Source organism: Bactrocera neohumeralis, unplaced genomic scaffold (genome assembly GCF_024586455.1).
Source record: "Bactrocera neohumeralis isolate Rockhampton unplaced genomic scaffold, APGP_CSIRO_Bneo_wtdbg2-racon-allhic-juicebox.fasta_v2 cluster09, whole genome shotgun sequence".
Classification (NCBI taxonomy): Eukaryota; Metazoa; Arthropoda; class Insecta; order Diptera; family Tephritidae; genus Bactrocera; species Bactrocera neohumeralis.
The window spans coordinates 6,227,408-6,299,496 of NW_026089622.1; the positions used below are offsets into that span (position 1 = coordinate 6,227,408).

The 72,089-nt window shown below is 35.7% G+C and overlaps 1 protein-coding gene across 5 annotated transcripts; it reads right to left on the reverse strand.

Moving 5' to 3' along the window:
- Positions 1-8,223: 8,223 nt before the first annotated feature.
- On the reverse strand, positions 8,224-58,541 carry LOC126763911 (protein anoxia up-regulated-like). 5 transcript variants are annotated; one of them, XM_050481676.1, is made up of 7 exons: positions 58,274-58,539; positions 34,595-34,621; positions 19,407-19,868; positions 19,045-19,157; positions 18,857-18,987; positions 12,716-12,889; positions 8,224-8,669 (listed from the first exon to the last, which is right to left on the reverse strand). In XM_050481676.1, the coding sequence occupies exons 1-7, from the start codon at positions 58,346-58,348 to the stop codon at positions 8,644-8,646; spliced, it is 1,008 nt and encodes a 335-aa protein (XP_050337633.1). In that variant the 5' UTR covers positions 58,349-58,539; the 3' UTR covers positions 8,224-8,643. The 5 variants fall into 5 exon arrangements, with proteins under 5 accessions (XP_050337633.1, XP_050337634.1, XP_050337635.1 ...); XM_050481677.1 differs by lacking the exon at positions 34,595-34,621 and having other exon boundaries at positions 58,274-58,540; XM_050481678.1 differs by lacking the exon at positions 12,716-12,889.
- Positions 58,542-72,089: the final 13,548 nt, after the last annotated feature.

Consider the following 72,089-nt stretch of genomic DNA (forward strand, 5'->3'; position numbering starts at 1 on the left):
CATTCCACGATACAACCATCATCAGAATCATAATTTCAGCAATCATCATCAGAATAATTATTCTTATCAACAACAACCCCCAGTTGAACCAATGGATATCGATTCATCTACCATATTCCGTAGACCAACGAGACAAGGTTACAACAAGAATCAGCAACAACCACCACGAAATCCGCAGCCTCGACAGAAGTATCAAAATCCATTTAAGAAGGTAGCAGGTGCATTGGGATACAAACGAGTACGAGATAATACAAGTCATGCTAATATACAACCGAAGAATCAACGGATCAACCAAATTACACACGATCAACAATCAAATACAGAATACGAACAGGAAAAATATTTTTTATTCTAAGGCATGGGTTACCAACGCTTGTAAGGACCACAGAAGAAGGTAACTCAGTGTATATTTTAATTGATAGTGGTGCAGAAGAAAATTATGTTAATCCAAAATTCCCTCACGCAAAAAGGATAGAAGTAGAAGGTAAAAAACAAGCCGCTACTTTACACGGTAAATCATTAATTAAATATAAAAAGAAAGTGAATATAATAGGATTCAGTATGGAATTTTTAGAACTCGATACCATACAAGATTTCGATTTCTTGATAGGAATTAAAGGTTTAAAGCAAATGAAAGCAATGATAGATACCGAAAGAAATGTATTAATTGTGAAAAAGAATAAATTAACAAGAATAAATTATATGATAGGAGAAGAAATGTATAAAAAAGAAATAACTGAATTAATGAAAGGGAATGACCAGAGTAAAACATTACCCTACGTAACTACAGTAGAGGCAGAAATCAGAACAGAAACCAATAATCCTATTTGGGTCAGACAGTATCCATACCCCCAAGCGGATAGAGCATTTGTAGAAACTGAAATAAAAAAATTATTAGATAATGAAATAATACAGCCAAGCAAAAGCCCGTACATTTCACCCAGATGGACAGTTTCTAAAAAAGGGAATGACGAGCAAGGCAGCCCAAAAAGACGCATGGTTATTGACTTCCAGAAGTTAAATGCGCAAACAATCGCTGATAGATATCCCATTCCGGACATCACCATGATGCTCCAAAACCGAGGAGAAGCACAATACTTCACGACGCTAGATTTAGAATCAGGATTTCATCAAATTAAAATAAAAAAAAAGACAGGGAGAAAACAGCATTTTCAATAAATAATGCCAAATATGAATTTCTACGACTACCATTTGGACTGAAAAACGCACCGTCGATCTTTCAAAGATGCGTTGACGACATCCTCAGACCATTCATAGGAGTATGCGCATACGTGTATATAGATGATGTCCTAATATATTCAGCTAACCCTGAACAACATATGAAAGATATCACCAATATAATACACACTTTACACGCAGCCAATATGAAAATCAAAATTTTTTCAAAAACAGACAGAATTTTTAGGACATATAATTAAAAACGGTAGAATTACAGTAGATCCAGGAAAAATAGAAGCTATAGATAGGTACAAAACCCCTACAAATTTGAAAGACTTAAGATCTTTCTTGGGAATGACCTCATATTATAGAAAATTTATAAAAGGATTTGCATCCATAACGAAACCATTAACACTCTACCTACGAGGAGAGAATGGTAATATTTCAAAGAATAAAAGTAGCTCAGTACATGTAAAATTAGATGACGAAGCACTTAAAGCAGTTGAAACACTAAAAAATAAACTAAAAGAACAAATAGAATTATTCCAACCAGAATTAAAGATGTCAGCGCTCCACTGAACCAATTTAAAACACAAATTGTGAAAAAAAAAATTTGAACAAAATGCATTAGAAAGAGCAACAATTTTTGCAAACCACGAGAGATTTTATGTTAATTACATCACATCACAAGACTAGATAGATACACTAACGAAAATTATCAAACCCAATATCACGACCGCATTTCACACTACACTAGAAACCTGGTATGAAATTCATGATATTATAAGCTCTTCATTTAATATAGAGAAAAAGGTTTTTTGTCAAAATCTATTAAAGGACATTACGAGTGAAGAGGATAGAGAAAATATAATTAAACATACGCATGAAAGAGCACATAGAAACGCAAAAAATAATACATTAGAGATACTAGAAACTTGCTATTGGCCAAATATAAAAAATGATGTAATCCTACTAACTAGAAATTGTAGCATTTGTAAAGAGAACAAATACGAACGCCACCCGACAAAACAAGTTTATGCAAAAACACCCATACCTGAAGGTATAGGCACACAAATACAAATGGACATATTTGAAATCGATAAAACAATGTATCTTCATGTACAGATAGATTCTCAAAATACGCATATATGAGAAAATTAAACGACAAAAGAGAATTCTACAAAATATTAGAGGAAGTACTCATACAAATATTCCCATTTTGTAATAAACTAATGACTGATAACGAGACTATATTTAATAGCATAGCAGCAAAAGCTCTATTCCAACGGCTATATATTGAACATTCAATGACCGCAGCAAACCATTCAACATCGAACGCTCAAGTTGAACGGCTGCATTCAAACATTCTGGAAATTACTAGAATGCGCATTAAACAAAATAAATCAACTGCGACTGAAGAACTATTCAACGCAATCAAGGAATACAATAGGACAATACATTCCGTCACAAAAAGGAAACCTATCGAATTATTTTTTGAAATGAGCAAGACTGAAGGAATAAAAGAACTGATCGAAAATAAGCAGGAGTATATGCTATCATACCACAATAAAAAACGTACACAAAAGGAATATAAAACAGGACAAACAGTTTATGTGAAACAAAACCGACGAAATAAAACAAATCCACGCTATTTGAAGAAAACCGTACAAGAGAATCGTGAGGACACAATTTTAACAACGGAGGGGAAGATCGTACACAAGGACAACCTCAGAAACAATGATGATGATAACGCTAACATTAATTGTTTAGGCCAACGCCTAATTTCTTTTTACCACCCCTAGTGAGTATATAACAAACCATTGCCAGTTAGCCGTTAAGAGTTTTCACTCAACGGTTAATAACTTTCACTCAACTGGCAATGGTTTCGTTGAAAACTCCCGCGTAGCAAGCGAGCCTGCGAGTCGCGCACTTTCACTTTCTTTAGCGATCGAAGCAATCAAGACGTCGTCCACCGGCCATCACAACCAGCATCACCAAAAGCACAAACCAAAAGTAAGTAATTTTTGGTAATCAAGATTCAATAAAGAACTAACACTTTAATTTACTATATTAAACACAAACTTTGTGGTTTTATTTGCTAATACAATCCCATTTTTCCTGTTTCATATTCTCAACGATCGATGCATCGTCCGCGAGTGACTCGTCGAACGTTCGAGATATATTCATGGTCCTTCGAGCCGGATAAGGAGCGCAGTTGATTCCGAACGTTACCGTCTTCAATTCAAAAAGATTTGTTTGTTCGGTCGGATGGTTGCGGAAAACGATTCGCTGGTACTTCGTTTGATCAGCTTTCAATAGGATTTGGCGATACATTTTCTCAATATCGCTATTGAAAACATATTTAAATAAACGCCATCGCAGAATTAATATGGTCAAATCTGCCTGAAGAACTGGACCGGGGAGAAGGATGTCATTCAGCGAAGTGCCGTTTGAAGAGGCTTGCGATGCATTGAACACCACACGCACCTTTGTCGATGTACTCACTTACCTTTTTCTGCTGCCGGGGTTAATCTGCGCACGTGTGCGCACTTAACCAATAATTTAAAATGTCATTCATGACATAAGATGATGCCATGCCGTCAGTTTTTAATTCGCCTTAAAAATTTCATTCATGACATAAGGTGATGCCATGCCGTTAGTTTTTTAATTCGCCTTAAAAATTTTACAAGAATGAATCTAAAACTTCTTTTCCAAACCATGAGGCATAAATCATGCTTATGAATTTTAGATTCAATTTTTTATTGCAAATACCATATTTGAAAAATATGTTTTGCTAGCAAATAACGCAATTGCAAACCGAAAGTCTCCTTCTACAGCAGTACATGTATGCATTGCCCTTGAACGTACTGAGCAAGAGGTACTTTATTGACATGAAAGAATTGAAAATAATTATTAAGCCAAATTGTATTTAACATTTTCTTTGGTGGCAGGCCACTTTGTCGAAAACATACGACAAATAAAACAATAACGTTAACATAAATTTGATGCTAAAAGCAAAAATGTTTTTTATTTAATTATTATTTGCAACACTATGGTAAGGTAAGGCAGTTAACACCACATAAGGCCGCCTACACACTATGGTAATGTAAGGCAGTTCACACCACATAAGGCCGCCTCCACACTATCAATATATATATAATATAACTTATGCACTTTTTCTCGCCACCCAATCAGTTTTAGATGATATTCAAAAACAAACAACAAAATCTTCAACAAAGTAATTTTAGGAAGATGACGCGCTACAGTGCCTTAAAGAAGACGGCAGACCTACACCCAAACCGGTATCCGCTTTCTTGCACGCTGTGCAAGGGAAAACATCCATTGCGGCTCTGCTCGTCCTTCCGGGCCAAGACACCGGAGGAGCGCCTACGGGAAGCACTCATAGGCAAATATTGTATAAATTGCCTTGCGGTCAACCACAAGTCAGCGAATTGCCCCAGCGACGCACGGTGCCGGCGCTGCAACGAAAAGCACCACACCATGCTCCACATCGGGGAAAATACCCGTCGCCGCCCCGCAGTGCCTCAAAATCAATCATGGAGCGAACAAATAAGTTCCGATGATGCTCTCTCCATCGAAGCATCAGACCCTGGAACGGAGACTAGGCCTCTCCAACCAGAACCGGAGGAGGGAGAACTAATTGAAACCGGAGCGGAAACACGGCCTTTCCGCCCATCACAGCGAGGGGAAACGGAAACCCGGACTTTCCGCCCCTTGCTGCAACATGAACGTCGCGCGCACAAACGCCGTCTGCGCCGTCGCCAAGAGCACAACTCGGCCAGACTGGAGACCAGGTCTCTCCAGATTCACCGGGCTAGCTCCTTTAGAGCCGGGCTAGCGGATCGAGCCAGCATAGCGACTCCTTCCTTGCTGCCAACGACAGCCATTTTACCAACGGCGGTGGTAAAGATTGAGGCAAGGGGACGTCTACATCTGGTCAGGGCTCTGATAGACGCATGCGCCCCTACGTCGCTAATTTCACACGACCTTTTAAGGGAACTGCAACTTGTGCAGACCCATATCGGTGGTCAACGCGGCTGCCTCGTAGTACTGCGAGGCAGACATGGGACGAATACCCGAATGTCGACGCATGTAAGGGTAATTCATGGTTATATGCGCATCAGCCCGACCACTACATTAGACGCGGCCATAGCAGCCCCATACACTCACATCAAACTGGCGGACCCAAACTTCCACAAGTCGTCGCCGATACGCTTGGTGCTCGGCGCGGATGTTTACTCCCGCATTATGACCCAACAGGTCATGTCTCAAACATTTGGGCAGCTCCTCGCACAGGGCTCCATATTCGGCTGGGTGCTTTCGGGTACGGCCCGGTACTAAATTAAGTCATTTTAGTATTTTCTTTTTTAACTTATTCTATTGTTTTCTTTTGCATTCCTATTTAAAATAAGTATTGTTTTTTGGATTGTTATTTAAAGAAAAAAAATATAATTATAATAACAAATGAACTTAAACTATTTTCTATTTAGCTGTACTCATATTGTGCCATAAATTTGTACCTCGTTGTGGTGGTCGATGGACACGTAATTTTTTTTTTTTTTTTTTTTTTTTTTTTTTTTTTTTTGTTGCTCACCGCAAGGGGGCCGGTATGTTTAGGCCAGCGCCTAATTTCTTTTTACCACCCCTAGTGAGTATATAACAAACCATTGCCAGTTAGCCGTTAAGAGTTTTCACTCAACGGTTAATAACTTTCACTCAACTGGCAATGGTTTCGTTGAAAACTCCCGCGTAGCAAGCGAGCCTGCGAGTCGCGCACTTTCACTTTCTTTAGCGATCGAAGCAATCAAGACGTCGTCCACCGGCCATCACAACCAGCATCACCAAAAGCACAAACCAAAAGTAAGTAATTTTTGGTAATCAAGATTCAATAAAGAACTAACACTTTAATTTACTATATTAAACACAAACTTTGTGGTTTTATTTGCTAATACAATCCCATTTTTCCTGTTTCATATTCTCAACGATCGACGCATCGTCCGCTAGTGACTCGTCGAACGTTCGAGATATATTCATTAATCCTAGCAACATCCTTAGCTCAGGAAATAACCGACTTACAAGATCGCACGATTTTGAAATTTATCACAGGAGTCCCAGACCACGTCAACCTGATTGAAATTAAAACAATACTCAACGACATAATTGAAAATAATAACAAACAAAGACAAATTAATTCCAACTTTGAAATAATGATGAAAACATTTAATTTAAGACAATTAAACAAAATGTTGTATTGCAGGAATTATACAAGGAGTTATTTGACTTAACTATGACAATTAATTTCGCGAACAACGGAAATTTTTATTCAGCAGCAATAAATACGGACGAGATTGAAAGGATATTAGGAAAGGGACAAACTAGTATACCGGTTATTGACATACTCGAATATGCAGACACGCATGTAGGTAGATTAGACGACACTTTCATTGTAATTTATAAATATCCAGTCATTGAAAAGAAATGCACAACATACAAAGTTACTCCATTATCCTATCGTCAAGGCATTTTGGATATGAATAAAATCGTAAGTAAATGTGGAGATAAAATAATATTAGCATCTAAATGTAAAAGTAATTTAAGTAAATATATTTGTAAACAAGAACCTAATGACAATTGTACAATACCAATGATCAAAGGTTACGAAGCCCATTGTAATGTTATCCAAGAAAATAACGCACCTATTATAGATTTAGGACATGGTAATATCGTATTACAAGGAAAACATATTTTAAACGGAAAATCAATTGAAGGATCGAATTTAATACAATTTAATGAAACAATTATTATTGACTCAGAAGTATTCCACAACCAGGAACAAGAAATTAAAAATTATATTATAGCTAATGGAAACGAAAGAATTCACATTCTTGAAATATTGAAATCAGAAAACGAATATCAATTTGACAACATTAAAAAAATTAACAAATTTTAATACCATTTGAAGAACACCCAATCAAGAATATGTTCATAACTATAGGAGTACTTGTAGTCCTAGGATTAAGTATATTTGTAATATTCAAACTATATATAATTTATCAAACAACTGTGTATCTAAGACAACAACTAGCATCTCAATAGTATGAGCAGCGATAAGCATAGCCTATATAAGCAACTGGAACAATAGCCTCGAAGTCACTTTATCATTATCGACTGCCGAGTAACAAGTTCTGTATACCACTTGTAAAGGTACAGTTTAAGTTTAATATATTCAATACTTAAGTACATGTGTATACTGTGAATTATTAAACGAATAAAGGATCAGTCAGTACCAATCTCATTGGCTGACTTAAAATTATATTTATTTTATTCATAACGAGTAAATAAATTAACTCGCGCGAGTCGTGTCCAGCGTGAGACCCAGCATTCGACTGAATAGACTACGACCAGGATGCAGTGAAAAAAATATAGCAGCCAAAGCTGAGAGTACACACGAAGACAGTGGAGAGTCGTTTCGGCGGCGATTCGGCGACCGTTATCGCGTCATGATAACCGAATATTTGATGCTTGAAATTAAAGCTTGTTATCCCGGCGACATTTGGTTTCAACAAAACGACCATTCGAAATGCTCGAACGAGTCATCAAAAATTGGACTCAACGGATAGACCATCTGAGATGTAGCCGCGGCCAACATTTGAAAGAGATGATATTCAATATATGAATGACAAAGAATGTTCTTTTGAATGATAATAAACATTCATCAATAAATTTGAAATTTCTGTGTTTTTTTGGAAACCTCGAAAAGAAACATCCAAAAACGACCGATTCGGATAAATAATTAATAGAAATTCGAAATGCATCCATGTAAAAATTAAACTTCAGTTAAAAAATTCCTGGTTCGAAAGCGGTTTTAGGATCTATATTATCTAATGCAAAAATGTTCACAATAACCCGTGGAATATTTACCACATACATACATCATTTTACCGTTTTTTGCCTCCCCATAAATAACTAGTTTAACGTATATATAAAAAAAATTTAGTTGAATATATAAAATTCATATAAATATACATGTATAAATACTTTTATTTATGTATCCATATAAAAACAATCACCATATTTTAGTTATTGTAATTTTTTAATGTCAAACAAAATATTCTACGAATAATACAAAATAAATCTTTTTTATATTCACATCAATAAATTAACCTGTTAAAAAATATTCGAAAATCCTTTACTATAGTAGTGAAGTTTGGATATGTAAATGATATCATTACTTTTACAAGATGCGTAAATTTTATTAAAACGTATATATGTGACTTTTATTTTTTCTAGTCATAAATGGCAAGTTATTGGCCGGTTAAAATTTTTGTTAGCACCGATATTGGTTACGAGTAGTTTGAGAAACAAGCTTTTATAAAGAATATACGAATCAGATATACATTGTACTTAAATTACAAATCCATATCAAAAGCAGGCATAAATCATTTAGGCATCAACTTCAACAGCATCAACTGTAAAGAATCAATCAATCATAAAAAACAAAATAACGTTAGTAAACTCCCCTAAAATATAATAGTAGTATGTATGTATTTAGTTAGTCACAGATGTAGCATCATTTAGTCAATGATACGATTTTTGAAAACTAAAAAAGGTTGAATAAAATCAAATAATACCCTTAAAACTATCATTGTAAGGAAAAATTACAAAAATAATGAGGTTTCAAAATATGAAATATATTAAAATTTGTTAAAAGTGAGCATAGTTTTGTGTATTTTTTTCAATAAATAGAACTTGCACATAGTACTGGTAAGACGCATAGAAAATATAACATAAGGTACTTCCTTACCTATACACTATTTCAGCTCATAAAGCTTAATTAAGGGAATCATTTTTTAATATTTAAAAGGGAAAGCTATGTCAATGTCTGGCACTGAAATTAAAATATATCAGCATCTCAGTAATTTGCAAATAACATTTAATAAACAGCAAAATTATTGGCAAAAATATTACAACTCAAATTTCTGGAAGAGCACTACAAAAGCACTAAATTATTATTAACAGCAAATGCAAATTTAAATACTTGTAGACACTTGTATGGTTGAGTAGCTTAAAATATCAATTTCAAATATAACAGGTTGCAAGCTGCGGGCGATGTGGATAATATATAATGTATGTACAAGGTGCGTTCCAAAGTAAACTTTTTAAATCAAGCGCTATCAATATATCGACTTGTGCGTTACAATCTGTTATTTTATCGATTGTCCAGTAAGAATTTCATGTTATTTCATTGATTGGAAGTGATGTTATTGCGTTTTAGGTGTCAGTATGTTGATGTTATCGGTGCGAAAATGAGCTTCAAACAAAGAGCCAACATTAAATTTTGTTTTTAAATTGGTTAAACTTTTACCGAAACGTTTCAATTGATAAACCAAGTTAATGACGATGATTGCCTATCCCGTAGCGGAGTGCACGAGTGGTTTCAACGTTTTCAAAGTGGTCGTGAGGACATAAATGACGATCTACATCTAGCCAATCAAAATCCGTGATCACCGGAAATTCCATCGGAACTGTGCGTGAATTCATCAAAAATCAGCCGAAATCATCATTGAAATTCAAAGAAATGGAATTGAACATTTCCAAAACATCGATTTATCGCATTTTGACCGAACACTTGGGCTTACGAAAGGTGTGTACACGATTTGCTCCGCACATATTGACTGACGACCAAAAACTGCTCAGAATCCAAGAATCGAAGGACATCATTAAAGAGGTCAAAAAAGAAAAAAACTTCCTTTAGAATATTGTGACTGTTGACGAAACGTAGTGTTTCCAATATGATCACGAAACAAAATGTCAGAGTGCTGAATGGAAATCACCGGACGAGCCAAAACCCAAAAAATCGCACTTGGAGAAGTTTAAAAGTGAAGACATGAAGTCAACAACGAATCTGTTCCACCTCGCCAAAACGTTAATGCGGTATTCTACCTAAGAATTTTGAAGCGTTTGGTGCGCCGTATTCGTCGTGTTCGGCCCGAATATCGCGAAGACGAAAATTTCATCGATCGACGCTTGTGACCGATTATTTGACCAAAAATCACAGTCTAAGCATTCACCACTCTCCGTATTCACCTGATATGGCACCGTGCGACTGCTTCCCTTTCGGAAAAATGCATTTGCCAATAAACGGAAAGCGTTATGCAGACGTAGAGGCCATTCAGAAGCCGGCTATATCGGCCAACGGCAAAAAGCTGTATTGAAGCAGAAGGAGACTATTTTGAATAAAATAAATTGATTTTGCCGAAAAAACCATTTGTTCAGTTTTTTTTTTGAAGTCCTGTTTACTTTGGAACGCACCTTGTAACATAATGGGTTGTCAAAAAAGTCTTGCGGTATTTTTATTGATTTTTTTGTTTTTATTGAAATTGAAATGAATTTTTGATGACTCATGCCCAGCTCTTGACCGATACTACGGCTGCTACTATGCCGGTCTCTTTCGACCAGTTCAGCAATTTTCGACGACAGGCCTTCCGGAGCGTGGCGCATCTTCGACCACCTCTACACCAGAACGAAAACGTTGAAACCATCGTTGTGCGGTGGAAATGGAAACGGTATCGGGTCCATAAACTGCACAAATTTTATTTGCGGCTTGAGATGCATTTTTGCCTTTTATCCTTTTCCTGTAAAATATGCCGTATTTTCTCTTTACATTGTGTTTCATGTTTGCGACGCTATAACTCACGAACGACTTAAAAGAAACGACAATCAATCAAACACGTGTTAGCGCGTGAAATGAGCTTTCCAAAAAGGTATAGCATGGCCCGATGCGCACAGAATAAAAAGAATGAACTAGAACTACGCGCTTTCAGCGCCAACTAGCGAAAATACCGCAAGACTTTTTGACAAGAAGAAGTATGGATGAAGAAGCCAAACCCGTAACTTCTCTTAATAGAAGTCGTAGATAATTTCGTCTATCTTGGAACCAGTATAAACACCACCAGCAATGACAGTCTGGAAGTTCAACGCAGAATAACTCTTGCCACTCTTACTTCGGACTGAGTAGGCAATTGAGAAGTAAAGTCCTCTTGACGAACAAAAACCAAACTCTATAAGTCACTCATTTTTCTCGTCCTGCTATATGGTGCAGATTCATGGACGATGACAACAACTGATGAGTCGACGTTGCGAGAAGAGGAAGACCTCCACTCCATTGGAAAGACCAGTGGAGAAGGACCTGGCTTCGCTTGGAATCTCCAATTGGCGCCACATTGCGAAAAGAAGAAATGACTGGCGCGCTGTTGTTAACTCGGCTATAACCGCGTAATCGGTTTGTACGCCAGTAAAGAAGAAGAAATGCAGTTTTGCCCCTTAGCTTGACAACTTAGAAAACTGGTATAATTTGAAATTACTTAAGTCCTTGTGTCAGGGTGTTAACTCTCACTCAAGCACATTTTATATTGTTGGTCGCCTCTCAGTACATCTATCGTTTAGATAATTTTCTAATTTTTATTTAATGTTTTTAGTACAAATAAGTAATGATAAACAACGAATTTTAAACTCAGATGATGAATTTAATTCTGTACGAATGTACTCTACTGTTAATAATGAAATATTATAAGATACAACAATTAAGGAGGAGCTAAGTTCGTGTATGACCGAACATTTCATACCTTTGGAACTTGCAAGGATTAAACTCAGGGAAGTACCTTCAGTTACGTAAGACTTGTTAGTTATACATTATATTTAAGCACAAAGATTCGCCGTTTTAAGAAAAACACGCTCTCTCAATTTTATTAAGATAACTCACATATTGGCAGGAAGTTCGAAAACCTTTGTAATACAGATATATAGGGACTAAGGAAATTATTGACCCGGTTCACCCCTTTTGTAACACACAGGCATACTGCTATCAGGAAAGGATACACATACAGATATATTTCGGATATTTTGGTTGATGTAGCTTCAGCAGTTTAAAAGATATGGACATTAAACTAATTAGAAGGCGGAGCCACACCCACTTATTCAGTTTTGTAATATTGCAGTATGCCGATTACGCCCATCTATGTCCGTGTTTCTTTTTGCCAAGGAACGAGCATACCAAGTTTCATTAAGATATCTCAATTTTTACTCACGTTGCAGCTTGCACGACGGACGGATGGACATACAGTCACCCAGGTTTCAACTCGCTTCATGATCCTGATCATTTATATATATATAACCCTATATACATATATCTCCATTGCTTTTAGATGATACATACAACCGTTAGGTGAATGACACTCTGTTGCGACATGTAGCAAGAGTATAAAGGAGAAAATTCAATACGAAATTGCAATACCAGCAAATCACGATGTTGCAAGGAAAATGTTTGCACTAACTTTATTTATACATGGTAAAGTAAATTAATATAATGAAACTCACAATGTCTTTTGTGAGAAGAAATAGCAATTGTGACCATGACTAATTTTCGTAGAACTTCCAAACCAATAGTGTAGTGTTATATTAGTAGAGGGTGGGCACATCGATGATGCCTAAATTATATTTCTGCTGGCGTACTTACCTGCTTTCTCGGAATAATTCTCCTTATGTTTTTTGTCACCTTTTCCATGAGGATTTCTTAAATACCATGATAGAAGATTTATATCAGTGCGGACCTTGTCTGAATCGTACATTGGCCTTCTAATATTATATGCTTTATCACCGCAAATCCTCACTGAAGCGAGATGACTTTTGCCTTTATATTTAAATATGAGTAGAGTATCTTAGTGATAATATTGGGTAAATTTTGAAGATATTTTTAGCGATTATAGAGTATCAAATGTGCGAATATGTTTTTCAAAATAATTATGTCAGCTGGTAAATTAGAAAGTTCTATCCCAATATACTGTTAGCTCTATCCTATCATTCAATGACGATATGCCCAACGTCAACTTTACCATTTTGCGAATGTGTTGGGCATGCTCTGTCGATATCTCGGTTTGTTTTATAATTTTTATGAGGTAACATTTATTTCATTTGCATGTGTAAGTATACACAAGAATTGCAGAAAAATGCAATTGAAAATTGTTTGTAAATGATAAGTTTCGGTGTAACCGAACATTTTATCCTCTCACAATTTGCAAAATTCTGAGGCAGAGAAATAATTTCAGGTGTTGAAAAACGAAGCATCTTCTAAATTTTGAGACTACTACTATTGGGTAGTCAAAAAAGTCTTTTCGTATTTTGTCAATAGATGTCGTTGCAGTCGCATATCTCCAGTTTAAAGGAAGGAATGTCATGCATGCCACCATTGAAATTTGTGAAGTTTCCGGAGACAATGCTGTTTCAGTTCGTGTAGCACAACAATGATTTTCTTGTTGGAAATTTCTATGTGAAAGATGCACCTTGCTCTGGTCGACCTATAGTTGAAAAAATCGATGAAATTATGGAAAAGATTGACCAGGAGCGTCATATAAAAAGCCATGACATCGCTAAGGAGCTCAACATTCACCATTAAATAATTCTGAACCATTTAAAAAAGGCTGGCTACAAACAGAAGCTCGATGTTTGGGTACCACATGTATTGTCTGTGAAAATTTTAATGAACCGAATTAACATCTGCGATTCTTTGTTAAAAAGAAATTACTAAATTAAACCGTTTCTAAAGCGAATGGATTCACGAAAAGTGAATCCAATATACAATAATGTGCGAAAAAGATCATGGTCAAAGCGTGGTGAAGCTCAACAAATGGTCGCAAAGCCAGGATTGACGCCTCGAAAGGTTATGCTGAGTGTTTGGTGGGATTGGTAAAGAATAATTCACTATGAGCTGCTCCAGCTTGATCGAACGATTGATTCTACATTTTACTGTCAACAACTGATGAGATTGAAGTAAGCAATCGAAAAAAAAACGGCCAGAACTGATAAAAAAAAGGCTTCGTTGTTCCATCAGAGCAACGCTAGACCACACACATCTTTGATGACTCGGCAAAAGCTGGGAGTTCAATGCAGTTTTTCGCTGAGAAACCTTGGAAGTTTTACACTGGTGGAATAATGTCTTTAGCGAAAAAATGGCAAAAGCTAGTCGAACAAAATGGTATATATTTGGTTCATTAGAGTTCATTATAAACATAAAAAAAAATAAGTTGAAATTTGATCAGAAATACGAAAAGATAATATTTCCCGTATTGACCAATATATCCATTGTTAACACAAGGCCACATTATTATCAGACAAAAGTTCTCTCTGAATTTTAACAACATAGTTCCTAGATTGATCGAAATTTCTGGGCAGAGTCACGTAGTGGGGTCCACATATTTGGTATATGGGAGCTCGAAAATATATGATCTCATTTTGATAATTTTTAGACCAGGAATGGCACTTACATAATTTAAATTTTAATTTTTTTTTTTCATTGGTGCTTGATTTGTGTATTGCAAAATGAAAAAGGCAGTGGTCTGATCTCACATCTGGACTGTAGGGCAGCTGCGGAAGCGTTGGGATGCCGACCTTTGTTAGGTAGCTGTTCACAAGAAAGTCGGTGTGAGCCGTGGCGTTGTCGTGGTGCAAATTCTAATCGGCTGCGATGTCTTGGCGGACCAGGTGACCAGATTGAGCCTTCATTTGAGTATCTTAAGGACTTCCACGCAAAATTAGGCGTTGACGGTTTGTCCAGGAGAAACAAATTAAAAAAGACAAAGAGTTTCGTTTTCATTTTGGATTTTCTCACTCTTCCAATATTCATCAGCGACTTCTTCCAAGTCTTCCAAAAAGGCCTGGTGCCACCGAAATATACCACTTCTTGCTAAAGTAATATCTGGGTAAGCCTGCTTGATTTTATCAAATGTCTCAGTCACAGATTTATCGCGTTTCACACATAATTTAATCGCGTACCCCCGTTCTAACGAACGTTGCATTTTCGGCTTGCACCACTCACAGAAACACGTCGCGCGACAATGTTTGTCCTGACTCTCTCTTCCTCTACCGAATCCAGTCAATGCGCGAGTTAAGGAACGTATTCCTCATGGAATAAACAGACTGTATCAAAATAACATTAAAGAAGATGCATCAAAACAAATTTGAATTGGAATAATAGAAATGCACTATCCCTGCAACAAACAATCCTAAACAAACAAATATCAAAACAACCTTGAATTTGAATACCACAACAACCTTATCTTAGGACAAAGGAAATGCATCCAGGCAAACAATATATACATATGTAAACCAACTTAAACAAATAATATAATACACATCTGTATCTAAACAAAATAGTAATAAGTAAACATACTAGTTAATATAAATAGAAGTAAGAACATATAATAAGTTAGTCTTAAGAGTATTAATAAAGAGTACACAATTCGGTACAGCTCAAAAATATATTTTTTTGACTCCTTTTTACTTCATGTAAAAATTAACTCGCACACGCTCCGAAGTACAGTCGTGGCGGAAAAAAATCAGTACTATTACTATACGGACAAACCCTGTATACCTTAATTAGTAATGTCAACAACCGCTAGGTGAACAAAAATCGATTTGTTCTATTGTTACGCGTACTATAGTAGTATAATGCTATAATGAAACTGAAAACTGAAGTCAAAGGTTGGGTTTAGACTACACGAGTCTACAGTACTTTTGTGGCCCTAAATAAATTATTTTATATATTATATTATATTTAAAGATTATTTAAGATTTATTATGTTTTAAATCTTTGTTTCCACTTTGCATTACAAAAATCAGAAATATGAGACAATAAATATTTATAATACCAGTTTTGTTTTAAAAATTTGGGACACATATAAATAAACATAATGTCGAAAACGTATGTTACATATCGTCACCTGAAATGCAAAATAACGTAACAACATTTTCGGAAATTTACAGTGGCATGAATGAAACACGAAATAAAATGGAACATGAGTGAAATAAATAATAAAGAGTACACAATTCGGTACAGCTCAAAAATATATTTTTTTGACTCCTTTTTACTTCATGTAAAAATTAACTCGCACACGCTCCGAAGTACAGTCGTGGCGGAAAAAAATCAGTACTATTACTATACGGACAAACCCTGTATACCTTAATTAGTAATGTCAACAACCGCTAGGTGAACAAAAATCGATTTGTTCTATTGTTACGCGTACTATAGTAGTATAATGCTATAATGAAACTGAAAACTGAAGTCGAAGGGTGGGTTTAGACTACACGAGTCTACAGTACTTTTGTGGCCCTAAATAAATTATTTTATATATTATATTATATTTAAAGATTATTTAAGATTTATTATGTTTTAAATCTTTGTTTCCACTTTGCATTACAAAAATCAGAAATATGAGACAATAAATATTTATAATGCCAGTTTTGTTTTAAAAATTTGGGACACATATAAATAAACATAATGTCGAAAACGTATGTAATATATATTTCAATAAAATTACTTTTATAAGCATAGTTTGCCTGTTATCAATCTCTTTTTAAAGAGCAGCAGTTATCTGACGTCATATGGCGATGCAATCAGTTCTGTTCTGAGTTCTGTTTGAGAAAATCACTTTGGCGTATATGTACGTTTCACTCTATCATTTACTTCCACTGGTGGCCTCTACCGATTTCTGAGAATTTGCCGACATCGTAATTTCTGGGAGTATGTGATACCACAGTTCAAAAAAAAATTCATTGAGGGGTTCTTTCACCAAACGTGATTTATTATATATTTTTGGGGTAAGCTGGAATCCGAAGTCCGTTTTGTCCCATAATTCATATTTATTGCTTTATATTCTTATTGACAATGTTTTTAATTGTTTTAATTGAATTTTAACCCTTATGTATGGTAACAGTTTGTTGCACTGAATATACAAAAACCGGTTTTTCACAATGAGTTTCCAATCTATGTTCATATGTATATGAAACAAATAAATTACTCCACGTAAAAACTCATTATATCTTGTTCGACATTCTTCTAAAGTTATGGCACTGTGCACCGTCCACGATTTCTATGTATCTTAGTGCACGTCGTCATTTCCTATGCTGCTTAAACATTTCTTTTACTGTAACTTTCTAACAGATCTTATGTATGTCTTTTATTAAGCTAGACATCAAGTACTTTGTTATACTCTCGCAACAATGTTGCTAAGGAGAGTATTATAGTTTTGTTCACATAACGGTTTTTGTAAGTCCTAAAACTAAAAGAGTCAGATATAGGGTTATATATACCAAAGTGATCAGGGTGACGAGTATAGTCGAAATCCGGATGTCTGTCTGTCCGTCCGTCCGTCTGTCCGTCCGTCCGTCCGTGCAAGCTGTAACTTGAGTAAAAATTGAGATATCATGATGAAACTTCGTACACGTATTCCTTGGCTCCATAAGAAGGTTAAGTTCGAAGATGGGCAAAATCGGCCCACTGCCACGCCCACAAAATGGCGGAAACCGAAAACCTATAAAGTGTCATAACTAAGCCATAAATAAAGATATTAAAGTGAAATTTGGCACAAAGGATCGCATTAGGGAGGGGCATATTTGGACGAAATTTTTTTGGAAAAGTCGGCGTGGCCCCGCCCCCTACAAAGTTTTTTGTACATATCTCGGAAACTACTATAGCTATGTCAACCAAACTCTACAGAGTCGTTTCCTTCAGGCATTTCCATATACAGTTCAAAAATGGAAGAAATCGGATAATAACCACGCCCACCTCCCATACAAAGGTTATGTTGAAAATCACTAAAAGTGCGTTAACCGACTAACAAACAACGTCAGAAACACTAAATTTTACGGAAGAAATTGCAGAAAGAAGCTGCACTCAGGCTTTTTTTAAAAATTGAAAATGGGCGTGGCCTCGCCCACTTATGGACCAAAAACCATATCTCAGGAACTACTATACCGATTTCAATGAAATTCGGTATATAATATTTTCTTAACACCCTGATGACATGTACGAAATTTGGGTGAAATCGGTTCACAACCACGCCTTCTTCCAATATAACGCTATTTTGAATTCCATTTGATGCCTTTTCTGTATAATATATATGTATGTACATTAGGAACCAATGATGTTAGCGGAATAAAACTTTACACAAATACGGTATATGAAAAATATCTAAATGACGTATAATGAAATCTCGATTATCACTTTATCATGCGAGAGTATAAAATGTTCGGTGACACCCGAACTTAGCCCTTCCTTACTTGTTTTTTGATTACAAATATAGCTGTATTCTCAAAAAGGTATCAAGATAAATTCGTATACGATACCTTCAATGCTACCAAGTTTTAGTTTTCATATTTAGACGAATTTTACCATTGTAAATGGTTCAAATGACAAAGATTTGTCAAAAATTTAAATACAAACTTTTTTATTTTTAAAACTTAAGATTTATAATCAATTATAATTGTTTATAGAAAGCAAAACTAAGAGGTTCCTAACACGTATTTTGACATGACAATAAACATTTTTCGTAAAAAGAATGAATTACAACTCAAATGGGCATTCGTCAGAAGACATGTTCGCGAATGTTTGCTATACAAGTATTGCCCGTTTGCTTTGTTCGATTCACTGCTCTCCAATACTTGGCGCAGGCAGCTAATATGAAAATTACTCGATAATTTTAACAAAAGTACCTTAAACAAATACACAGAAAGCACTGGTCTCGAGATTAAGCCCACGAAAATATTAAATTTAAAGTAATATGCACAGACTATTTATATCAACCTAAGCATATGTTATACATACCAACATATTTTTTAGCTGGCTCAGGATAGTGAGAGATTCTATGAACTTCTTTGGCTACATGACGTACAGGATTAGTTATTCTTTCGACATACGCATCAAGAGCAAGCTTAGATGTTGGCTCGTAAGTATATCTATGAGAAAAGACAAATACTGTAAGAACAAACGTTTTTGAACTATATCACACTTACCCAGTTACAGGAAATGGTGTGCAACTACGAGATCTGCGAACTATTGGAGAGTGGATATCACGAATCAACGACTGCGCTCTGTGGCGAATACGGTTCGTTTCTTCCTGAAAAGCCTGCGAATCAATTTTTTAAAATATTGTAATACAAATAGATTCATACATGGACATGCCGCGTGTTAATTAGAATTTTAGTAAAAATTTGTAACAATTGGGTTGCAAATGTCTACCAACATATTAATCATATAAGAGGGGTTATTTTTGCAAGTAAAAAGGAGATAACCAGTTCGTGGTTTAATCTGAATTCACCTCTTATAAACAATAATACTGTTAAAATAGGCAATATTTTAAAAGTTGAACACTCACGGCAAAGGGTTCAGTGTTGAGGTAATTGGTAAGAGCACGAGCGCCGTATCCTGGTAATGTTCTCTTCAAATAGGATGTTGAAGAACGCACTGGAGAAGTTGTTATCCTGATTGGAGGGCTCAGGGAGCGGGTGAACACACGAGATATGGGCGAGTAGTAATAGGATGGAGTGGAGTATACATAAGTAGAGGGTAAATACGAGCTATAAGTGGTTGCTGGTAAATATGATGAGTTATATATCTTCGGTGTTTTGTAGGTGTATGACATTGTACGTTCCGGTGAGGAAATAACCCGTGTAGTTGTGCGAAGAACACGTATGGGAGATGGTGAGTGTATAACGCGTGTCACTACGCGAGCTGGGGAAGTTACAACTCGAACAGGTGAAGTATAAATACGTGCTCCAGTGTATACCCGTTTTGGAATTGTGTACGACGAGTATATTGGATAGGTCGTTTTATACACCTATACAATATTGAAAAGTTTTGGTTAATGTAGATAACTTAAAATATTAAAGTATTTGATTTTTTTTAACAATTATGTATGATTAATTATATAGGGGTTTATTATTTATATATATTAAGATGTGAATATACACAATTATAATAAGACCTTCCTCTCAATATTTATTAAAAGTAATTGTCACTGAAACTAAATAATAAGCCATAAGGAATCAAAATATTTTATCAACGCTCCGTTGTTTAAAAATAAAATTACTGAACCTAATTTCTATGTTAGACATAATCCATTAAACCACTTAAATACGACTTTTTATGTAAAAGTAGGTGGTCACTGATGAAATACAGTTTTTAAACTAAATTGCATGTTGGTTCTAGATTTATTATTTTAAAATACTTATTATGCTTTTCTTTCAATGATTATTTGCGTCACATATAATACGTACATACTACTGTGATCAAATTAAAAGGAGAATTTTGTCCATTTCATCTCCTTCAAAGTATCCCCTCCGGCTGCAATACATTTATGCCATCGAAATTTCCAGTCATCATAGCACTTGGAAAAATCCTCCGCCGTGATGGCCATCAGAGCCTTCTTCGATTCAGCTTTTATATCCTCAATTGTTTCAAAACGGTGTCCTCATATGAATTTGTTGAATAGCCAGAAGTTACACAAAGGTAAATCAGGCAAATGTGGTGGTTGCGGTACGATATTAGTTGAAAATGTGTGTGTGCGAAATAATCATTGATAACCAATGCGGTATAATATGGTGCATTATTGCTCTTCTTCGTTCAATAAATTAAGACATAGGAAAAATCGAAGCATTCACTTTTAGAGCCTCACAAAACGACGCATATCTCCAATACCAATAAATATTTTGACGTGGGATTTAGCATAGATGTCAATAACAGTACTACCAACTTACAGAAAAAAAAATTACCGATTCGAAAAGCACGCGAAGTATAAACTACAAATCTTTCAATTTGATCACAGTAATATAAGTAATCAAAATGACCAGACGAGCCTCTTCGTCTGTACAAGCGAAATCTCAAAATTGATAAGAAGGTAGCTATGCAGATAGGTGGAATCTTTATTTTCAAGAATTGGTATTGGATGGAGGATGGAGTCATGTGTAGCAGTTCACGCAAGTAAGGAAAGTTCTCTGATCACCATTCACTTGGGAGTGGCCAGAAACGATTCTTTTACACATGGCTCAAGCAGCTCACTACTTCCGGTCTTTGACCAAGTATCCTCTGGGTAGCCTAAGAACATCCGTTCGAAGGCGAGCTAATGTAAGAAGGTGAAACATCCCCTACATAGGGTTGTGCGCTGGGTTTGGGACCCGCCACGTAAAAAACACCCCCAATGAAAACTAAACGACAGCCTCGGATGAGAGACCCCCCTTTTGATGACGACCATGGCAAACGAAATTGGGACTACGATTTGAGGGCATGCACCTGAAATGTCCGGACCCTTAATTTGGAAAGTGCCGCTGCCCAGCTGGTTGATGTCCTCCGAAAATAAAGGCTGACAACACCGCCGTCCAAGAAATGCGATGGACGGGACAAGGACAGAGACGAGTAGGTATTTGTGATATTTACTACATTGGCCATATAAAGGCAAGCGCAAGTTTGGTCTTGGATTAGTGGTGGGAGAGAGACTCCGTCGCCTAGTACTATCATTCACTCCGGTGAATGCACGTCTAGCCAAAATCCGCATCAAAGCGAGGTTCCTCAACATATCGCTGATTTGCGCCCACGCTCTGACGGAAGAGAAGGACGATGTGACCAAAGATGCCTTCTATGAGCGCTTGGATCGCGCTTATGAGAGCTGCCCCCGCCACGATGTCAAAATCGTGCTCGGCGACTTTAACGCCAGGGTGGGCAAAGAAGGTATATTTGGCACTACGGTCGGTAAGTTCAGCCTCCACGACGAAACATCCCCAAATGGGTTGAGGCTGATTGATATCCCCGGGGCCCGAAATATGGTTATCTGTAGTACTAGAAGATTCATCAAGCTACCTGGCTGTCTCCGGATCGAAAAACTACCAACCAGATCGATCATGTTGTGACAGACCGAAGACACGTCTCCAGTGTTTTAGATGTGCGCTCCAAAGGTCCTAACATCGACTCTTAACCCCATCTTGTTGCAGCCAAGATTCGCACCCGCCTCTGTGCAGCAAAAAACGCACGACAACAAACACAAAGAAGGTTGGACGTCGAGAAGCTGCAATCACAACAGACAGCCGAACGATTTTCTACTCGGCCTGCACTCCTGCTCTCTGAAAGCACTCGTCAACAACTCGGTATAAGGGAACTGTGGGACGGTATTTCAAATTCCTTATGTACAGGTGCAACCGAAGCCATTGGTTTTCGGAAAATGCAAAAGAACAGCTGGTACGACGAGGAGTGCCGTGTCGCAACGTTACGATCGACCACAACACGTGCGGGATGGGATAGATACCGAGAGTTGAAAAGGGAAGCGAGACGCATTTGCAGACAGAAAAAAAAAGAGGCTGAAATGCGTGAGTACGAAGAGCTTCATAAGCTGGCCGACAGGGGTAATGCTCGAAAATTCTACGAAAAAATGCGGCGGCTTACAGAAGGTTTCAAGACCGGAGCATACTCTTGTAGAACCCCCAAAGGTGATCTAGTGGCCGATGCCCAGAGCATACTTAAATTATGGAGGAACACTTCTCCAGCCTGCTGAATGGCAGTGAACGCACAACGCCTGGAGACGGCGAACCCGATTCCCCAATCGATGACAGTGGAGCAGACGTTCCATTTCCCGACCATGAAGAAGTTCGAATAGCAATTACCCGCCTGAAGAACAACAAAGCGGCGGGGGCCGATGGATTGCCGGCCGAGCTATTCAAACACGGCGGCGATGAATTGATAAGGAGCATGCATCAGCTTCTTTGTAAAATATGGTCTAACGAAAGCATGCCCAACGATTGAAATTTAAGTGTGCTATGCCCAATCCATAAAAAAGGAGACCCCACAATCTGCGCCAACTACCGTGGGATTAGTCTCCTCAACATCGCATATAAGGTTCTATCGAGCGTATTGAGTGAAAGATTAAAGCCCACCGTCAAGAAACTGATTGGACCTTATCAGTGTGGCTTCAGACCTGGAAAATCAACAACCGACCAGATATTCACCATGCGCCAAATCTTGGAAAAGACCCGTGAAAGAAGAATCGACACACACCACCTCTTCGTCGATTTCAAAGCTGCTTTCGACAGCACGAAAAGGAGCTGCCTTTATGCCGCGATGTCTGAATTTGGTATCCCCGCAAAACTAATACGGCTGTGTAAACTGACGTTGAGTAACACCAAAAGCTGCGTCAGGATCGGGATGGACCCCTACGAGCCGTTCGATACCAAACGAGGTTTGAGACAAGGCGACTCCCTATCGTGCGACTTCTTCAACTTGCTTCTGGAGAAAATAGTTCGAGCTGCAGAACTAAATAAAGAAGGTACCATCCTCTGAAATAGTGTACAGCTGCTGGCGTATGCCGATGATATTGATTTCATCGGCCTCAAGACCCGCGCCGTTAGTTCTGCTTTCTCCAGATTGGAGAAGGAAGCACAGAAAATGGGTCTGGCAGTGAACGAGGGCAAAACGAAATATCTCCTGTCAACCAGTCGTCGCAGTCGCGACTTGGCTCTCACGTCACTGTTGACAGTCATATCTTTGAAGTTATAGATAATTTCGTCTATTAAAGAACCAGCATTAACACCACCAACAATGCCAGCCTGGAAATTCAACGCAGGATTGCTCTTGCCAACAGGTGCTACTTCGGACTGAGTAGGCAATTGAAAAGTAAAGTCCTCTCTTGTCGAACAAAAGCTAAACTTTATAAGTCGCTCAATATTCCCGTCCTGCTATATGGTGCAGAGGCTTGGGCGATGACAACAACCGATGAGTCGACGTTACGAGTTTTCGAGAGAAACATTCTGCGAAACATTTATGGTCCTTTGCGCATTGGCCACGGCGAATATCGCATTCGGTGGAACGATGAGCTGTACGAGATATACGACGACAGAAGACAGCGGCTACGCTGGCTAGGTCATGTTCTCCGGATAGATGAAAACACTCCAGCTCTGAAAGTATTCGACGCAGTACCCGCCGGGGGAAGCAGAGGAAGAGGAAGACCTCCACTCCGTTGGAAGGACCAAGTGGAGAAGGATCTGGCTGCGCTAGGAATATCCAATTGGCGCCACGTAGCGAAAAGAAGAAACGACTGTGCAGAAGAAACGTAAGCAGTGTATACGCCAATTAAGAAGAAGAAGAAGGTATTGGTTGGTATCGGACTCCTTTGGCATATACAAATTGAACTATTGGAACAAGTGCTTGCATGGTAAACTTTTTAATTTGATAAGGTATATTCCATGAATTCAACATGGATTATTTTTTAATGCAACGGTGCAATCTTCGAAGAAATTGCTCACATCGAGTGACTATAGCTATTGCTGCTGAATGTTTCATTTCTGAAAGGTATCTTGTTTAACTTTCAATTTTGCCAACACCTTAACCCTCATCGAGACCAACGGGTCTGGTCAGGCCATTTTGTTTTTAAATATTATTTAAATATACTTAGAGTGTAGCAAACGACTTGCGCTTCTAGGTAGCTTCCTAGAATTTTATTGTCTATAGAATTCAGAAAAAAAATTCAAGGATGTCGTATCGAAAAGGACGAAAAAATGATATTATAATATTACACCTTAGTCGAGACCAATGGTGCTTGGCTTTTGTATGAAAATATTTGAACTTTGGTATGTTTCTATCACTTCGCACGGTTGATTTATCTGTTTTCATGTTCGTTACATGTCCAAATTGGTTTGTATGTTTATCTAGCACTCATATAAACATACTCACATGCATAAATATGTTCATTCGGGTCTATAGCGAGCTCTTTGCGCTCGACTTGTTCGTCCGAAAGAAGAGAAAAAGAGGGAAACAATCAAAAGAAGAGTTTGTTTGCAAACAAAACAAGGATTTTGTGTGTTAATTTTTGTTACAGTATTCTTCTTCTCTCTCTCTAATGAATTCGTTTTCTGTATTCTTTTGTATTATGCAAGTCAGTTGATTACAGATAGTTGAACGCACAACATATTACTGTGAAAATACGCATATTTCTCGCCAGTTCTCATCTTGTTTTTTTATTATTCTGTTCGCTTTGGTTATAATAATGAGTGATGAAGTGGAATATGTGTACGAGTATAATATACGATTACGTTCTAGAAACATCAGTGCAGCTTTTTATTATCGCTTAACATCAGCATTGGTAAATGACATTCAAAATGAAAATAATGATGTTGTGCGTGAAGAAGTGGATCCATTCGAAAGCGATGACGATGATAGAGATGTCGATTATGTGCCATTTGAAGATGCATCGGAAAATGAAAACGAAATCGAAATCGAGCCGAATGAAATATAAGATAGCGACGAAGAGAAAGTAATCGCTGGTGTAGAAGAAGAAGAGCGCGAAACTCCAGCTGGTACTGAAACTTCTTACTACGGTAAAGATGGGACAGAATGGAAAAAAGAGCCTAATGAAGCAATTCGTACTCGTGCACACAATATTATGCGCTTTAGGCCTGGACCGAAGCAACAAAACTCTGTTCTCATTGAGGTATTCAAACAGTTTTTTACTACCAATATTTAATTCATTATCATCAGTCAAACAAATCGTTATAGAAGAGACCAATTTGCAAAATGGAATGCAGAAAATCTAACCTCAAAACCTAAAGTTTGGATGGATTTCACAAGCACTTGATGCATTTATTGGCATTCTTATTGCCTCTGGTGTAACGCACAATAATATGCAGTTTACACCACTTTTGTGGCAAACAGATACTCTTCCCATCTTTCGAGCGGCGATGGCACTCAAACAATTCAAGTTATTGACGCAATATATCCGTTTCGATGATGGTCGCTCACGTTCATTCCGACTACAATCTGAAAAGGCTGCCGCAATTCGCGATATATGGAATTTTTTAAATGAATACCTCGCCAGAAACTATGAGCCGCATGAAAATGTAACGATTGATGAGCAATTGTTTCCGTATCGTGGCAAGACAAAGTTTACGCAATTCATACCATCAAAACCAGCCAAATACGGTGTGAAAATCTGGTGGGCATGTGACTCACAAACAAAATACCCATTGCAAGGTATATTGTACACGGGAAAAAAGGATGGCGGAGAGCGTGAAGTGAACCAAGGAGAAAATGTATTGCTCAAACTCGTGAAACGGTACGAAAACACCGGCAGAACAATACTAGTAGCTGACAACTTTTTCACAACACTGACAGGAGCCAAACGATTGGCTACCATTGGACTTGCTTTCGTCGGTACTATTCGCGCCAATAAGAAGTGTTTACCCGAAGAATTGAAAAAAAAATCCGTCTCGTCCATTGCTTTCTATTCTTTTCGGGTTTCACGATAATCTCGTTTCGATTTGTAGCTATGCTCCGAAGAAAATTTTATTTTATAATTCAACAAAGGCCGGCGTTGACTGCATGGATCAGATGGTTACCCATTACACTACAAAACGGCCAACGAAACGATGGACATTTGCCTTTTTTTGCAACTTGTTGGATGTGATGGGATTGGCTGCTTTCGTTGTTTGCAAAAAAATCGACCATCTAGATAAAAAGGATGCACGACGCACTTTTCTTTACAATTTATCGAGAACATTACCAACGCTCAATATCAAAAATCGTATGAACAATCTCAATGTCATCAAACATCTATCTTGTCGTTTGGCTTTTGAATCCTTTTTCGGTCGTTCACTCCACATCCCATCACGATTAGTAGCTTCAACATCAAAAGGTGCTGACACACTCAAAGGAAGGAGACATTGCAGACTTTGTTTGCAAGAAAGCGATAAATTGCGTCGTAAGACTCGATTTTTCTGTTCTAAGTGTTCAAATCCAGTCTGTCAACAGCATTCGAAAATTTATTACATATGTTTTTTTGTATTCCTCAGGACCCATCATCATAAAATCAATTGAAAAATCGCTCAAAACTGATTCACATGCTCCTAAATAAATCAAAAAATGAACGAAAAGGAATACATTGTATTTCATTTTAAAAGCCGCATACGAGTTTCATTTTTATACTCTCGCAACAAAGTTGCTAAGGAGAGTATTATAGTTTTCTTCACATAACGGTTGTTTGTAAGTCCTAAAACTAAAAGAGTCAGATATAGGGTTATATATACCAAAGTGATCAGGGTGACGAGTAGAGTTGAAATCCGGATGTCTGTCTGTCCGTCCGTCCGTCTGCCCGTCCGTCCGTGCAAGCTGTAACTTGAGTAAAAATTGAGAGGGTTAAGTTCGAAGATGGGCAAAATCGGCCCACTGGCACGCCCACAAAATGGCGAAAACCGAAAACCTATAACCTATAACTAAGCCATAAATAAAGATATTAAAGTGAAATTTGGCACAAAGGATCGCATTAGGGAGGGGCATATTTGGATGTAATTTTTTTGAAAAGTGGGCGTGGCCCCGCCCCCTACTAAGTTTTTTGTTTATATCTCGGAAACTACTATAGCTATGTCAACCAAACTCTACAGAGTCGTTTCCTTCAGGCATTTCCATATACAGTTCAAAAATGGAATAAATCGGATAATAACCACGCCCACCTCCCATACAAAGGTTATGTTGAAAATCACTAAAAGTGCGTTAACCGACTAACAAAAAACATCAGAAACACTAAATTTTTCGGAAGAATTGGCAGAAGGAAGTTGCACCCAGGTTTTTTTTTTTTTAAATTGAAAATGGACGTGGCGTCGCCCACTTATGGACCAAAAACCATATCTCAGGAACTACTCTACCGATTTCAATGAAATTCGGTATATAATATTTTCTTAACACCCTGATGACAGGTACGAAATATGGGTGAAATCGGTTAACAACCACGCCTTCTTCCAATATAACTCTATTTTGAATTCCATCTAATGCCTTCTCTGTATAATATATACATCAGGAACCAATGATGATAGCGGAATAAAACTTTACACAAATACGGTATTTGAAAAAAATGTAAATGACGGATAATGAAATCTCGATTATCACTTTATCATGCGAGAGTTTAAAATGTTCGGTGACACCCGAACTTCAGGTAGTTCAGAGTATGCCCAAACCAAATCGAGAGGTAAGAAATTTCAAAAATGTATCTATATTGTACATACATATATGAGCGTCAATACAACACGTATTTCCATACAAATGTATGTAAACACATAGGGGCCAAACACCATTGGTCTCGACTAAGTGTATCAGACCGTTGGTCTCGACCAGGATTAAAGTATTTCCCATGGTTCAAATACTTGAAATGCAGTGATCGAGGGCAAGGCGAATTGGCTCCCGCGTCACTGTTTCCTCTATTTGGAACCAATATTAACAGCAAAAACAATGTCAACCTCGAAATCCAAAGCATAATAACTCTTGCCAGCAGGTGCTACTTCGGAATGAGTAGGCAATTGAGAGAGTCCTTTCTCATCGAACAAAAACCAAACTCAATTAGTCACTCTTTATTCCCGTCCTGCTATGTGGTATTCACAAGACGACAACATCCGATGAGTGGACGTAACGGTTTTCCTTTGCGCATTAGCAACGACGAATATCGCATTCGATGGAACGGTGAGCTGTTTGAGATATACGACGACATTGACATAGTTTAGCGAATTAAAAGACATCGTCTAAGCTGGCTAGGTCGTGTCGGCCGTAGGGATGGAACCGCTCTAGCGTGGAAGTATTCGGCGCAATACCCTCCTAGGAAGCAGAGGAAGAGGAAAATCATCACTCCGTTGCGCGATGTTGTCAACTTGGCTATAACCGCGTAAGCGGGTCTAGGCCCGTAAAGAATAAGAAGATATCCTTGAAAGTTGCGAGAGTTAAAATTTATTGCTATATCCTTTTCTGTCTAAGAAATAGTTTTCCCAACACGAAAGAGACTACGATAATTTCACAAATAAAATAAGTATACAACAACTAAAGACGGGCTAAGATATTGGTAACAATATTGTAATTACTAATGCAACATATGTATCTGAGTTAAAAACGTGTGAAATGCATATGCATTTCGATTTGTAATAAAACAAAAATGATTCCGTTCTTTCTAGGTACCAAATTAACTTCATATATGTATATATTTTACGTCACACCCATCACGATAAAGACCACGACAAGTTCTCAAACAAAAATTATACCAACTAAAGGAGGTCTTATAATTTGGTAACAATATGGTAATTACAACCGCATATGTCAGAATTAACAACGTGTGAAATGCATATTTCGCTTTGTGATAAAAACTGATTGCGTTCTTTCTAGGTACTAAAATAAATTCATTCATACATTAAACGTCACTCACCAAATTAATTTCATTAGGATAACCAGGAATATCAATTACACTTTTTATAATATATATAATGGTTAGACGAGGTTGAGACCTGACTTACCTTCTCATCACGTGGCAAAAACTACAAGACGTATTGGTCGAACCATCGGATTATCAGAGATAATATTCCCCACTACGAAGAAATTAATACAAATATCCCAGAATTCTAAACCACGACCATGTGAATCTAGTTTCGGAAAAATAAGTATTACTATAATATATAGCCCACCTAGACAAAATATCAAAATGGACTTGTACACAGAACTTATACTAAAGCACCATGGGAGGTGATTTTAACGCAAGAGCTATTTAAAGCTGTTATGACTATTGAATGCGAAGTCATGTCTACTGGCAAGCCGACTTACTGGCCTTCCGACGCAAAAAAATTACCTGACCTGATCTATTACTCGACAAATATCTAAGACCTTCATTACAATGGAAAATGAATTGGGCTTAAATTCGGACCATTCGCCAGTACATCTAATCCTATATGGTAATCTAAAAGATACCACCTTAACTAATAGAATAATAGAATAGAAACGGATTGGGAGTATTTCAAAGTTAGTAAAATGTTGATGCTAAAGTAAATATGGCAACTCAAGATATTTAAGAAGATGAAGTTCATTCACTTACGAAAACTAGTCAAGAATTGGCTTGGAAAAGTACTCCTGTTCCTAAACCAAAAAAAAAACTGTTATACTAATTATCCATCCAATAATTTAAATTTCATAAAGAAAAAGAGAACACTACGTAAAAAATGGCACATTACGCGATTTCCTCAATATAAAACATAATTAAACAATTTAACTAAGCTTCTCAGCACCAAAATAATGTTATTTACAAACCACAACATTTCTAATTATATTGAGAAAATAACGCCAAACAAAAATATAGATTATTTCCTTTGGAAAGTTATAAAAAAATATTAGGAAACCAATATTGCTGAATACACCCCTCAAAAAGCCAAACGCATCCTGGGCCAAAGGTGCGAAGAAAAAGCGGTAGTTTTGTCAGAGAAATTTTTGCGTTCTATGGTATTTTACCGAAGCTGAAAGAATCCAAATCCAATCCAAATCCAATCCAACCAGCAATAAATAAAGAAGTGGAAAATATCATTAAAACTATATATAAATTAAGAAAGGCCCTCGGCTTCGACTTGGTGACTGCTGATGTACTAAAAAATCTAACGCGAAAAGCAATAGCAAAGCTTACTTACTAAATTTCAGATACCTCCCATTATCAGGGAAGGTATCTGAAATCATTATGGTACAAAAACAGGGCAAAAGCGCACTTGGCTTCGTCATATCGTCCAATCTCCCCGTTGCCTATTTGGCCCAAACTACTTGAAGCTGTAATCATAAGAAGACTTCAAAACATAATTGAAGAAAAGGGACTTACACAAATTCATCAATTTGGATTTACATCTCAAAGAATAACGAGCATAAACGAAGATACGATGCAAAAAAACAGAATTGCACATCTGTTTTTCTTGACGTATCCCAGGCGTTCGATAGAGTATCACTTCATTTACCATAGTATCTAACCGATCTAGTTGGCTGTTACCTGAGCAACCGCTACTTCAGGATCAAGCAGGGATAATAATATACAAGGTTACAGCCAATAAAAACCGGTGTACCCCTGGGAAATGTTCTGGGACCAATCTTATACATTTTGTTTACTAGCGACATGCTTACGCCGCCAAACTGCGCAATTGCCACATTTGCAGATGATACCTGCATCATCACGACCCGTAAGCATTAACCTTCCTCGGTTCCTCAAATACTACGCAAACTTAAGGTCTTCGGGTCATATTGACCCGATTTAGAAAAAACCCGGTGTTATTTTTATAAATTAAATAAAGATGGAATTATTTATGTTATATATTTATTCAAATAAAAAAGACACAATTTATGACATTTGTTCCTCTTGACAACATGAGAGGCACATAATTTCCGAATGTCTTGGACATATGGGTTTCTTACATTTTTTACAGATTTTCGAAGTTTTGACATCTTTTGATGACGGACATACATTACACCTTTTTCTTTTATTACAACTCTGTGCACTGAAAGTAGCTGTTGTCTCAGTAACACCTGTCTTCACTCGTTGTACTAATTCCAGCAATGCATTTGTCTGAGGAAGAGTTTTCCTACGCTCAATGTGATCATTGACCAACTCCATGCCCAGTTTTTCTAAAAACAGACGTCTTTGTACAGTCCTCTTATGTTTCCAATCAGGATTGGTATCACAATATAATACGTAAGCATTGAAACATGAGATATCAATCATATTATGAAATATGGCTACAGGCCACCTTCTTGTCATTCGTTTGCAACTATAGGCCAAAACCATTTTGTCTAGAAAATCAACAGCTCCCTTAGTTGCGTTATAGTCCATGATCATTTTAGGTTTTTTCTGCTCTGAATCATGTATTTCAATCTTATTGTGGTTTGTACTGAGTAAAATTACGTTTTTGTTCTTTTAGGAATAAATGAGACAAGAACCATTTTTGAATTGAATGCAAATGTGGATGAAAACACTAGTTCTTCGTATCCAAAAGATCTAATGGTATCTGGCATTTAATTTTGCGTAAAGCTCCAAGAACCATTTTTGAATTGAATGCAAATGTATGAAAACACTAGTTCTTTTATTTTTATCTGGTAAAGTTCCAAGAACGGCAAGCTTACAGTCTAAAAGTGTTTCGGCTAATTCATATGATGTAAAAAAATTATCACATGTCAGATTGTAGCCCTGTTAGCCTTCTGTCAGATCTAAAACAACACGCATTCCTTGATTTTTTTCCGGAGCATTTCCTTGAAGTTTTCCGGTATAGCATTGAATTGAACGAACATATCTTGTTTCACTGTCACACAAAATCCAAAAATGTATGCCGTATTTACTCGGTTTACTTGGCATATATTGGTGAAAAGAACACCGACCTCTGAATGAAAGTAGCTGTTCGTCAATTGTGATATTTGCATTCGGATTATAGTACGTAGGCAATAGTGTCGCCCATTCATCCCATATATCTTTTATAGCTGCTAATTTATCACTCTGTCTCCTTGCTTCTCGATCCGAACGTTTATCAAAACGCAAAATGGCGGTAATTTTTTTGAACCGTTTTAGGGACATTGTTGCTCGAAATATAGGTCGTCCATAAACTTCAGACCACAAGCTGTCGAGGCTTTCATCGTTAGACTTGAAAACGCCAGCAAATATAAGAAGAACTAGATATGCATCTAACTCTATTTCATCCATCGCATCGAATTCATTTCCAAACCGTGAAGATCCTTCCATGTTTGTTTGTTTCAAAACTATAGATTTTATGCGTTTGTTTACAAATAAATCAAAAGCGCTTCTAAATGTATTGATGCGATTAGAAGCATATCTGGTAATTCCTGGTGTAAGTTTTATTAGGTTTGCGCTGCCCAAATGACCTCTTCCTTCTAATGGGATTTTCGACCACACAAATTCACCAGTTTTTGATAACATTTCATTTTCACTAACACTATTATTGGTCATACTTATATCTTGAAAGAGGTACTTCATCGGTACTACTTCCAATGTTCCAATTTGGTTGAATATTGTCCGTAGGATTTCCATCAGAATTATTCTCTGTTTCACTTATTATTTCATCTTCAGAACTTATATCGTAGTTTATAAATTGAGAAATCATGGAATCACTCAATTTGTGAGCCATTGAAAAAAACAACCGAACGCGACGAGTACAAATAACTAATGAAACAAAATGAAACAAAAAACTGTCAACGCTTGTAAGAGGGCGACGAAAGCAATATGATTCTACCCACTTAGAAATAATATTTCTAAGATTACCATCAACAATTAATCGCTTAGTGACTTGGGTATAATTGATATTCAACAATAATAAATATGGTCTTAGAAGCTGTATGTTTGAATCAAAGCATTGTACTTCATCAAAGACGGGTATTTCTGACCCGAGGATTTTTTCATACTCGGGTCAAAATGACCCGAGGATCCTAAGAGCAAAAAAATGCGTATTTCCTTAATTTAGCAGACATCAGCATAAATTCACAATACTAATTTACAATAAATGCATAATTAATAATTGTCACGAAGCCGTTATGAAATCAATTAGATATTACTACTTTTATTATAAATTAAACTTTACATTCGGGTCAATATGACCCGAAGAACCGAGGAAGGTTAAGTTGAAACGTCGCTCAAAATGCAATCTTCACTAAATCAAATTGTAGATTGGGCGCAGAAATAGCACAGTACTTGAAACGAGTTGTCTACTCATATAAACTCCACTAACATAAGTGGTACGAATATCCCCTTACATATTGGGAATGAAGTAATCCCGTACTCCACCTCGGCGAAATATCTTGTTATGACGCCGGATGTAAAGTTGAATTGGAAGGAGCATATACAAAAAAAAGTTTCAGAACTAAAACTAAAATACAACAAAATAAACTGGTTAATCGGCAAGAAATCACCCTTAACAACTTCAAATAAAATCATAGTCTACAATCAAACGTTGAAACCTATTTGGACATACGGAATTCAACTATGAGGATGCGCTGCACCGTTATACATCGAAGCGTTGCAAAAATTTGTTATAAAGTATATAATCTTAATCGCGTTGTAAGAATTCCAAAATATAGTTCACGAAAAATTGAAAATGCCCCGTGACACAGACACAATCCGCATCTACATCGTGATCTTCATATAAAAGTGGCTCGAGAAGTCATTCGCGGAACGGCATCGAAACAGGCAAGAAAGTTACAAAGTCGTGAAGCCCGGCAACTAGGAAATACTGGAAGGAGCAGGCGAAGACTAAAAAGAATAACGTTTCATGATCTAATAAGAATTTAAGAAAATAACAAATATCATAAAATTTAATTATTAAGTTTAGTTTAAGAAAAAAAATTTGTCATTCGTAAATCAATTACAAATATATTTAGTTATAGAGTTATAGAGGTTCATATGAATAAAATGGTTTCATGAACATTGTAATGGAAGAATACCAACGCTTATCGATTTTTGTTACATAATTATTACCTTCTTTGCCAGAGTAAATATATTGGGTCGTCAGCTATAGAAATATTCTAGTTTTTTCAACTAATCTAATAAATTTAATATAATTCTGCGAAAATTTAGTTTTCCTATACAAGTTTAAAATATTTTTTACATTCATATCTATTGTAGATAACTAAAAAATTAGGTATTTATTTTTGTAATATCGATATCTAATAAAATTGTACAAATTCTTTGATTTACAATAAAAACATAATATTTTAAACTTTCTTATAACCCGTTTGTAATTGGATAAGAGTACTTACACGTGAAACCTTATGTTCAACCGGATACTGAAATATAAAATATAAATTAAATTTATTTGAGAATTTTTATTGAATTTTGTATGTGCATTTGAATTATATTTAGCTAATTAGCTTAGTTGAAATAACATCAACATATTGAAATAGAGTATTGTATTTTTATTCACCTAAAACTAATCAAGAAAAATATGATATTATACATATGTATGTATATAAAGGAAACGGATGACGAGTCGGATCCACTTACAAGTAACTGGTCTGGTATTTCGATAATAAGTTTAATGTACAGATCTCACTAAAGCCACATATATCAATATATTTCAAATAACGATTATCAACCTTCAGGTTGACATTATACGAAATATATAAGCCAATAAGTAAAATATCTTAACAAAATTTGTGAACACATATTACTATGTGGTATATGCGACAGTTTAATGCAGAAAATGTGTGAAATAAGCATTCAATAGATGTCGTCGCAGTCGTATATCACCACTGCTACCAATCACGTTGTGTCATACCATATAGTGTTGGAAACGTGAGATTTGCCACAGAATTGTGTCGCACTAAGCAATGTTAATACTCCTTGGAATGAAAAAGTAAACTATGTCGGCAATATTAATGTTTTAAAATTTATGTTTAAAAAACAAGTTTCGTATATTAATAATACAATAAATCTTTTAATTAAGAACCCGTACCATCTCATTAAGCGCAAATCCTTCTAGCCAAAATCCGCATCAATGCGTAGTTCTTCAACATATCACTGATTTGGGCTCGGTAACTTTGGCACAACAGTTGGTAAATTCAGTCTCCATGAGCTATCTGGCTGCCTCCGGATCGAAAAGCCATCAAACCGATCGATCATGTTGTGATAGACGGAAGACACGTCTCCAGTGTTTTTTACTAACATCGATTCGAACCACTATCTTGTTGCATCCAGGATTCGCACTTGCCTCTGTGCAGCAAAAAACGCATTTCAACAAAGACATGGAAGGTTCGTGGACTAGAAGCTACAATCACAACAGACAGTCGAATGATTATCTACTCGACTTGTACTAACACTCTCTGAGAGCACTCGTCAACAACTCGGTATAAGGGAACTGTGGGACGGCATTTCAAGCTCCTTACGAGCAGCTGCAAACGAAACCATTGGTTTTCGGAATATGCAAAAGAACAGCTGGTACGATGAGGTGTGCCGTGTCGCTGCGGAGAGAAAGCAGACTGCCTACCTCGTAACGTTACGATCGACCACAATATTTGCGGGATGGGAGAGATACCGAGAGCTGAAAAGGGAAGCGAGAAGCATTTGCACACATGAAAAAAGAGAGAGGCCGAAGTGCTTGAGTAGAAAGAGCTTGACAAGCTGGCCGACAGGGGTACTGCCCGAAAATTCTGCGATAAGATGTGGCGACTAACAGAAGGTTTCAAGACAGGAGCATACTTTTGCAAAACCCCCAAAGGTAATCTAGTGGCAGATGACCAGACCTTACTAAAATTATGGAAGGAACACTTCTCGAACCTGCTGAATGGCAGTGAATCGATGACGATAGAGCAGACGTTCCATTGCACCTCCATGAAGAAGTTCGAATAGCAATTACTCGTCTGAAGAACAACAAATCGGCGGGGGCCGATGTATTGCCGGCCGAGCAATGCAAACACGGCAGCGAACAACTGATAAGGAGCATGCATCAGCCTTTTTGTAGAATATGGTCGGACGAAAGCATGCCCAACGATTTGAATTTAAGTGTGATCTGCCCAACCCACAAAAAGAACCCCTAAATCTGCGCCAAATGCCGTGGGATACCGTCAAAAAACTGACTGGACCTTATCAGTGACTATAGACCAGGAAAATCCACAATCGACCAGATATCTTACCATGCGCCAAGTCTTGGAAAAGAGCGAAGAACTGATAAGGAGCATGCATCAGCCTTTTGTAGAATATGGTCGGACGAAAGCATGCCCAACGATTTGAATTTAAGTGTGATCTGCCCAACCCACAAAAAGGACCCCTAAATCTGCGCCAAATGCCGTGGGATGCCGTCAACAAACTGACTGGACCTTATCAGTTTGGCTTTAGACCAGGAAAATCCACAACCGACCAGACATTTACCAAGTGCCTAGTCTTGGAAAACACCTGTAAGGAGAAAATCGACACACACCACCTCTTCGTCGATTGCAGAGCTGCTTTCGACAGCACGAAAAGGAGCTGCCTTTATGTCGTGATATCTGAATTTGCTATCCCCTCAAAACTATTACGGCTGTGTACACTGACGTTGAGCAACACCAAAAGCTCTGTCACGATAGAGAAGAACCTCTTCGAGCCATTCGATACCAAACGAGGTTTCAGATAAGGCGACTACCTTTCGTGTGACTTCTACAACCTACTTTTGGCGAAAATAATTAGAGCTGCATAACTTAACCGAGAAGGCACCATATTCAACAAGAGTATACCGATGAGAACATCTGATGAGACGATGTTACGAGTTTTCGAGAGAAAAGTTCTGCGAAAGATTTATGGTCCTTTGCGCGTTGGCCACGGCGAATATCGCATTCGATGGAACAATGAACTGTATGAGATATACGACGACATTGACATAGTTCAGCGAATTAAAAGACTGCGGTTATGCTGGCTAAGTCATGTCGTCCGAATGAACGAAAACACTTCTGCTCTGAAAGTATTCAACGCCGTACATGCCGGGGGAAGGGGAGTGAGATCTCCACTCTATTGGAAGAGCTGCTGTATATATGGCTTGGGGTATACCCTTAGCTATCGTTCATCAGATATGAAATCTCCTGCTTTCACCATAAATTATCCATTGAAATAAGACTCCAATGCTTTATACAATTCTAAAGGTAGAATATTTTTAATCTTATATAAAAGGCCCTCATGCCATACCTTATCAAACGCCTGAGCCACGTCTAGAAATATAGCTGAACAGTACTCTCTGTGCTCAAATGCTTTTCTTATTTCGTTAGTAATTCTATTTACTTGCTCTATCGTGCTATGTTTTTCACGAAAGCCGAATTGGTGCATTGGTATTATATTATTTTCGTGGAGAAAAGGAGACATCTGTGATAGTAATACTTTTTCAAATATTTTAGAAAAACAGCGTAGAAGACTGATTAGTCTGTATGAAGACCGCTGTGTTAAGTCTTTCCCAGGTTTATCTATCAAGATAGTTTGCGACTTTTTCCATGAAATTGGATAGTATCCGGAAACTAAGGACTGCATTGAGGAGCAAAGAGAGCACTTCTACAGCAATAATTGGTAACTCAATTAGCAATTTTATGGTAATATTATCAAGACCCGGCGACTTTTTTGGATTAAGTTCTTTTATGATTCCAATAATTTCAGAAGGTGAAGTCTTAAAACACTCGAACGACTCTTTGGCTGTGTTGGGTAAGAATGACAGCTTAAAGTTGTTCTTTGGCAAATTAGATTGAAATACCTTTTCTCAATATCTCTTCCCATATTTATTTGGTACTCAACCTTAAGGTGGCTACTAACGTATTTTTTATATTTTAGCCAATTCGTTTTAAAAGATGTTACACCTACTTTTGGGTCAACGAATATGGGTTGTTCACATAACTTTATTAGTACAGGAGAGTGATCAAAAGATTTATCTATATTTTTGATTAAAGCAAAATCAATTAAATCCGGTATTTTGTTACGATCACTAGGTCAGTGTGTCGGCTTATCAGAAGATATTATCTCAAGGTTATTGTGCCTATTTATAACGGTTTAATATAGCTTTCCTTTCGGATTAATTAGTCGTGAGCCCCAATACATGTGTTTTGCATTGTAATCTCCACCTGCTAGAAATCTACGACAACAAAAAAAAATGTATCTTTAATTTCGAAATCAATGACCTCGAAAATCCCTTGCTACAAAATTTTATAAAAATTGAAGAATTTCTTAAAAATTGAAGAATTTCTTAAAAATTGAAGAATTTTTTGAAAATTTTTACGGCCATATTGGATCCGCCATATTGTATTTTGAAAATTTGTCTTTAATTTCGTAAGCAAGGACCCCTCAAAACCCCTCTATCCCAAAATTAAGCTAAGTCCGTTAATATTTTTAAATTTTTTTCTGTCAAGTAAAATCCGACATATATTTTGAGGTTAGAAAAAAATCCTGACGTGATGGAGCAAAACGGACTTCAGATTCGGTTTCTGCGGCCCAAAATACATGTAATACACCATGTTTGGTCAAAGGAACCTTTCATCGATTTTTTTTGTGGACCTGTGTTATCATGGTGCAAAAACCAAGAGTTGTCGACCCATAATTCCGTTCTCCTTTTATGAATTACTTCCAGTCCAAAAGTATTCAGAGTGCGGAACACCGTGTAATCGCAGAAAACTGTCAATATAACCATGATTATTGACCTGTTTTGACGTGTTGTTTGCGGCTTCTGCTCATCTTTGCTACTATATTCGGCCGATTGATCGTCTGTGATCTAGGTCGTAGGTACAGACTCAGGACTCACCGCCAGTTTATATATGTTTCATGACATCCTGGTAGTGGGAAAACATTGTTTCACGGACGTTAACGCGACGCTGTTTTTCGAAAAAATTTCGTGAAATTGGAACCAATCGTGCTTCACGTTGAATTCACTGATCCTTCCGATATTCCAACTATGCCAGTAAGATCTATGACCGTTTATCGTCCATCCTCAGGCACCAATTGCGTTATTTTTCTGGTCGTGGTTTGTCGTCAACGCCTTCACGGCCCTCTTGGAATAATTTTTATCAATCAAAAACACTTGCTCGCAGCAAACAATTATCACGGAAGGCCTTTTCCGGCAAATTTGATTTCGCACACAAAATTAAATGGAAATTCTTTGTTGAATAATTTCCATCCCAGAAAAAAATTTGACGAATGGGTATTCGCGCCAAATTTAATTTAAAAAGTCTTTCTAGTTTTACTAAAAAAAACTTAGACTAAAGTCAATTTGTGCATACTTTGATTGTTGATTGGAGGATAATTGGAGGTTAATAAATTTTCAGTACAACCGCTATGCCAGATAGCGTGGACAGGCAAGTGGCTGACAGTACAAGACCGTTCCAAAGTGTTTATCAAAACCTACGTATTTACCAATTTACGGTATCAGCCCTTCACTTGCGATTACCGGCTTCGTGGTTCGCCCAACTTGAGGGACAATTTCATCTCACCGGAATTTCAGACGAAATTACTACCATAACGAAAACGAGTCAACTATTATCTCACAGCAGCAAATGGATATACGATTAATACGTACGTACACCCGATAATTGGACTAAAAGTTGCATGTTAGTTATCAGTAACCAATACACTTTTAGAAATTGAAGTACTGCTCATCGGCCCTATATGGCCAGATAGGCTAAAGCTGTCTGCAATCTGTCAGCCAACAAAACATAAGACGCAGCATCAGACATAAGTAAGACTTGTTTTCGACAAACTTAACCGGCAAAACAATATTTTCAACCATTGATCTCGTGCGCGCTTTCAAATATCTTTTTATTTTCAATATTATTTTATTTATAGGATTTGCTTTTTTTACAGCCTAACAATAAGTTATAAAATCTTAACTCTATTTAAAAACTAGACAGGTTCAAGCAAGTGATTGAGCTGTTTTGGTGATACGTTGCTGTTTAATACGCAGGTATATCTCTTCTTTTAAGGCGTGTTTGATCGCAGGAATGTACCAAAGCATTAGCCTTAGGGTTTGGTGATCTGGGAGTTTAGATATATATTCAATTCTGCTATCTTCTACTTCTTTCTTTACCATAAGGATGCCATGGTTTTTTGGATATTTTGGTTACGCATGTGAACACGTGATTGTTCTAAGCATTTTTAATTGGAACCTTCGTATTATATCAATATTTGTTGCACAGGTCGTAGCCCACAGTTGAATGTCATACATCCAAATCGGCTTTATGACCGCATTATGTAAAAGCACTTTGTTGTCTAGGCTAAGTTTTTTCACATGTCTGTCACTAAAGAAGGTGTCAAAAAAAGTGCAATTATATCACCATTCGGTCTCTTCGAATACCCGTTCATGATTTATCAACGAGGTGACATGGGGACTAGACGACTTTCAATTTCCGTGTATTGACAGCCAAATAACCTTATCGGATGGTATGGATTTTTAATGCTTTCGCTCGTCTCCTCGGTAGTAAATACACACACATCACCACTTATCATCCGCAGTCGAATGATATGGTGGAAAGTCCTCACAGTTTCTTGAAGGCTACGATCTCGTTTATGGAGAACGCTTTGCTCCTTCGTCACGATCTGGTTGTTCACCATCCAATATGGCAGACCGCTTGAGAAACTATTTCGCAGAATTTTGACCCACCGTCCGATGTGGTCAGAGAAACACATTCATTTTTAAGGAACAAGCGACATGTTCGTCGCGGCGCTCCACACCACACATTCGTTTCACCGTATGAAGGACTTTATGTCAAGGCATGAAAAACATTTCTTCGAAATGTCAGAAGCGAAACCGCAACGATTTCGGTCGATCAACTTAAGCCTATCTACTTCCCGACGATAGGCTCAACTATAGGTGACAGAACATAGGCGATGTCAACAACACAATGTTTATTACATTAAGTTCACCGGAGTCATCTGAACCTGGGATATACGGATGTTGACCGATTTTAACTCATCTATACGGTCACCAAAGAGACGCATTAGATTTCGCTGAACTTCTAATCATTTTCCTACATTATCCATAATTTCTTGAACACGGCAAGACCATGTCAGCAAGTCAGTTGCTCCCGGTTTACAGAAAACTCTGATACGAATACAACACACAACGGAAAAGTGATTACAGAATCAAGAGTTATAAAAAAGTTATGCCCGCAGTGATATCTCAGAAATTTTCTTTTGTTAACATTTGATCAATGTTAGCCTTGTTCAGTTTCTATAGGTGGTCGCACAAAGACTACAGCACATCTACAATATTGGTATTTACACCTTTTTTACATAATCTCAATTTAGTTTAATTTTGTGATGACAGTGTGCCCCTATGCCAAAACTTGTTCAAATCGCGTCAATACTACGGTTATACATATTAGTATCTGTTTCATAGGCAATAAATATTTCAAACAAGAAAAAACCTTAACTTCGGCTGCACCGAAGCTAATATGCCCTTCACAGGTGCATTTCTTTTAGTAACTATGTGTCCAGTTTGTATGGAAGCTAAATGCTATAGTTAACCGATCTGAATTCTTCGGAGATTACATTGTTGCCTCAGAAAATAATTTGTACCAAATTTCGTGAATATATCTTGTCAAATGCAAAAGTTTTCCATACCAGCACTAGATTCCGATCGTTCAGTTTGTATGGCAGCTATATGCTATAGTAAGCCGATCTGCACAATTTCTTCAAATATTACTTTATTATCTTAGAAAATAGCCTGTGCCAACTTTTGTGAAGATACATTGTCAAATGTGAAAGTTTTCCATACAAGAACTTGATTCCGATCGTTCAGTTTGTATGGCAGCTATATGTTATAGTGGTCCGATATCGGCAGTTCCGACAAAAGCAGCTTCTTAAGAGAAAATGACGTTTGCAAAATTTCAAAACAATATCTTGGGACTAGTTCGTATACATATATACAGACAGACAGACGAACTTGGCTAAATCGACTCAGCTCAATATACTGATCATTTATATATATACTTTATAGGGTCTCCGACGCTTCCTTCTGGGTGTTACAAACTTCGTGACAAACTTAATATACCCTGTTCAGGGTATAAAAATTGTCGACAATAAATATCTAGAAGTGTGTAAGGGAGAAAGTAATGTGTGTTATTTCAAATAATGCAATGTATGTATTTTCTTCACAGAGATTAGAAAAAAACCTAAAAACCCGCCAAAAAATAAAATCGTTTTAAGAAAAAAGTGTGTGAAGAATGTTATTTTCAATTTTATTTTCTAATTTTTTAAATAATTTTTACTGATCCTTTTGAAGAATTTTTGAGTAAAACCTTTTATCAAAGTTCAGTACCTTTTTTAACAAAGTTCTTTGAAATACCACAATGAAATATGCTAGTCTTGTTACAAGGAAACTACTATAATAGTCACATGATAAAGTGCTAGTATTTGGTGACACATATCTGGTATTAGTCGTAGTATGGTATTGTTACCACATCGTATGGTATTGTTTCATAACCTTATACACTCCACACATAATTCATACAAGAAAATTTATAAGATATACATTATATGAGATTTTCAATATTATATCATGTGAGTATTTCCCTGCCAAATTGCGAGAATATAAAATGTTCGGTTACACCCGCGTCCTTAGCTCTTCCTTATTTTTTATCTTCTACAAAACAAATCGTCATATATATATATGATAGATATAGAGTTATATATAACTAAATGACCAGAATAAAAAGAAGAGTTGAAATTATGTTAAAATTGAACGATGTGCTTATCTCCGCCCGGGTGAAATCACATTCTATTTTATTGTACTTGTATATGCAACACATTATCGTTAATCACCTTACTTTTCACTGGGCTTAATTTGACCATCGAAACTGTTTTCTGTCCTAACGAAATCTACTCTTTAACACCTTGTCCGAATGGGGCGTTTTGTATTGTTTTATACCCTTGCAACAAGTTGTTACAGAGTACAATACTTTTGTTTACTTTTGGTTGTATGTATCTCCTAAAACTAATCGAGAGAAATATAGAGTTATATATGTATATATGAATGATCTGGAGGACGAGAAAAGTGTAAATCCGGGTGACTGTCTGCCTTCCCGTCCGTGCGAGCTGAAACTTGAATAAAAATTGAAATATCTTGATGAAACTTGGTATGCGGGTTCTATTAACCGAAAACATATAAAGAACCATAACTAAACACTAAATTAAGATATAAAACAGTAATTTGGCACAGAAGATCGCAGGGCACCTGTGGGCTAAATATTTTGAAAAAGTGGGTGTAACCCCGCCTTCTAATTAGTGTAACGTACATATTGCCTAAACCACTAAAGCTATAGCAAATAAATTTTCATAGCACAAATACTATGAGAACCCCTACCGACAATGTGAAAATCGATGAAATCGGAAAATAGCCTCACTCACTCCCCATATAACAGTACTGTACAGTAAAACTACTAAAAGCGCAATAAAATAATAGCTAAACACGCCCACTTTTTGGTGAAATCACATTCCTATATGTAAAAATGGAGGAACCCGGACTACAACCACGCCTACTTCCCACATGAAACAATTATAAATTAAATTTGATTCTTTCCTTTCCAGTACACAAATCAAGAAGTAATTAACATAGCGGGATAAAATTAGCAATAATAATTCGTATAAAGTATGCCACTTTATAACCACAAATTGTCCAAATCCAAACAAAACTGTTTAAGCCATTAGGTACCGCTTATGTGGACCCCAATATCTATAGTCCAAATCCAAACAAAACTGTTTAAGCCATTAGGTACCGCTTATGTGGACCCCAGTATCTATAGTTGATATTTGACGGTTTGATTAGGTCAATGTATGGGATCAACAATTGAAATTTAGAGAAAATGCTATCCTGACATTGGTATTTCTGTGTGACAAAAATGGGTTGAATCGAGTCAATACTTCCCAGAACCCCCATATACCTGATATAAAGAATTTCGAACTTTCAGATGACCTTATGGTGTATAGATCGGCCAATATAACTCAAGTATCTCACTGAAAACTACTTAACACGTTTCACTCATAAAATTATATTTTTGTATCTTACATAGATACAGTTGAGCGAAAGCTTGACCCAGTCCCCATTTAACTATTTCTAGGATTTTCAAACATCCGACTGACTTTGCTCTATATGTCTATAAAACCCAGGAAAATTTTTTTAGTATGTTGCATAATAATAGTTAATAGGTGAAATCGGGTCGATACTACCCCAACTGCCATATACTACGTGTAATGATTTTCGTTTTCCTAACAAATATTAGGCCGAATTTATCGGTTAGAGCATGAGTTATATATGGTATATGTATTTAAAAAATTGCTGACGTTTTACATCTTAAGGTATTTCCCTGGCTTTGATTCGTACAAGTTGAAAGATTATAAAATGTTCGGTTGCACCCGAACTTAGCCCTTTCTTGCACTAGTTTATAGTTACAGCCATTTTGCGGCTATGATGTTAGAGGCTCTGTCTTGTTAATTCGAAGGATATATGTTGTAGTCAAGGGATGTACGCAGGGATCAAAATAGCTGAACATGATGGAAAATGTTTGAATTCAAATGCGTAATCAGAACACCTCAATTTCTTAGTCCTCTTAGTACATCCGTCGCAAATCTCAGATTTGTTGAGTAGTTTTATAAGTTGTCAAATTTGTGTTATCATATGCATTTGGATATACATATGCAGTTTATGAATTAATTCAGTTTACTTATATGCCAATAGTTTGAATAAAGGACCAACTATTATAGGATATTATTAAACACATTATGCAGTTGGTATTCGCAATTTATACTTGTAAACACGCAGATTCATGAATATCGCATTAACGTCCTCCTAACTTTTATATTGTTCTTATGATTTTAATTTCCAACTTAAAATTAAAGAAAATTAATATTTTTTGTTAATATATAATATGGTTGATTTTATTTTTGTTTGGAAGATATCACAAGTACATATATATGGGGTATATTTAATAAAATTTTTTTATTGGAGTTGGGGTTATGTTTACATTAAAAATGTTATTTTTAAATTTTTTTTTTTTGGTGTTGTTAATAAATACATTTTTATTTTTAAATATAACTGATATTTTGAGATTTTATAAGTAATTTGGCTAAGTAAGTAAAAGTGCAATAATGAAGTATATGCATTAATAGTATAAAAAAAGACACACTCATGCAATTTTTTTTTCTGTATTTTATAAAATTCCATTGTAATATATTTTAGATGAGTGTGTTTTAGACAAATTTATTACTGAGTTTGGTTGTAAATGTAGTATATTAGTTAGAAATTAAAGTGCTGGGGTAAATTGAATATTTATCAATACTTAATTTTTTAAAAACCGAATCCCATTTAGACATGATATGAAAAATGTCGGTATCTGGTGCCACCAGGAAGATTACCAGAAGTTGTTGATGAATAACTGTAGCCACCTGGTCCAGCTCCTGTGGTGCTGGTCCTTTCGGTGCTGTAATTGTACGATCCTCCTGGACCAAAACGAGATGATGACTCAACAGTAGATGAGTACGTAGAGCGTTCAGGTCTTGCATAGGGATTATTAGAGTCGTATGAGTTCTTTTCAACGTTCGACTTGTAAGAGTATGAATAGTCATTAGAAGCTCTCTGACGATGAGTACCTGGCCTTTCAGTGCATAAGTCCAAACGTGGAGTCTGCGAATGTGGGTGGCAAATTCAAACAGATTAAATCTACTATTCCTTTTTAAACTATTTTCACTTACGTACATATTAGTTAAATACGTATAAAAATATATGTAGTATCAATGCATATGGAAACTATTATTTAAATATATTCAATATTTTACTGAAATAAAGTTCAACTAAATAATTTTTAATATATAGATTAAAACAGTTATTAACTAAGTTCATATCTGAGGATAAAAAAAGAAAATTGAAACATGTTTGATTTTCTAAATAAGCCAAAACTATACATTTTTTTATGTGTTACTGCCTTAGTTGCTAAGGTTAATTTATATTTTTAGTGCCTTGTCTTTATATTAAAATCGTTTTAACTAACTTTGCTTGAGATTTTTTTTTACGAAAATGGAAGTATTGATATTTAATTCAAAACAACCGCATATTTTTGAAAGCCTCTAAGGACTTATAAATTCGTATATTTTCTTTGATTGTACTTTTAAAATGTCAAAAAGTGAATTAAGTAGATACCGAATTATTCACAAAACTAATACAATATATCATTTCATTTTAATAGTAATATTTCGTGACTGTAGCACCAGAACGCTCATTTCGGAAAATCTCTCGCTTTATAGGCAAGCTTTCCGATACGGCACGATGTAATCGTGGCAACACTGTATCTAGACTGTCACGGGATGTCCGAGCTGCTGTATTTCCTCCAGCTTCGACGGTGTCAATGTGTTGACGAACCATATTTAAAATACGTTCTCTATTTTGATCTCTGGCCGGCACGTAAGGCTTAATAGGCTCATGTAATATGTGATAATTTGGCTTAATGGCAGCACGATTAATCGGGTCAAGTATGGAGCTTTTTCGCTGAGCTCGATCGGAGCGATAAGTCCCAAAAGCCGTAACGGGGTCCGAAACAAGCGAGGGTCGTGGAACATAAGGGCATTTCTCCCAGTCAATTGGCGTTTTGCTCTGCAAAGCCCACACAATGAATTTCAAAGTCAAAATAAATATTTTGTTTTGTATGTAGTATAAAAAATTAAAAAAAGTAATGAGAGGATGGGAACAACCACAAAATGTACTATATACAATGAAGCTTATTATCTTAACCAGTGCTTTAAGATCAAAACGTACCATAAAATGAGGAAACTTAGCTATGTTATGTTTATATTATTTTCCATGGGTTTTAGCAAACTATGAAACTAATAAATCGGTCGTATCTTGACAAGTTATGAGACGGAAATCAAATTAGCATTAAAATTCAAAAATTTGACGCTTGTACGCACCTATTCAAAACTTTAAAAATGTATGAATAATTAAATAAATAAACTGTTTTTCGGAATACACATACTGTATTTGTATACTTGATTATGTATATATAACGGTATAGTAACTATAAATATAAAATAAATTAAACTTTCTACCGCATATATTTTCACAAATTTTTTCAACTTAATATATACAGAGTAAAATATAAACTTTAAATATATACATATGTATATCGCTGAAACTTATTTTTTAAATCGGTCAACAGATGAAGCGCCTTATTTTCACCCCACATGCGTTACCGCACCTTTGGCCTTCCTGAACAGGAGGAATCATTATGCTGAAAATTCTTTCATTTGTTGTTGTGTTATTTCATTTACATTATTGACAGTATTCTAATTAAGCTAAGTGCTCTATATATAATATTTTTTAAGTTTTAAGTGTAACACACGGACAAAGTTTTCCTGTTAAAAATCATCCCACGTAGTGTATCTAAATTTTAGGATTACGAAAAGGTATGCGGGACCTCTGTCTGTTCATCCGTTCTGGGGATAGCTCAGGTAAAACGATACGCGAGTTTCTGGACACGATCTGTAGAAGTTGGTACTGCCGATGGTTTAATTCATATTATTTCCATGTCCCCCAAATGTGTACAGATATTAATACCAAATCGAAAACTTTATAGCTAGTCGTAAAACATTTCGTTCATCGAATAATTGACTGCTGAACAGTTCACACCTATTTCTTAATTCTCCTTATTTTCTTTCATTCGCTTCACTCTCAACGCTACAACAAACATTAACCCTTACCAGCAAATCAATTGTGTTTATCTACCACTCAGTGCCCCAATATGGTACTTAAGATTCTACAGCGGAATCTTAATGATTACTACAACAATTACAATGACGTTTGCTAAGAAATGAAAACCAGTTTTACAAAATAGCTCTTTAAGAAACTCATTAAGATATAGAATCCAACTCAACTGCTAAAAGGGGAGTTCCTTCATTAATTCAGAATTCACGGGAACATTTAAATCTCAACTAAATATACAACTCAAATATAATCACTCTGACAGTCACTGCTACCATTAAATCCAATGTTAAATTTACTTTAAATAACGCTTATATATCGCCAACAGAAAATCCAAATGAAATTGACCTACTAAATATCTTTAGTAATTAAAATCATTCTACTCTACTACTAGTCATTTGTGGTGCTCATTACACTTTAACAAAATCATTACCGATTTTGTACAAAATAACAATCTTATTGTACTTAATGATAAATTCCCGACACATTTTTTAACTCGTTCCACACAAACACATTGTTTTATGCATTTGAAATCCACCTCTTAACAATCCGATCACTTGGAAAGCTTTCGATGAACCACAAGGTAGCGATCAGCTCCCCATTTATATATCACCATTTGGACACAATTGGAGACAGAATATAAACTACCAATTAAGGTATAACCTTAAATAAGCTGCTTGGGCGTCCTACCAAAAATCATTGGAGAGACGATTAAACCCGAAGCAACCAATCTGCAGCATCAACAATACCAAGAAAAATATAACGAGCCGTCTATACCGCTCACCAAATCCAATTATCACCGACGCTCTACTTATGGAACGCACACTAACACAGCTTAGATTTTAAAAAGCTAATTTTTGGCAAATCTTGTAGTATAAAAAACTAATGTAATATTTAAAAGAGATGATAAAATTTCAAAATGCAACGCATTCAAATTTGCCAAAGGTATTAATTATCAAACTCCATCTGAAACTCTCTGGAGCAAGGTAAATATACTTCATGATCATTTCTCTCTAAAAAATGTTTAGGTAATCAAAAACTCCCATAATATCACCGTTTCATCACTTGATGAAATTATTACTCAAAAATAGTAACTTTAACAATGAATTCGTAAACAACAAAAGTAGTTACATTAATCCAGTCTTTACAATTTATAATATTATATAAATAAAGAAGCAAAGTAAATTGAACTACCGTTTTCAACACTTCAACTTAATGCCTGCCTACCCACTTTGAAAGGCAAAACACCAAGCCTAGACAATATCCATTACTGAAGAAAAACTATGCAAACTATATAATGTAATATTTAAAAAGAGCATAAGTCCTCAAGATTGGAAAATAAGTCTCATTATCGCCATCCCAAGATCCAATAAACCTACCGAGGGCTATCGCCAAATATCAATAATATCTACATATCTATTCTTCCAAAAGTAATGGAAACAAGTAAGGAAAGGCTGCAACCGAACATTTTGTACTCTGCAACTTGCAGGAATTAAAGCCAGGGAAATACCTTAAGGGGTAAACTGTCAACTAGAGTATCGAAATTCCAGCAATTTTATATATGCATACACCCCTATTCTGTGCACTTGACAAATTCAACATATTTCTAATTTGTCAAAATTTGAAATGAATTAAATATCTGATTGTGCATCTTTTTGTGAAAATGGAAGATAGTTTACTTTTGTTATTATTGTTAAACGAAGAGTAAAATTGTGAGAACAAGAATCGCGCGAGTCAAGGAATGTATTTCTTATAATAGTAACAAACGTCAAAACAACCTTTTGTTTCAGTAAACAGAATGCAGAAACAACTTTGAGTTGGAACAAATGAAATGCACTTTCACTACAACAAACAATCCTAAACAAACAAGTATAAAAACAACATTTAGCTTGAACACCACACAACCTTATCTTAAAACAAAGCAATTGTATTTAAGCAAGCAATATATATGTAAACAAACCTAAACAAATAATATAATCTGTATCTTAAGAAACTATCAACTAGTAATAAGTAAACATACTAGTTAGAATAAATAGAAGTAAGAACCATGCATTAAGTCAGTCTTAAGAGTATAAATAAAGAGTACACATTTCGGTGCAGCTCAAAATATATTCTTTTGACTCATTTTTACTTCATGTAAAAATTAACTCGCGCGGCATTTAAAATGTTTTCGCGACGATAACAATCCATTTTCTTTGAGCGAGAATACCTTTGTTCAAAATTTTCGAGTAACTCGTGAAATTTGCCGTCGCCTAATTGATGAACTAGCCCCACACGATAATCAGAAAAGTCACTAACTTTAACTGTAAGGGTTCTAGCATCTTTGAACTTCTTTGGACACAACATCATAATAAAAATATACTAATTTAAGCTAATTTATTTGAAATACATATATTCCAGATTTTTTAGAAATTTCTATTCCGATATAAAAGCTAGAAGAAAGTTCGTCTGGATTTTACCTTTTTTTGGCACAAACGGTCACTTCAGGAAAATATGTTCTTTGAATTTCATTAAAGTATCCTTGAAGGTTAACCGATATTTTCGGGTAAAATATAGGAGGTCCACACATTAAAATAAATTATAATTTATAAATACCGATAATTGAAGGAATTTTCAGCGGATTTTGCCATTTGCACTTAAGTATTTTCTCCTTCTCAAGTACATAAAGTGTTTCTCCGAAAAAAATTTCACTCAGTTTTTTTTTCAATTTTTCTACTATATTCATTGGATGTGCTTGATAAAGCCAAACAATAAGCACTCAAATCTTAAATCTATTTAAAACTAAACAAGCTCAAGAATGTGGTTGAGCTTTTATGAATGTTTTCATTACGCATGTACCATGGTGCACACGTGATTGTTCTAAACATTTTAGATTGAAACTTTTGTATTATATCAATGTTGGTTGCACAAGTCGTACCCTACAGTTGAATGCCATAGATCCAAATTGGTATTTTTAAGATTGCATTGTATAACAGGACTTTGTTGTCTAGACTAAGTTTAGAATTTTTGTTTAAAAGTCAATTTAAATCTGCCGCTCTTAACTTCATGCAAGTTATATGCTTGCTAGAGCTAAGTCATCCTCGAAAGTAGTTGTCAATACGTTAATATCTGTTGAAATGTCTGCTGTATATATTATGTACAGAGTTGGACCTTGCACCCTATCCTGAGGTAAAACAGACCTTATTACTCGTTCTTCTGATATGAAATCTGCTACTTTAACTGTAAATTTCTTGTTTCTTAAATATGACCCCAATGTCTTATGCAATTCGTAAGGTAAAACGTTTTTGATTTTCCATATAAGGTCTTCATGCCAGATCTTATCGAACGCCTGAGCTACATCTAGAAAAATAGCTGAACAGTACTCTCTGGACTCGAATGCTTTCCTGACTTCATTGGTAATTCTATTTACTTGCTCTACAGTGCCATGCTTAGCACGAAAACCGAATTGGTACGTTGGTATTATATTATTTTCGTGGAGGAAAGGAGTAATCTTTGATAGTAACACTTTTCTATAGAAAGACGGCTGTGTTAAGTCTTTCCCAGATTTATCTATCATGATGATCTGCGACTTTTTGCACGAAATTAGATAGTCTCCGAAACCAAGAATTGCATTAAAAAGCCAGGAGAGCACCACTATAGCAATATCTGGGAACCCAGTTATCATTTTTGGAGTAATATTATCGTGTCCTTATGCCTTTTTCGAATTTAGCTCTTTTATGATTCTAGTAATTTCGGAAGTAGAAGTCCTAATATACACATGTGACTCGTTAGCGCTATTGGGCAAAGTTGGCAGCTTAAAGATGTTCTTTGGGTAAGTAGGTTGAAATACCTTTTCTAGGAGATTTGCAAAGCAATTCGCCTTTTCCTCATGACTACGTGCCCAAATACCATTCAACTGTCTTAGAGGTATGTTGGAATCTACTGATGGCTTAAAAGACTTTTAGAGAGTTTTGCTTGCTAGAATTTGGACACAGTTTCTTTGTTATGCAGATTTCCGTTGAAGTAGAGTTGAAAGGGAGCGATTTAACTGCCATTCACGTCTAGCTCGCCTTTTCTCATTTACAAGTTTTTCTATTTCATTAATTATGATCTTTCTAAAACCAACTGGTTTATTGTTTCTTTTTGTTCCCAATACATCTGCATTAGTTATTACATCATTAAATTTTCGTATACTTTCATCAATGTCTCTTCCTGTATTTACTTTGCAATCAATATTGATGTGGCTGCTAATATATTTTCTATACTTCAACCAGTTAGTTTCATGAGATATTAGATAAACTTTTGGCTCAAATATCATGGGCTGTTCATATAACTTTATGAACGTTAATGATCAGATGATAAGTCTGTACTAATTCCCTGTCTGTAATTTTAAAACGATGTTGACAGTATATAGCCGTAAGGCTTAAGTAACCCCGATTTTTTAGGGATATTGTTGTAGCTTGTAACTGTGCTGTAGCATGAGCTTATAGAGCATAGTGGTTTAACCGATTTTTAACCAACATTAAAATTATTTTTATTTGTTAGATGAATTTCTGATATAAACACCGTTAGCTTTCCATAAACAGATATTTAGTACGCTCTTTTTCTACTTAATAAATTTTGCAGCATTTGAATTTGTGAATATTGGATATGTTTCATTTTTTTAAGTTGATTAAATTTTAAACACTGGCTGTGGTACTGTGTTTCTATTAAATATATTTACAACAGTTTTAATATCAAAACCGCATTCTTCCAATGCTTATTTGACTTCACTACGGCGGACTTTATACCCTTAATTACAACAACTAGGCCCTTAGAACTCTTCAGTTGATAGTTCTTGTTTTTATTCGACAAAAATATAACAATTTCCATAAAACTTTTTTCAGTGTAGGACTAAATTTTTATTTCGTCCATATTGCCTTTTTTAAAGGCACTATATGAAAATATATTCGAGGTGGCTTGACATTCACAACTGTGGTGGTACCGTTCGCATCGTCGTCCGAACCATTGCTTAGTAAGGCAAATCTGTTGCCATGTAACACTTCAGATTTATTCTTAATTAGTGTGCCGCCTTGAATGATTTTTTAAGATTGGCCACTGACTTTGAAGGACTTAATTTCCTTTTTATATAATAGTAGCGGTCAATGCCAGTTTGTACAGACGAGCCTTTTTTATTGGTGCATTCTCACCTGGGGTTATGTTTTTCTTCGCTGCCTCCGCGCTTTCTGGTACCTGCTTACTTGTTGGTGTGGTTACGTTTGCAGCTGGCAGTTGTTTAATTCCGTTCTCTGCAGCTTTTGCTGTCTGTAAGCTCTGCTTATGATGCCGCTCAGTTGGTCGCTGCGATGACTCATCCTTCTCACCGTTGACTTCTTTGTTGGCAGGAACTGAATTCGCACCTCGACAAAGCTAAAGTAGGCCTTGTTGGTGGGACTGCAGAGCGCTGATGTTTTTTGTTTCTTTTATTGTTTTTTTCGCACTTATTTGTTATTTTATTATGTTTATTGCTTGTAAAATGTTAAATATTTGGTGTTTCTATGTTTTGATTAACACTTTCGGCGTTATTGCCTAACGCTTGCACTTAATGCATTTTTTTCAATCTTTGTTTATTTTTTTTTTGTAAGTTTTTACGGAACGCATCAAGACACATCCGTATAGATTGAAAGCCGAAAGGTAAGCCGAATCCGAAAAAACCATGTCAAAGCAAATGGTTATATTGACAGTTTTCTTCGATTATCAAAGTGTAGTGCACTCCACATTCCTTTCGACCTTCCAAACTGTTAACAAGGAATACTATTTGAATAATAATTTATATAATAATGGTTTGTGTAGTTTGTACGAGGCTATTCGTAAAATAAGCCGGAATAAGAGTCGACAACTCTTGGTTTTTACACCACGATAATGTAGTACATTTGCATACTGCTATAATTTTTCGCGAGTTTTTCGCCAAATTTTCTACCAATATCGTGCCGCCATATGACCTGATTTAGCTCCGTGCGCCTTCTGGCTATTCAGCAAACTCAAACAACTGCACCGTGGAAAAGATTTTGAGATAATTGAAGACACTATGCCATGTTCATTTTTGTTCCCAGCTCCAATAAAGTTCTCAGATGCAAATATTAATATCTCTAGCGTATTTATTTGTTGATTTATGACACTTTTAACACGTTTAGTGTTATCCCCGATTTCATAAATTTTATAGTGTCGGTTTAAGTGCTTACATGGCATACTAATACATACAACCTCTTAGACGGGCAGAGCCATGCCCATATTTTTTAAATCTCTTGCCCACAGGTGTTTCTGGCTACATCAATTCTCTGTACCAAATAACAGTTTTGTATCTTAGCTTAGTGCTCAGTTATGGCGTTTTATACGTTTTCGATTAATGTCATTTTGTTGGCGTAGCCTTGTCCGAATACGTCCATCTACGTACTCGTCCTCATTTGCAAAGAACGCGTGTACCAAGTTTCATTAAAATACCTCAATTTTTACTCAGGTTATCGCTTGCACGGACGGACAGACAGGCAGTCAATATTCAACTCGTTATGTCATCCTGATCATTTATATACTATATATGTATATATAACTCCATACACACTTATCTCGATTAGTTTTCGGTTATGCAAGCAGCAGTGAACAAAACTATTGCACTCTGCAGCAACATGCTACAAAAGTATAAATAATGCATGATCGGGGTAAGTTACTTTTTTCGACCTTGAAGAGTCGATTCGGCGTCGTTTTCGAATCAAATTTGGTTCAGCAATGAGGTTCATTTCTGGCTCAATGCGTATGTAAACAAGCAAAATTGCCTCATTTCGGATGAAGCGCAATCTGAGAGAAGAAGAGCCGCCACTTAATCCAAAAAGAACAATGGTTTAGTGTGGTTTGTGGGTGAGCATGATAATCGAATATTTGATGCCTGAAATTGATGCTCGCAATCTCGGTGACATTTGGTTTCAACAAAACGACGCCATTTCCTACACATCGCATCAATCAATGGATTTATTGAGAGAACATTTCAGTGAGCAGATAATTACACAGTTTGGGTCGGTCGATTGGCCACCAAGATCGTATGATATCACAGTGATTCAGGCCTTGTAGCTAAACATCACTCGTGTCATTCGCCAGTTACCAGTCGAAATGCTCGAACGAGTCATCCAAAATTTAACTCAACGGATGAACCATCTGGGACGTAGCCGCGGGCAACATTTTAAAAGTTATAATCTTCGTGAAAAAATAGCAAAGAATGTTCTTTCGAATGACAATAAACATTCCTAATTAAATTTGACCGCGAAATGATATACATATGTATAATTAAACAAAGTTCTGGTAAAGTCAGTTATATTCATCAGATTAAAGTGCAATTGAACGAGTGTGTCGCCGCAAATGTGTAGTCTAAAGTGGATAATACTGTTTTGAGTGAGCACAATATTGATATTGGTTATGCCACAGTGAACATATTTTTTACTAATAATGCCGAAAATTTAAGAATCCAAGGGATTACACTTGAGGTTTAATTTTGAAAATGACTAATACAAAAATCTGTCAATAAAAAAGTAATGAACTTGTCATTTACAAATTTTTTTAACGGTTAATTTGTACAAATACTTAGAAATATGGAAATTTGTTGAGCTTATGGACAAAAATACCGAAATTTTATCCACTACGGACAAATAGTATGATCATAATACATATTTAAAATCTTATTAACAATTTTAAATATCGTAGTCTGTGCCAACCCAAACTCATATTTTTGTCATGGAAATATAAATCAAAACTAATGTCCATTTAATAATTATTTACCTTTACTTGAGCAATAACTGAATTGAATTGTTTTTATTTATCATAAAAAAAATTTCAGAGTTTTAATTATCGGTCAAATCTTCATTTTTAGGATTGACAAAATCAATGAAATTTCGACTGGAAAAAAAATGAATTTCTTAATTCCAAAAAAGTGTTTGGTTGATCTGAGGGCGTTATATATGTACATTTATACATACATAGTTACTTTGTATAAAGATGAAAAGTTTGTTGAGTTATTTCTATAGAAATATCCCGAAGGTAGACGATACAAGCTACAATTTGGAGACAGCAAATGTAACATTAATAGAAGTATTTCGAACATAAAGAAATGGTACAATCTATAATTCTCAGGAATATAATTTTGAGTAAAATTAAGTCTTCGAAACGTTTTGCTGCTCTTCAGTCATTTTTGTTTTATCCACTACGTACAAATATGATCATAATATTTAAAAATCTTTTTCATATGGATTTCACTGATCATGAAAGCTTCACTTTGGCTTCAACCTTTTTGTTATCATAATATGAATAAAATTTAACAATAATTCACCTTTGAGTGAGCAATAATTCAATTGAATTGTTTTTGTTTTCGTTTAAAAATTTTCAGCTGTTTAATTATCTATCAAATCTTTATATAAAATCAATAAAACTTCGACTGAAATTAATTGAAGTTCGTAAAACGTTCGTAAAAGAGGACTGATCTGAAGTTGTATTGCTTCAACATTAATTCAACTTACTGTAGTTGAAAACCTTAGTAAGAATATATATGTATGTATGTTGAGTGCGTATATTTATTAAAATAACGTTTTCCGTTTTCCCATAACGTTTAACGTTTTTTTTCAAGGGCCGCAGAACTTGACATTTGTCTCGGGTGGTAAATTGTATCTGGCCGGCCTTTCGTACATTCTTACATATGTATTATTTTGATAATACAAAAACATGTGTGTATAAATGATCTTTCATTTCCTTAAAGCTAAACAATACAAACATACATACATATATTGGCATGAGTGAGTATGTATAAATAGTCTTGTTGAATATTTACGTCACATGAGTAAGAAACAGTGAAGCTGTTTGTTTATATTTCTATGGAATTTGTAAGATATTTTTAAATTGTAAATTTATATGCGCGCGCATCTATTTTAATAATCGATAGGAACTCAGCCTCCAGCAAAACACTTTTGCAGATATGAAAATTTAAACTATTGCATTGTTCTTGCTTTTTTCTAGTGACTTACGCTGAAGAATACTTAAAAATTTTACATTTAACTTTTTTTTTGAAATCAATAGATTACTAATACATAGGTCTTTGTATGTACATATATCTTAGTAACAGGTTATTTTACTTCATGTAAAAAAGTTTATCTAACCCCTAAACGAATATAGTATATATAATTATTATATACTTACATACTAACATAAGTGTAAATGTGTCGTCATATAATATAAGAATGTAAGTAATAAGTTTTAGTTATACTACATAATACAGATAAAAACTTACCGAATTGTTTATGCATAAAAACAGACGTTAAACTATATGTATGTTAGTTCATATAGGTATGTTGATATATAATATACTACAATGCAATAATCGAGTGTTAATCAGATGATTGAGAAAATTTCTCGATTACCATACCCTTTGTATAATATAACGTATAATACAAATTATTTCAATAAATTTATAACATTTAAAGTCAAACAGTTATTATTCTATAATTTTAAGAATATACAATGTATGAAATGCTACACGTATACTATGTGTTGTCGTGTGGAAGTATGTGAATACGAGTACGTGATTAAAAAATTCATTCGGAAAACTTTCGAATATAATGATGTCCTAATTCAGAAATCTTGTTTTAAGTTTGACATGTTCCTTCTTACAATAAACCGAAATAAAACATAAGTACATGGATAATGAAATATAATTTATTGATGCGATATTCATAAATCACCATTTATATTAATTCACAATATTTTTGGTATTAGTAACCCTGGGATTTACGAAACTTGCGAAATGTAACTTTTTTCAAACTTGTTTCAATTCTCCTCTTGTCGTTCATCATTGAAAATTAAATCAAATAAATACATTTGGTTTCAATATTTATAAAATAGTCATATTTATACTTTTGAATGGCCTACAATTAAAGTTTATCAAAGGGCTCTACGATTAGAGTTTTATATTCGAAATAAAAATGTGCTTCCAAATATTTTCAAAATCGCTTATATATATTTTAATTAGTGAGAGCATGGTAATCATTAATATTCGTGTTGTGTAGCTTTGCACACGTTCCCATGCTTTATTTAAATAACTTTTGAATGGATTAGCACAAATATTTGAATGCACATACATACATATGTATTTTAAACGACGCGCATCATACTACATTTTAACTCACGAATTGAAAGCAGTTAAGGAATATAGACAGTATATAACTTCACAATTTATGTATAACTCTATTAATAATTGGAGAAAGCTTACCGATACAGCATATGAGCTAATGATAGGCCTGCTAGTATAGGTCCTACGGGTAGTAAATCCACTTTCGTAAACCATTTTTGTTCGGTACAAATTAACTTAATATTTGAATATTTTTACAAATTATATTATTGTTTGCACTATTTCCCAGTTTTTTTCGTTCGTCTCGGTGTCGTGTGTGTTCACTTAGCGCCCGTTCGACTTCTTCTGATTTCAGCAATAATTAATGTACATGAATTTGAATATTTTTACAGAATGTTTTTACTGCGAAAATTCAGTCACAATATGCACTCTCAGTGCTAAATTATTTTTGGAAACACCACCACCTAGAGATTTTATCGAGTATTAGGCTACCGTTGTATATTGTTATTCCATATAGTATACATACATATGTATGTATGTGCACACGTACATATGTATAAGGCCAAAATATCATGGACTACGTTGCTGACATCTACATGTACGTTAATACATAAATATATATATTAGGGTTTGTCATTCTGAGTCAACCTTTTTTTTCAACTGAAAAACAGGCTAACAACTTTCGAAGATGTGAAAAAGAAAGTCACTCAAAAAATGAGCTCTTAATATTAATATTGTACCTATGTACATACATGTTTGTTTATAAAAACATAAGCAGATACGTAAGTACATGCATGTTATAATATGTAATAAAGACTAGTAAGGGTGCACCAAAGTCTCTACAATAGAGTTCAAAATTTATGTATACTGTTTAAACCATAACGCCTCATTGTTAGAATAAACCAAATAGACATTGAGTCTGTTTTGAACACTTTGGAAACCAAAATTTAAAAAAAAACAGCATTTTGTATTATAATATTGAGTCTGTTATTATATTTGTGAAATTTTGCAAAGAGGTGTCCCCATACTGCTACTGGAAAGCTACTACCCTTATGGGTCTTTTTCAATTAAAGTTGTTCGTTTGAAGCGTAAACAACATATTTTGATACACTCACCACATGTTTGTATAAAGTATAATAGTTTTGTTCACCTAACAGTTGTTTGCATCACCTAAAACAAATCGATATTGATACATACATACATATGTATCCTATGTACTACTGTGATCAAATTGAAAGGTGAATTTTGTCCATTTCATCTCTTTCAAAGTAATCCCCTCTCACTATAATACACTTATGCCAACGAATTTTTCAGTCATCATAGCACTTGGAAAAATCCTTCGTCTTGTTGGCCATCAGAGCCTTCTTCGATTCAGCTTTTATATCCACAATCAAACCCAGTATGAGATGATGCATTATCGCACTTCTTTGTTCAATAAATTTAGACAGTAAAAATCGAATCTAATAAATATTTTGACGTGAAATTTAGCAGACAGGTTGGTACTACCAACTTACAAAAAAAAATTTACTGATTCTAAAAACAAGTGAAATATAAATTAAAAATTCACCTCAATTTGATCACAGTATTATAAATATATAAATAATAAGAAAGACTAGAGTGGTGGAAATCTGTCCGACTGTCCGTTCAGGCTGTAACTGAACAACGAATTAAGATATCTTGATGAAACTTGTTACACATGTTCTGTGACACTGTAATAAGTTTGGTATTATAAATGATAGAACTATTGAAACGCCCTCAAAAATTAAACATATTCCCATGTCATGCAACGCATGCATTACTGTCCTGTTTTGTCTAAGTATGCAACGCTTTGTATTGTATTCGTAAGCGCTATTGCGTTAGTTTGTGGAAAATATGAAATTCATGAATGCATGACAGCCCTATTAAATGCGCATTAGCTGTCCAAATTTACATGAGTTTTTTTTTTGCATGCATTACTGTGTATATACTTTACCACTTACTTTTCGCACCCACTCCGGAAAGAAAACTTTTAGAACGTAATGTTTAGTACAGTCTTTTGGTCGAAAAAATAGAGGTTACCTGGAAAGTTTTCCGGGAGTTTTGAAATTTGGCAATTTTATAGATTTTGGTATGCTCTTGCCAAATTTCAACTTTGCCACCTCGTATATTGAAAAAATTCCGCCCAAAAGCAGTTTTTTGATAATAACTCCTTTCCGGCTCATTTTACAGGAAAAACATATCCATACAAATTAAAAGTAGAGGAAATTTTCTACAATTTATGTCTTAATCTTTTCTTTCCTAAAATCAATAGTTTCGGCGTACGAGCACCGTAAAGTGTAATTCAATATAAGTTTCGGCAGAAATACTCATTTCCACACCACCATGAGGTAGAGATACCTTATTTTTATGCCATGGTCATTTCTTATATGCTAAATCTTGTCATTTATATTTGCAAGATATGTTTCATTTGAAGCAAAGAATGGCAGCTGAAGAATATGAACTATTTACAAGGAAAGGGTATTTCACAATTAGACGTTCTGACAAATTTTTGTGTGGTACGTGATCAGATATGACAATTGAGCAGTCGTTAATGAGGACGATGAAATGTCTTGGTGGGCTTAGTCATGGTCGAGGAGTCAAGGAAAGCGTGCTACAATATTTGGGACGAGGTTGAGACATTTTGCGATGTAGCTTTTTCCAATTCCGAGCAGCATGTCGAAATAAGAACTTCACGAGTTAAACGTGACAATGATGACGTCAAAAAATTGGTGGATTGGTTGTCCAATCATCCACCTTTTCCAGAATTGAAGAAAACCATGTCAATAAGCACTGGAATTATCGGAGATGAAAAAGTTAACTGTCATATGTCTCAAGAAGTTGGTGCTGGCATTTCGAAAATCATTGGCACTGATTTCCATACTGTAAAATTTAAACGTAATGACAGAGTAAAATCACTTGGTATTATGAGTACAGGCATTCGGATAGAAAACGAGTTTGTCCTGATTAATCCTTTGTTAATTTTTCAAAGAATGTGCATCGCTAAAAATTCTGAAGATGAACTTGAAAATTTTCTTACGTACGAACTTGCTCCAATTCCGTTATCCCTTTTCAATGACGAGGGCATGCGCAAATGTATCAAATTCACGATGTATCAGGCATTAGAACACCATTCTGGCGATATTAATTTTGAAAATACCATATACATCATCGATGGAGGATACTTATTACACCGAGTCGTTTGGCAACAGGACGAATCATTTTCATCTATTTGCAATAAATAAATTGCTTACGTCCGATCGCACTATACCTCCAATGCCATTATAGCATTTGACGGATATCCAGAAGATATAGCAGCCCGTAGTACCAAGTAGAACGATCCCGACGATCAAGAAAAACTGCTTCAGTAGACATACTTTTCGACGAAACAATGACGCCAACTGTATCCCAAAGTAAATTCCTGGGTAACGATGAAAAAAAGAACCGCCTCATTGAAATGTTGAAGATAAAATTTGAAGCTGAACACTTCGTGGTTAAACAAGCCACCGAAGATGCGGATACGTTAATAATTAATATCGCAATAAACTTCTCGTTCTTTTAACAGCGCTATCAACGCATCCAAATATATACATCCTCAAACCAGGAAAAGGAAAAATTTCAGGACAAATATACTTCATAAACAGTATAAAAGATGAAACAGCCTCAAATCATATTGCATTTTTACATGCCTTTAGTGGTTGTGATACCAAATCGGCATTATTTTATTAAGGAAAAATTAAATTTATTAAAGTACTCCAAAAAACCCCAGATTTAAACGAGATTATCGAAGTATTTAAAATCCAAATGCAGATCCAGAAAACATTGCTAAAGCTGGAGAACGTTTCCTTGTCGCATTATACAGCTACAGCGATGTGAAAAGTCGAAAAAGTACATCTCTAAATAAATATAGATATGCATGCTTCACAGCATCAGCATATAAGAGAAAATTCAATTTTGCGTCGCTACCACCAACAGAAGCAGCAGCACGACAACATTCGTTTCGAACTTATCACCAAATTCAGCAATGGTATGGAAACGAAAAAAATGCAGAACAATGGGGATGAAAAACAAACAGGAACGGGCTCATTCATGTTACTACATTCGATCCCCCTGCTACGGAAAGCTTACTGAAACTTATTTCTTGCAAATGCAAGAAAGGTTGTCAAAAAGCTTGCGGATGCAGAAAAGCAGGACTAAAGTGCTCCGTCGTGTGCACGAACTGTGGTGGTTCTTGCGATAATTCGCCATTTCCGTCACAAGACGACATTGAAGAAGAAGAAACGGACAATATTCTCGAGCAAATAAACGATGAAATCGAGAACGAAGAGAACCACGATGAAATTGATGATCCCATCGTCGATGATGCCGAAGAAACTTCCGTCTTCGATAGTTCAATCGGTATTGAAGACGATGAAAACCCAACACCTGGTCCGTCAAGAAGAATGAAGCGACGAGTATTTTTGCCGAAACGTGTATTGAATTAAACTTTACGGTGCTCGTACGCCGAAACTATTGATTTTAGGAAAGAAAAGGTTCAGACATAAATTGTAGGAAATTTCCTGATGCCGGAAAGGAGGAAGAACTGCGCGAGCGGCAAACATACGAGGTGGCAAAGTTTAAATTTGGCAAGAGTATACCAAAATCTATAAAATTGCCAAATTTCAAAACTCCCGGAAAACTTTCCAAATAAAAATATTAAATGAATGTACTAGTTTCCTTTTACTTCAAAAGGGATCACAATTTTATTTCAAGATAATAAAACGTTATAGTAAAAATCTCCCTGGTCGGATACCAGTGGAGGCGTGACAGTGAATGAATGTAAATGTATGAATTTGAGGGTCGGATACCAGTGGAGGTGTACAGATATATTTATGAAATTATAAAAAAGCACACTCGAAAACAATATATTGGTTGAGCTGCTGCGAAGATCGACTGATGTGGGAATATGCTTAAGTTGCGCGTCGAACAGAAACGAAAAACCGTCCGCTGATGTGGATTGCTCGCAAGATCAACAAATGTGGGAAGATGGTTGAGCTGCGCGCCGAAGATACGAGAAAAGAACATCCGCCGATGTTTACTGATCGCAATTCGTGGTCGAAAGAGAACGTCCGCTTCTAGGACGAAGGTTTTTGCTCGTTTGGCGGTGATGGGTTAGTAACTGCGTGTATTGGTGTGTGTGTGTGGTGTATTCTGCTGATTCCAATGGATATGTGGTGTGTGAGGAAACTGCTGTCTTCAAGTGTGATGTATGTATCAGTGATGCTTGTGAGTGGTGTGTTGTGTGGTGTAGTGGCGCATGAGGGCGGGAAGCTTAACTCATTTAGCCTCGGTGCAAATATTTAAAATGAAATGTTCCCCGTTGAAGTAAGTAATTTATATTAAAATATATGTTTTTTTTATAAAAATTTAATTGTTATTTCATTACCTTTTTATCCATTATCAGTAATTTATATTATTACAAGAACAATTTACAGGACCATTCATAAACGTCAAATAAAAGCATTTTATATTTTGTCAAAGCAGGGTCGTATTGCATAAATGATTTGCATGGCATCGGCATATGATTTAAAAAATGCTTTGCATATAGAGTTTACAAAAGCTGTCAAAGTCTTATGTATAATCCTAATAATAACATAAATAAATAATACAAAATAACAATTTAAATTTAATAAATTACATATATTTAAATATAATTTACTTACTTCATCGGCGAATCTTCTATTTCCAACGCAATGCATGCAAAACAAAACTCATGCAAAGAAAAAATGGTTGTCATGCGTTCATGAATTTTATACTTTGCATAAATTAATGGAGTGGAGTTTATGAATATTGTGTATGAGAGGCAGAGAACGTATATCGCATGGATAAAATGATACAAAACTCTTTGATTCCAGAGAGAGCTGCCCAAACTCACATTTTTTATAACATTTGCTAATGATGCCACTGCTGAAAAATATTAGATTGTGTATTTTATAAACAACTTTTGGGTATTTTGCAATATTCACACTACTATACAAAGTGCGTTCCAAAGTAAACAGGACTTAAAAAAAAATGATTTTTTCAGCAAAATTACTTTATTTTATTCAAAATAGTCTCCTTCTGCTTCAATACAGCTTTTTGCACGGTTAAAAAGCATGTCGAACGAATGTTTTAGCTCGTTGGCCGTTACGGCCGCCAGTATGCCGGTGCAAGCCTTTTGAATGGGCTCTAAGTCTGCTTTACGCTTTCCTTTCATGGGCAAATGCATTTTTTCCGAAAAGGAAGAAGTCGCACGGTGCCATATCAGGTGGTTAATGGTTAAAATGTGATTTTTGGTCAAACAAACCTCTTTAATAATGTCCTTCCTGCTACGGGATAGGCAATCATCGCCATAAAATTGTTTCATCAGTGGAAACGTTTTGGTAGAAGTTTTACCAATTTTAAAACAAAATGTAATGTTGCCTCTATGTTCGAAGCTCATTTTCGCACCGATAACACAAACATACTGACACTTAAAACGCAATAACTTCACTTCCAATTGATGAAATGTCATGATATTGGACAATTGATGACGATAGCAAATTCTAACGCACCAGTCGATGTATAAATGACGCCACCAGAAATAATATTTACATACATATGTATGTATATGAACCCTTGATTTTGAAAGTGGTATAAGTCAAAAATTTTAAAAATCTATTTTATCAGCTATTACTTATCAAATCTTAATAAAATAACATAATCTGAAGATATTAGCAGCATGCCATGCAAATTAACTCTTTAAAATGTGTTTATGTTTTAGTTGTTAACTGAAATACAGATATTGTTCGTTTTGATAGTGGTATAAGTCAGTGTGTTCACAAAGTTATTTTGTCATGTCTTCAGATAGTGGTTCAGGTATAATGAAGTAAAACTTTTAATGTAAAAAAAAGAATATACGGAAATATTGATTTCCTTCCATTATACACAACCATTAGACCAACAAGAAAAGAAAAACGTAAAGATATGATGGATCTACCTATATTCCACCAATTTTTCACAAACACTTTATTTCCCTAAATACTAATGAATAATTTACTTAGTCGCAATGAAATGAGTTTGAATCAAATGTTAATTGCTAATAAAATTGTTTTATTTGTGGTATAAGTCATTTATAGAGTCATGCAGTTAATTTTGAAAGTGGTACAAGTCATTTAAGCCTTTCAAAACCACATTTTATTTTAAAAATGGCTATAAATTTCACACTCATGATAAATACTTGTTTGTTGGGACTACTTTACTGTCGAAAAATCATAATCCATAATGGAAGAATATTTTTTAATCCTTTAAAATGCAAAACTCTAAATATCTCGAAACAAAAAAAATATGACTTATACCACTTTCAAAATCATGGGTACATAATAGTTTGTCAAAAAAGTCTTGCGGTATTTTCACTAGTTGGCGCTGAAAGCGCGTAGTTCTAGTTTTATTCGTCGCATCGGGTCATGCTATACCTTTTTGAAAGCTCATTTCACGTGCTAACACGTGTTTGATTGATTATCGTTTCTTTTAAGTCGTTCGTGAGTTATAGCGTCGCAAACATGAAACACAATGTAAAGAGAAAATACGGCATATTTTACAGTACTACTACGAAAAAGGCAAAAATGCATCTCAAGCCGCCAATAAAATTTGTGCAGTTTATGGACCCGATACAGTTTCCATTTCCACCGCACAACGATGGTTTCAACGTTTTCGTTCTGGTGCAGAGGTGGTCGAAGATGCGCCACGCTCCGGAAGGCCTGTCGTCGAAAATTGCGATAAAATCGCTGAATTGGTCGAAAGAGACCGGCATAATAGCAGCCGTAACATCGGTCAAGAGCTGGGCATGAGTCATCAAAAATTCATTTCAATTTCAATAAAAAAAAAAATTCAATAATAATACCGCAAATACCCATTATATTAGATATATATTCCGACCACACACTTCTTTATTTTTGACATTTTCGATCAATTATACAAAACACTAAATTAAACACTGATCAAAATTCCCTGATCTCCATCACCGTCAAATAATCAGGGAACGTGTTTGAGCGAGAGTTTCGTATCATTTTATCCAAGGTTCATGGAAGGTCCAACTACGGACAAGCTTGTGAACTGTCAAAAGCTAAAATATGCGGTGAGGGTGTTTCACCACAGTTAGCTTAGAACGAGAAATTTTAAAAGTGGCCCGTGAACCGAGCTCAGCATTCAATGAAACTTTTGCTCAGAAATATACATTGCTATTACGGACGTACCATACATATGTACATATGTCGGCCTTTTGCTTATATTTTTATACGTTTACATGCAATCATATAAAGTGATATGATTACCATTTTGCGTATTTTTTATGAATATATGCAAAACTGATAACATTTTAATTAAAATATTTTCAAAATAATATTGGTAGTTAATGTGCGAAAAGTGTAAGTTTTTAAATATTTCTTATGTTCATAGGCACAATTCCGATTTCTTTGACGTGTTCTGTAGGTACCGTTCGAAAGAGGAAGTCCTCCTGATTAAAAAATGCCGACTGTAAAGTTAAAAAATTCCCAAAAGTCGAACATTTCAACAGGCTTAAATTAAATTAAACTGTAAACATTTAAACATTTAAACTAATAAGAACAAGTGTGCCTACCAATTCAAATTAAAATGAGTATAAATAATCTTTCTATGCGTATGAATATTTTATTTTTAAATTTAATAAAAATATAGTAATATTGTATAATAATATTACGTAATAAAATAATAAAATACTTAGGTTACCCCGGGTATTAGCTCGATCTTTTTTAAAGGAGTACTACGCAAAGGTACTTCAGTGATCTAGGGTATTGGCTCGACTAGGGTTTTTGTTTTCAGAGCGCGGTCGAAAGCCGCTAACGCAGAACTAAGCACTACGCGAAAGTGCTTCAGTCACTTCCGATATTGGCTCGACGTGATATTATTTTTTAGAGCGCGGCCGAAGGAAAATGTTGGAAATAATGTTTTTATAGTCGTTAAACAATCCTTCATATTTGTTGTTTAAGATGTGGCAACGCTCGTTTTCCTCAGAATTGTGAACAATCTAACCTTTTTAGCCATCAGTGTTCTAAGTGATTTTTAAATTAATAAATTTAACTAATATGTAGAGTGTATATTTAAATATACAAAGTGAAAATGAGAAATACTATGAGTTATTGATACAAATTTTGAATTTAAAACTACAAATATTTAAAAAAATTTAAGTGTTAGTAACGTTATTTTATTTTCTATCAGCACATACAAGTATGTACTAAGTACAATTTAAATTCAAATCAAGACATTATAGTTTACCAGTAATAAAATGTGCGCCCACTGCTCTACAAGTATATGCACTTACATATGTATGTATGTATATACGACATTGCCGAAAAAATAATGTATACATACACACATGTGTATACATGTAAATATGTCACCCACAAAAACTCTAAACATTAGGGGTATTCTCTTGCTCTTGCAAAACCCTTGCACGGTGCACGAATTGCAGATATTTCCTCTAGGTGTACCGGCACAACAACAAACACACGGAAAAATTTATTTGCAATGGCTGTGAAATATGTCAGACCAAAACCCATGTTTATTCTCGTGCAATGACACGTAAAAAAATAATTGCAACCCTGTGCTAGCTGTCATTTTACTTAAATTCATATTTTGACGTTAAATTCTTGAGGAAGGTAAATTTTAAATAGATTTTATAATATCTATTTAAATCGTAAAGATTTGTTAGAGTTTTTCTGTTAAGAATGAATGCAGAAGGTGCGCCAATTTACAATAGCCATGCACAATAGTTATTTACAATAAATTGACGGAATCAGCCGTTCATACATCACTAGATTCTGCAATGGGTGCTCCCGTGCCCTTGTATATTTCGGTATAGGATTTTTGCAATCTGCAATCTTGCAAGAGCAAGAGAATCCCCCTATTGTTCTATAAAAATAACAATCATCTAAAATAGCATCAGCAGCGTCGCAAGTCACTATGACAAATTTGTAAAAAAAATACACAACTACAACATTGTCAACACCGCAAACCTCCGAGGCACAGAAATATGTGAAAACGTGGCAACATTGCTCTTGTCGATTTAAAATATTTTACAAAACTAAAATATTTTTCGGCGGCTCTGCATCTGCATCGATATGTATGCAACCTCATACATAAATATACATATTTATGCTGGTTACTTGTTGAGGCAGTTACAGCGCCAAGGAAAGCGGTGACAATCGGCGTTCGTTCGTTTGTGTTTTTCGGCACAGCTCGGATTTTCTTCCAACAACACAATGTTGTGAAGCTTTGTCGTCGCGTCAGTCCTTCGATGCATTGACTTTTTGACATAGCGTGATCTTCGGCCATTCCTTGTCCGTGAAGTGCTGATCACAACACGACTGCAGGCCGACAGTTGTCGCTCTCGCTAACTTCAATTTAATCCTATATTTTCCAACGACAGTAGGATGACAGTAGAGTTGACAGTAGAATGGAAGATAGAGAGATGAGGTAGAGTGGTGATGCCACTAATATGTAAAATGTAAAATTATTCACAGCTTTAACAAACTTTAAGTTATTTTACAAATAAAAGCATAAAATAGCTATATTATAGCTCTATTATATCATTTGTAATAACAATTGATAATTTAAAGCAAAAATATTTACCTATTTACTTATTTTTTGCATAAAAAATTTCACTTTTAACAAAATATTAAAATTTCATTGAAGTGAAAAGAATTAGTATGGCCACAACGAAATTGTGTACATACAAAATGGACAACTGCGTTGTTATGAGTAAATGCCGGCCATTGTGTTGTTGCTGGTTCTCACAAATGTACATGTAGTAAGATGCACAACGACGTTTTCGGTTCACTGTCGTGCTGGTGCTGCTGCCTGTCGCGCTCTATGTGTTCAGCACTTGATAACAAAGGCTTCGCATGAAACAATAAGTGTACATATTTAAAAACAAAATTGTGTGTGGACAAATTTACAAACATTATGCGTATGGTTCTTTTATATTTGTTTACATGCGCACATAATTATATATGGGCAAATGTGCAACCGCTTGGTCTTTTAACATGATATCGAAAAGTTTATTGACCAAAGCAAATATTTATTTAAGTACATATACATGTACATATTTAAGTATATAAATATACATATGTATGCCGTACCAAACCTATATAAAATGCATATTTAGGTAGTAGTACAAATCTTATTGAATACTTATGTATGTATGTATGCATGTATATTTGCAAAGATTTTGTGGAATTCATCATAAAATAGCTCAATTTTAAAATACATACATATATACTTACGTTTCTCATTTAACGCTGAAAATGCTCAATTCTGCTGTTTTCGTGTCCCCTGATGTTAAGTAAGTTGTCAAACACGCTAATAATTTTATGTGGTGAAACACGCTCATCCAAAACAGTAAATATCCCAAATTGAAATATCCCTAAATTTTTGTCATCGTGAACCTTCTCTATGAATATACGTTCTCTGAATGTATGTATGCACATACATACATACATATACATATGTATGTATGTGGCTCGCATTTACTTTCCTAAACATACAGTCAAATGTGCCAAAGAATTTACATATATAATGGGTTGTCAAAAAAATCTTGCGGTACTTTTATTGAATTTTATTTTTTTTTTGATTGAAATTGAAATGAATTTTGCCCAGCTCTTGACCGATGCTACGGCTGCTACTATGCCGGTCTTTTTCGACCAATTAAGCGATTTTATCGCAATTTTCGACGACAGGAGCGTGGCGCATCTTCGACCACCTAATATTAGGTTGTCAAAAAAGTCTTGCGGTATTTTCGCTAGTTAGCGCTGAAAGCGCGTAGTTCTAGTTTTATTCGTCGCATCGGGTCTTGCTATACCTTTTTGGAAAGCTCATTTCACGCGCTAATTAATTGTCGTTTCTTTTTAAGTCGTTCGTGAGTTATATAGCGTCGCAAACATGGAGCAAAATAAAGAGAAAATACGGCATATTTTACAGTACTACTACGATAAAGGCACGAATGCATCTCAAGCCGCCAATAAAATTTGTGCAGTTTTTGGACCCGATACAGTTTCCATTTCCACCGCACAACGATGGTTTCAACGTTTTCGTTCTGGTGTAGAGGTGGTCGAAGGTGCGCCACGCTCCGAAAGGCCTGTCGTCGGAAATTCAGTTTGTGGGTCCACCGTCCTTTAGTTGAGGTTTGCCACCGTTGCTGCCATATACTTATGCTATTCTTTATCTCTTTTCTCTTTTGGATTTCTGTAATCGCCGGCATACTAGCTAGTACTTCAGCTGATTCGCTGGAAATAGGTCGGAAAGCACTTGTTATTCTTATTGCTGTGAGTCTATGCACCGCATTTATTGGTTTGGCATACGCTTTTATGTTTAGTGTCTGTATCCATACTGGAGCTGCATAAAGTATAACTGAGCTCATCGCTTTTGCGATTAGAAGTCGGCGGCTGGAGCGCACACACTCTCTATTTGCAATCATTCTTGATATGGCATTATAAGTTTGATTTGCTTTATTTGCTATGTTTGCCAAATGGTGCTTGACTATCAGTTTGGTGTCCGATATTACCCCTAAATACTTCAACTGTGGTTGTGAAGTAATCACGCACTCTCCTATAGTGCCTATAGTTTCCTCAATTTTCCATTGGCGCAGACCATTTATGCATTCATGCAGTAATGTAAAGCCATTTTTTTCTTCTCTGCAGCAAGATGTACATGTTTGTCCATTGCGAGACCATATTGCTGCTTTGCCACTTACATCTGTAATCCAAGTGCTTTCCGAACGTTGGAAATTTTGCTCACTTAGTAAGGCGACATCAATGTTACTTTCTATTACGATTTGTTGGAGCAGGGCTTGTGCTGCAGCGCAGTGGTTTAGGTTCAGCTGTAATATTCTCATTTTTCTATTGTATTTAGCAACATCACGTATTTAGGGCCAGTCGTGCTTAGAATTGAATGTTCTCCTTTGCAGAGCGGTGTGTTAATGCATGCTTTTGCAACATGTCTAGCGCTTCCACCACATGTGCAAAGAGAGGACTTGTGGATCGGACTACAAAATTTACGCGCCATGTGGCCTGAAGGGAAACATCTGTAACAGCGAGAAATTGGGGAGTACTGCTGCTTACCAGTTCTCGCATAGCTTGGCTTATGTGTCTCTGTCTGGACATCTTACTTCCTAGCTCCTTTATTTTCCTGCCCAATTTGCAAAAAATATTGGTAGATTCTGTACTTTGCGTTCTATCGGATTTGCCGCTCTTAATTTCATTGTCAGCTTCTTCAAGTGCCAAAGTTTAGTACAAAATCTGATTTTATCAATAAATTTGACACAGATTCAGACTAAAACAAGCCTGTCATATGGCTGGTTGGTTGGGTTAGGCTTGGGAGGAACCCGAAGAGCAGCCACCTCCACGCGTTGGGTTCTGGGTGACCAATACAGGTTAGCTGAGAGCTGCAACCATTTTCACCTTGCGCTGTGGCGCGGCGCATTTTCGCTCGTATCTCGGGAACGGTTCGTCCTACGGCCATGATCACTTATACCATTTCGGTAGCAAATGACGTAACAAATAACTTTTGTTTTCTACATTTTGCCATGAGATGCGTATTTCAGGCGCTAGGTAGACAACTTCACGATTTTAGGCGAATTTCCGAAATTTCAAGGCCGGAGTTGGGGTTGAAGATGCAATCCGATCTCAAAACAAAAAGTTGCATTGGAATCAGGAAGTACTAAGGCAACTTTCCCGCACTATTAGAAATCCCGAATCGAAAAAAGTCCGGAATCGACCCACCCTAATGTATATGTACATATGTATGCGCAATTTGACCTATGTATTTAATGATGAATTCCATTAAATCTGGTGAAATGTATAATAAAGTTACATCTGTATTATTACCTAAACATTTAATTAATAGAGGTTTG

Bases quoted from the DNA above. Each gene is read 5' to 3' on its own strand.
- LOC126763911 (XM_050481676.1), bottom strand. From the start codon at position 58,348: ATGGTTTACGAAAGTGGATTTACTACCCGTAGGACCTATACTAGCAGG. The intron at 34,622-58,273 runs GTAAGCTTTCTC...TTTATATTTCAG, and splicing joins TTAGCTCATATGCTGTATCG to TATCCGGTTGAACATAAGGT. The intron at 8,670-12,715 runs GTAAGTACGCCA...GATTCTTTACAG, and splicing joins GAATTATTCCGAGAAAGCAG to TTGATGCTGTTGAAGTTGAT.